At 35.4% G+C, this 72,089-nt stretch overlaps 2 protein-coding genes across 2 annotated transcripts; both read left to right on the top strand.

The window, feature by feature from the left end:
- Positions 1-23,235: 23,235 nt before the first annotated feature.
- On the top strand, positions 23,236-29,914 carry LOC123667627 (RNA exonuclease 4-like). The gene is made up of 2 exons (XM_045601490.1): positions 23,236-23,664; positions 29,723-29,914. The coding sequence occupies exons 1-2, from the start codon at positions 23,326-23,328 to the stop codon at positions 29,861-29,863; spliced, it is 480 nt and encodes a 159-aa protein (XP_045457446.1). The 5' UTR covers positions 23,236-23,325; the 3' UTR covers positions 29,864-29,914.
- Positions 29,915-42,621: 12,707 nt separating this feature from the next.
- On the top strand, positions 42,622-68,730 carry LOC123667460. The gene is made up of 4 exons (XM_045601354.1): positions 42,622-42,774; positions 64,864-65,887; positions 66,071-67,660; positions 67,985-68,730. The coding sequence occupies exons 1-4, from the start codon at positions 42,622-42,624 to the stop codon at positions 68,728-68,730; spliced, it is 3,513 nt and encodes a 1,170-aa protein (XP_045457310.1).
- The last annotated feature ends 3,359 nt before the right edge of the window (positions 68,731-72,089 follow it).

The following is a 72,089-nucleotide window of genomic DNA, read 5'->3' as shown; positions in this document are numbered from 1 at the left end:
TAGTAAAATGCAACATTCAAGGCCTGTCAATTATCATTATAATCATCATATTAAGCGTGATCGACCAATTTCAAATTCACTTATTACTACTAATCAAAACGACAATAGCACTTTGTCTAAGTGTGTTGTCTGCAATCAAAATCATAGGATTTATGATTGCCAATTATTCAAATCAAAGTCCAGAAAGGACAAACTAAACGATGTTTCGAAGTACAAATTATGTATTAATTGTTTAAGGCAGGGTCACTCTTTAGTCGAATGTCGATTAGGGCCATGCAAAATGTGTAAGAAACGACACAATACTCTATTGCATCCAGTTGACGCACCAAAGGTCAACAGTGCCTCTGGCGAGGTCTCTGAAACTGTAGTAAACTTTTCAAACAAAAATTCAAATCAAGTTTTATTGTCTACTGCCCAAGTATACATTTTGAATCCAATCACTAAAGAGCCTCTTAAAGTACGGGCCTTGTTGGATTCAGGCAGTCAGTCGTCCTTCATCACAAAATCTCTTCAACAAAAACTTTCAATCAATTCAAATCCAATTTCTATTAACGTCATTGGTATCGGTCACTCAGATAACCAAATCAAAGAAAGCTGTGTGATCCAATTAAAATCAATTTACAATAACTATAAGACTAAATTAAATTGTCTTGTGCTTAGTAGGCTGACTGGGAATCTGCCTAAGGCACCTATAAACATACAACAATTAAACATACCATCGCACTTGCATTTAGCTGACCCCGATTTCAATCAGCCAGCTCCTATTGATATTCTCATAGGAGCCGATCTCTTCTGGCGACTCATGAAAAACGACCGTATTTCTTTAGGTGCAAACAAGCCTATACTACAATATTCCAGTTTCGGTTGGTTGATTGGTGGTCCTATTTCTTATCAAGCTAAACAAGTAGTGTGCAATCATTCAGTTATCAATGACAACCTCCCAAATGAAAGCAAGGTCGACAATTTACTAACAAAATTTTGGGAGCTAGAGGAGCTTCCCCAAAAAACAATTTTAAGTGAAGCAGAATTAGCCTGTGAGAACCACTTTCGGTCTCACACTTCACGGCTTCCTTCTGGCAGGTTTAGTGTCAGGCTTCCACTACGCGATTCACCTGATTGTCTAGGTGACACATATAATTTGGCAAAAAGGCGATTGTTTAATCTAGAAAAACGTTTTAGAAAAAATATTTCATTGAAAACTCAATACATACAATTCATGAAAGAATACCAAAGTTTAGGCCATCTGTCGGAAGCTACAGTTGCTTTACCAGATCCCTCTTATTTTTTATGCCATCATGCTGTCTTTAAAACATCCAGCGAATCTACTAAACTTAGGGTCGTATTTGATGGTTCCGCTTCTTCTTCTTCTGGTTTCTCAATTAATGATTTGCTAATGATTGGACCTAACATACAGGATTCTCTTTTCTCCATACTAATTCGAGCTAGAACATACAAATACCTGTTGACCGGAGATATCGAGAAAATGTATCGCCAAATAGAGGTCAATCCAGACGACAGAAATTTACAGCTGATTTTATGGAGAGAGGATGAGTCTTTACCAATCAAAACAATGCAGCTAAATACTGTCACTTACGGTACCGCAAGTGCCAGCTATTTAAGCACGCGATGTCTATGGCAGATAGGAGATGAATGCGACGATAGTCTTATCAAAAACATTATACAAAAGGATTTTTATGTCGATGACCTCATAACTGGTTCTAATGATATCGAAGAGCTAAATTATATTCAAAATTCAATTGCACAAGAATTAAATAAGGGTTGTTTTAAATTACGCAAATACAAAAGTAATCTGTGTTCTATTTTTGAGAATTGTAATCTAAATTTGCAAGAAAATTTTATGTTAAGTGAGGCTTCAAGTACTCTAGGCTTAGGTTGGAATCCAAATAATGACATGTTAAATTTTCCAATCAATATTCCTCCTTCAAGAAATACCATTACAAAGAGAAGCATCATGTCGGATGCATTTAAAATTTTTGACCCACTTGGTTTATTAAGCCCATACATCATGCAGCCAAAACTTATGTTACAAAAATTATGGAAGCTTAAATCCGATTGGGATCAACCAGTACCAATAGACATTGAAAACGCTTGGAGAGATTTTTCTAAAGATTTGCTATCAATTTCTAATTTTCAAATTCCTAGATTCGTTCTTATTGAGTCACCACAAATTATTGATATTCATTGTTTTAGTGATGCTTCATTAGTTGGCTATGGTGCTTGTGTCTATACTAGGGTTACGTCTTCAAATAATCGCATTGAAGTGAAGCTTCTGTGTTCAAAATCAAAGGTAGCCCCCTTAAAGCCTGTTTCAATTCCTCGATTGGAACTATGCGCCGCTTTACTTTCAAGTCGTTTAGGCAAGGCTGTTCTAAATTCTGTTAGATTCACTCCTAATTCGGTCACTTATTGGTCTGATTCTAGTGTTGTTCTGGGATGGCTCAGTAGTGACTCAAATAGGCTAAAAACCTTTGTGGCTAATAGAGTAGGGGAAATTCAGGAAAATACCAAATTATCTTCATGGCGCTATGTACCAACCGATCAGAATCCTGCTGATTTAATCTCACGAGCTACTACTTTAATTCAGTTGCAGAATTCAGATTTGTGGTGGCACGGACCAGCATTCTTGACAGAAGATCAGAATGAGTGGCCCGTATTAAAATCTTGTGACAACATCAATTTACCCGATGTAAAATTCACAGCCACGGTAGTGATCTCAGAGCCTATTATTGATTTTGAGCGGTTTTCTAACTTCAACAGATTACAAAGAACAATGGCATACGTCATTCGGTTTATAAACAATTTAAAAAATCGCAAGAATAGGCTCTCTGGTATATTAACTGTCGATGAACTAAATGAAGCTTTTAAATCATTATGTTTAATAGCTCAGCAACAAAGTTTTTCTGTAGAATACAAAATCTTACGTAATAATAAACAATTAAATTCTAAATCTAAAATTTTAAATTTATCACCTTATATTGACGAGGATAAGTTATTGCGAGTTGGCGGACGTCTAGATACTTCTAACTATTCCTATGATAAAATTCATCCAATACTTTTAGATTCATCACATCATTTGTGTAAATTATTATTTAGATATGAACACATTCGTAATATGCATGCCGGTCCTCAACTGCTGCTGGCTACAATTAGGCAAACAGTTTGGCCAATTAGGGGTAGATTATTAGCACGTTCTACCGTTCGTAATTGTGTGCGTTGTCGACGAGTGCAGGGTAATACATTGTTGCCAAAAATGGGGAAATTGCCTTCACAACGCATTACTCCTGACTTCCCTTTCAAGTCCGTTGGAACTGACATGGCCGGACCATTCTATATTGTAAATCGTAAAGGCCGCGGGGCCAGGTTGATGAAATGTTATCTTTGTTTATTTATTTGCCTTCGTTTTAAATGTTTACACTTAGAGGCCGTTAGTGACCTCTCTAAAGATGCCTTCATCATGACTTTGCATAGATTTGTTTCGCGCCGCGGTAAACCAGCTGAGATCTATTCTGATAACGGACGCAATTTTGTAGGAGCGGCAAGGGAGCTCAGTAAATTCACCGATACACAAAACATCGCGTTAACTGAATTTACAGCTCAGCAAAACATCAAATTTAACTTCACTCCATCTTACTCTCCTCACTTCGGCGGCATATGGGAGGCCGGTGTGAAATCGGCAAAGTATCATATCAAACGAGTCATGGGGAATTCACATTTAACTTTTGAAGAAATTCTAACTTTGTTTGCACAAGTGGAGGCTATTTTGAATAGTCGTCCCTTGTGCCCATTATCCACTTCCCCTGACGATTTCCTTTTCCTTTCCCCAGGGCACTTCTTGATCGGAAGACCACTAAATGCTCTGCCGGCTCGCGCCTTGGAGAATGAAAAGGAACCGCAATTGAAACGCTACGCACGACTCGAGCAAATCAGGCAACATTTCTGGCTGAGGTGGCAAAAGGAGTACATCTGCGAACTACAAATACGTACAAAATGGAAAACAAACAAGGCTAAACTAAAGGTTGGAGACTTGGTGCTCATAAGTGAAGATTCCCTGCCGCCGTTATGCTGGAGTACCGGACGAGTAACCAGGCTATATCCAGGGCCAGATGGGATTCCTCGTGTTGCTGATGTTCAGACCACGGTGGGTTGTTATCGCCGTCCTCTGGTTCGCCTCTGCCCGTTACTCGACGATGAAGACACAGAGTTGAAGAATCTGGATTCTTCAACGGGGGGAGTATGTTAAGGAACGTCTCACATTTTCATTGCGGTGCAACTCTATAACGATTCACATCGTGTGATCCATGCTTAATTTATCGGTTATCGGTGTGAAGCATCTATATAAACTGTGAGTGCAATAGACAATCAGTGATGTGACAGAACGTTGGGTATATAAGACAGTGATTTGACATGTAAACTCTCTTTCCCATACTTCTTCTCGTCGTGCGAAGTGTTTGCGTAATCTTGTAATTTGCAATACAGAATTGTTTAATTTCTCATATCTTTTATTTTTCAACGAACAACGAACTAGTAAATACAAGCAGCAAGATATGCAAGAAACAGTATGTATAGCCTATGTCACTCAGTGACGATATAGGTATTATAGCAATCTCACGGTAAAGAAATTAAAATCGGTCCACTACAAACAATGAAAAAGGAATCGCTCCTTTTTGTAATATTAGTTTCCATATTTTTTAATCAAACCATTTTTTGGTACATTAGGGATAGCAATTTTGTTAATATTGAATATAATATATATATATTTTTATTTTTGTTAAAAGTAATAAACTTAATAAAATATTTATTATTTTTAAAAGTCTAACATTCCCTTGAATTTTTTATCTCCTAATCTTACGTCGTTTAGAAAGGTCGTGTGTTTTATATAAGTATCTTTAAATATTTTATACTTAACTAGCGACCCGTCTCGGCTACGCACGAGTGCAATGCTATCAACCACCAAAGTTACGTTAGAACCCTCTTAAATTATCAGTTTTTCTCTAACATATTATGCATGCATACATATAAACATTCCTCCTGAATTATTCTATCTATTAAAAAAAAAAACCGCATCAAAATCCGTTGCGTAGTTTTAAAGATCTAAGCATACATAGGGACAGACAGCGGGAAGCGACTTCGTTTTATACTATCTAGTGATTACAAGTTTAATAAATAAAAATGAATATTGTCATTAATTCTTTGTTTGTATTCTTAGCATTAGAATAATATATGTTTTTTTTTTATTTAAAATAAAGTCATTGGTAAATTCAAAAATATGATGTTTTTTTATTATTATTTTTAATATCAAATCTGCATTATATTGTGCATTATGAATGTACCTATTAGTCGGACATTACAATTTCAATTCAGAAAACTGTTTGGGCAAAGTGAAAGTAAAATTTACACATGTAGAAATAAGAATAATATTAATATTTATTCTAGAAACACAACTAGAAACAGCAAACAGTTTTTGAAATAATTAATTAAAAAAAAAAACGGTCAAAAAACAAACAAATCCTCTGCACAATATTAGTTTAGATGTAACCAAACGTTTAAAAAAACTCGTAATATTTTACTCTAGATATATTTAGTAAAAATGTAAATCCGTGGCTGGCATTGGACTGATAAAAGCTTAGCGGTTTTTTTTATTAAAAAAGTTAAATTGTTTATGTTTTAAAGCAGTTAGGTTATAAAGCATATAATAAGCTATTTTGTTGTGTCACGTGCGACGTTTTGCAGCATCAGAGGGCATCAAATGCGTTCCTGAATCAAAAGAATCTACTAAGGTAGGACAATTGTTCTGGTGGAGTGGTGCTAGTAGGCGGCGCCCATGTACCTGTAGCGGTGTTTAGGCGCCTCTGTCCGATTCCCGCTCGGGATGAATATTTGTAGATATTTGTACAAATATTTGTTTCCCGTTTTGTTGTCTATCCCTGTACGTCTCCCTACCGTGCCTCGGAGAGTAATTTAAGGTGTCGGTCCCGGTTGTTATCATAAATACCTGATCATTATCATCATCATCATCATCATCATTTCAGCCTATTGCAGTCCACTGCTGGACATAGGCCTCCACAAGTTCGCGTCAAAAATGCATGAACTCATGTGTGTTGCCCATAGTCACCACGCTGGGCAGGCGGGTTGGTGACCGCAGGGCTGGCTTTGTCGCACCTAAGACGCATACCTGATACCTGATAAATACCTGATAGTGATCGTTATCAACTCTGCTCTTTTGTGGTGTGGGAATATATCCACCAACCTACAATGGGTCAACGTGATGGACTTAGCTTCAGTCCTTCTCCTACGTGGAGAAAGAGGAACCCACAGGAGGGATGGCTAAATCGTAGTAGTGTGCTAAAATGAAATAAGCTGTGTTCGTTAGATAATGTAGTATACAATTTCTACTTCTACAACTATTACTTCTTCTTCGTTGACTAGCTAACTTAAGGATGTCGGATTTATTTGACGGTTTTTTGGACCTAATGGGCCAAAAGAAGTGTCACTTCAGCCTATCGCAGTCCACTGCTGGACAGAAGCCTCCACAAGTTCGCGTCAAAAATTGCGTGTATTTCAATGCCAACAGTTGGATGGTTGATTGATTGATTGATTGATTTTCAACGGGCTATTCTCCGCAACTCGACGACTTAGTGCGCCTATTTTGCGTGGTAGGCTGGGGGCTTCATTCATGCCAGCCTAGCTCCTTGAGGAAGCCTAGCAGACCCCTTGCGTTGCCGACGACTTCCCGGAGCGACCTCGGTGTCCCGAGGTGTATCGCCCTGTAGTTCGCCACACTACCGCATTCCAGCAGGATGTGTGTGGCCGTTTCTTCTGCCTCCATGCACGCTCTGCATAGGGGGCTGTCTGTAACACCTAAGTTGTGTAAGTGTTTGTTGAGCAAGGCATGTCCGGTAACAGCCCCGACCAGTAGTCGGAGCTGGGCTCTCCCATAGCCGCGAAGTTTGCGGGACAATCCTGGGTTGATCGTCGGAAGAGCTTCCTTGGTCTGCCTGCAAGTGGTTAGGTTTGTCCAATATTCTTGGTGCATTACCTTGGTGTTGTGTCGCAGCTGGCTGCGCAGCCATCCGAAAGGCAGAGGTAGAATGGGTTCGGGTCCGTAGACCCTCATCTCCGATCCATTCCTCGCCAGTCGGTCAGCCGCGTCGTTGCCTCGCGATCCACTGTGGCCCTTTATCCATTGGAGGATAATGGTGTTTGTTTCACTTACCCTCGTCAGAGCTCGATGGCACTCGTATATTAGCCCCGATGTCATGGTGTCGCTCTGTAGGGCTTGCAGGACCGATCTGCTATCGGAAAGAATACGGATTGGAAAACCCTGTACCTCTCTAGCCGTGATCGCTGTTGCAGCCATTATGATTCCCCCAGTTGGATGGTTATTCCGCCATCGGTTAGCTTTTTAAGTTGCAAGCTGGTAGTGGAACTGTGTTATCTATATCCCTTAGTCGCCTCTTATGACACCCACGGGAAGAGAGGGGCTGGCTATATTCCTTACTTAACAGAAGTATAACTTCAATAAAGAAATGCTATATTTAAAAAATGCTATATTAAAAAATCATAAGAAAACAAGTATTCTACCACAAAATTTCGTTGCAATGAAATAACAAAGTCTGATATCATGTTCTACAAGATGGCGGCTATCATCCGTCTTGTAAGTATCCCTGTCATTATATTATATTTCAACACATTGACACGTCATTTGTCAAAATCGATCGAGCTGTCAGCCTCCCAGTCTGTAGCTATTATTATTGTAGACGAAATCTATTATTCCTCGTGGTTGGTTAAAAATAACTCTAAAGGCCCGTTTCACCACTTGTGGATAAAGTTTATTCCGTAAATAAGTTACGGATACATTTTAATAGCTTCAAGTATTTTATTTCTCCTTAATTATTAAAATACAGCTTTTAGATTGACAGTTACGGAGTGGCGTTCGATGGTACGTAAATAATTATGATTGTTAAAAAAAAATACGATTTCAATTACATCGACGAGGACAATACATTATATGTCGACGGAAAAATAGTCAAGTAAATACATATTATTTTTCAAAAATTTTTTGTCAGATATGGATTACATTCAAAAGAGACCACGTGACAAGCGACAAGCACCACCTTTTGATTAAAAAACGAATCGTGGAACTCAAACAATAATTTTAATTCAAACAAAAAACAGTCACCCTCCTTCCTTTTGACGTTAACACAATATATTTAAAACTTTTATCTATTGGATACAGTCATCCGTCAAGTAGCGTTATCTACAATTAGTGAAACAGGCCTTACAAGGGACGACCTCATTACTCTTGTACAAACATGTAATTTGGTCGGTGCTTCTTGACCTGCGTCAGAGGACACGACGCACGAGGCGATAGCGGGGGAACAGAGTTAATTGAGAGCGTGAATTTACGGCTTTTGATGTAGTTTTTCTTTGACTGGTTAAATTAGAATGACTACGAGATGTTCATTAATAGAATTACGAAATAAATTAAATATAAGCAATATATATTTTTACTAGCTGACCCCGCAAACGTTGTTTTGCCATATATGTTATTAAGCCCGTAATCCCCCCCCCCCTATAATATGCGTGTATGATAAATAGATGTTGGCCGATTCACAGACCTACCCGATATGCACACAAAATTTCATAAAAATCGGTCCAACCGTTTCGGAGGAGTATTTTAACTATTAATACTCCTCATTTTAGCGACACGATCCCACTTATTTGCAAATAAACTCTAGTTATTGAAATTAATGTGTCACATAGCTTAATCATTCAGCTTTTTATAAGTATTTCATATTTACACATCACGTTGTATTGCATACCTACGAGTATAGTGTATATGAGATTTGTTGTATTTCCAAATAATACTGCTTTCAAATACTATTATTTTTAATTTGTTTTTGGTAACTAAAAAGTAGGTAACCGGAACCGGGTGTGCTTTGTGTAGATAGCGTGTACAAGGTTGGCAAGGCGCTTGTAATGATTCTGGAGTTGAGAGTGTCAATAGGTTACCTAGCCGCTAACCATCAACGAACTGGACGCTTATTTGCTAATCTTGTAGTATAAAAAAATAGTTGGAATGCATAACTGTTGTCAAAATAAAACTTAAGACATGTAGATGAACTATATCCTACTAATATTATAAACGCGAAAGTTTGTATGTATGGATGTATGGATGTTTGTTCCTCTTTCACGCAAAAACTACCGAATGGATTTGAATGAAAAACAATAAAACATAGGCTATTCTGGCGTACGCTGCAAAAACTGTAGAGCCTAAACATATATACAAGAGAAATGTTTATCTTAATTAGTCGTACAAACAAGTCCGCGCCAGCATATATAGTCTATTTTTTCTGAGTAAGCCATTATCGCCAAAACAGTGAGCCATAAATACAATAAAAATTGATAATATATTCCTAATGCACGTTTGGTAGTAACAAATTGATCTTTATATCGCAGAACCAATATTGATGAATTTTGGTATAAAGATAGATAATGAGAAGATAATAAGCTACTCGAAGTACTTACTAATCCTGCGCAGACGAAGTTGCGGGTATCAGCCAGCTAGTCAGATATAATTGTGTTCGCTCGTAAACGAAATAAAACGTCGGGTCTAATTTACATCGACAAGTAATATAACGTAGGTAATCGAAAAAATAGTGAAATTATTATTATTAGGAATGAAATGAAATTTAACAAGTACCTTTTGACAAGCACCAGCTTTCTATCCTCCTGCCTACTGAAGATATAATTTTTGAGCTATCGCTTTGAAATTTTCAGGGTATGTCCATTCTGTCTTAAAATGTACAGGAAAAATGTTGAAAAAAATCTTTGTTACGGAAAAGCGGCTTTTCTTTAAGTACTTTTGAAAGTACAATAGTACTCAATTAAGTAGTGCTTTAAAAAGTACATAAACACTTCTTGTACATTTTACGGGTCAATAACATAATGAAATACTTTATTATTTCAACTTTTTAATGTTTATGCTCAACTACAAAACAATTATTATACAAACAAACATAAATTCTTTATAAAAATCATATTATATCTCACTTCGGATCCATAGAAACATTTTATCTTACACATATTTTAATTGCAACTTGCCTTTTCTTATGTGTTTATATCTTTTTAACTTCAAATTATAATAAATTTGATTTATTAATTCTTGAAATAGTGACATAAGTACTAATAAACAATATTAAAAAAAAAACATAAAAAATACTTCTTTTAATTATAAACAAACTTAAACTTTTCATTTCAAAATAATTATAAATTAGAAATAAATTTTTGGTAATTACTTAGTAGAATAATCAGACTTTTTATAATGAAATCAATAGTAAAGTTATCTTCTAGGTATTGTTTTCATGGAATTTCAGAAAAGCAGTTTCTGTTCGGATTGAAACACAAAAAAACTTTGCAACTTTTACAGTAAACAGTGGTTCGTTTGTCACATCCACTCTTTCTGCTACGATGTTGTTTTGAAGTGTCATACTCAGGCAGATGTGCGGCTTTTTGCACACGATATTCAAGGGTTGGTATGGGTTTTATGAGAACCTTCCTCTTCTTGTGCTTAGGCTCCAACTCCTCGTAAACTCGGTCGATTTCTTCATCGCTTTGGTTCTCATTGTCAGTTATGAGTTTGGTGCCTATCTCTAACTTGTATTGTCGTAGCTGCATTATGTTTTTGACCAGGGTTAAATTTTGTGTCGCTTCCCTTCGATATTGCAACCAAGCATTCACAACACATAAATCAAAAATAAAATCGGTTGGGATTCATAGCCATAGCTATTGCAGGAAGTTTCCATTTAGGTGACCAATACATATCTATTTGTGGGTATTGAAGCGCAGACATAATCATGGTTATGCCCAAATAAATTTTTAACTCTTTCAGGGTCAGCCCAAGTGATTTACCTGTCTCCAAAATGTGCGTTCTATTCGTGTTCTCAACAATCGTTAAAAGAATTTCGTCGTTAATATATTGATCGTAGTATCTATGCCATTCCCAGTCGGTAGTGTCTACATGAGAATACGCAGGGACGGTAAAATTTAGGGTTTCAGGCACAAATTGGTCCGATACCCAGTTGTCTCTTTCTGCTGCTCTTGCCTGCTAATATTTCGTCGAAGCGATGGTGACGAACGAGTACTGAGACAAACTGTACGCGCTCTTGCACGCCCACGCGCATGACTAATTGTAGACCTCGTGCGTCCTCTTGATCCTATTCGTGATGTTGTTGTGGTGGGGATCACCTCTGAGTTGACAGAAAATGCTGGAGAAGCCGCTGAAATCTTCTAACCCATCATCGTTTTCATTGGAGCTGCTACTCGATTCATGGTTAGTTTGCTGTATAAAATCTGGTGGTGTGTACCCTGGATCTTCATCGGAATCATCCCCAGAGAAGTCTATTTCCGAATAATTGAGCAAATCTTCAATTTGGTCATCGGATATCCCTTAGAAAAAAAAGGAATCTTTTAAGTACTTTACAAAGTACAGATGTAGTAAAACACAACAACTATGCAGTATCTACTTTTGTGCTTTGGAAAGTACATAAAAATAAATAGGTTTGTGTCTCAATTATTATAAACCAGAACAGAAAAATACTTCTCGGGAGATGGATTTCATTACTTTAGTTACCATTTACCATAAAAAATATTATAATTACAAACAATTAATTAAGATCCAAATGGATTGACTTACCTCCACGCATGCGCTGACCCGAATGTGACTCCATCGACGCCATTTTTTTACTGAAATGACAGCTGCAACTTGTTGTTGTTTTTTTTTCTATTGTTGCATGAACCAATGTTGCCAGTAGTAAGAATATTAGATAAAATAATTTAAAAAGAAAAGAACTAGATTTTTTTATTTCTTATGTACTATACGAAGTACGAAAGTAGGCAGGAGGCTATTAAATAAGTATGAGGTAACGCACATACAAATACAGTCAAATTGAGACCTCCTCCTTTTTCTTGAAGTCGAATCACTAGTTATTTTTTGCGGTTTTATTCGTGCAATTTTTGATCCCGCGGGAATACCGGGGTCAAAAGTAGCCTACGTGTTATTTTCAATTTGCAGCTATTTACATACCAAGTTTCATTGCAATCTGTTCAGCATTCTTTACATAAAAAAAATAATAAGAAACACACATTCAAAGATAGAGTTTGATAATTTTTAATTTCACATGTATAATCTATTATTAATATAGCTTAATGTCATATTTTATATTAGTATATAATATCGTGTGTACTTTAGTTTTATTACTTTAGAAAAACAGTGCACTGTAAAACTGTTAATTGTTTTTGCTGTACTGATTATCACATTAATTGTATCAATTTTTTTTTCTGTAAAAAATAAATAAATAATATCAGTTGATTCTAGAATATTCTATCTGTGAATTACTTTTTATCAACATAGTATTAATAACAAAAGATAGGGAATTACTTATCTAGATAAGAAATAAATAATAAGAAATATATTATTTCCCATACCATAGACAATTTTATTTTTATAGCAATTTATTTTGTTATCTGTGAGCGATAACAATTTGTAGGATTTGAAACTAATACAATAAATTAAAATACGATTACTACCATTAATGTAAAATAAATACATAAGGCTGATTAAATAAAATAAGTATAAGCCTTTTAATATAACATATTATGACAACGCTCACAGCATTGGTTTGTGGCTGTTACACTAGCAGTTGCAGGTTCGATCCTCGCGCATGATAAACATTTATATATTTTTTTTTTTATAAATAAAGTTATGTCCACAGGCTTAAAGTGCCCATGCTTTTGTTATTCCGATTTCTAGTTTTATTACTGATCGTTTACTTGTTACACTACTGCAGCTTACATTAAGAGACCTAATTATTCTGTCTTAGTATCCCTAATGCAGACGTGAGTCCACCGACCAAAATTATGCTAAACTTAATTGATATCTTACATGCAAAAAGACATAGAATTATATTGCGCCTTACTTTAATTATTGTTGTCACTATTATAATAATTATTATTATCTATGTTTATATATACACTTACTTGCTATCTATAATATATGTACACTTATTGTCTAGTTAACGTATATGTACACTTATGGCCTACTTGGCCTACTTACAATATACACTTAACCTATGTTATTATTAGTATTTTTTTTTTTTTTTTTTTTAACTTAATCCTAAGTTTTTTCCTTACATTAATTTACAATTTGTTCCTACACATAAGGTGTGCTACAATTTTAACATTTCGAGCACACCCTCAATGACGGCGGCATCCCTGTGGTGAATCGCCATCCTGAGGCTGTGCTCGAGGATGTCTTTTTCAGAAGTTTCCGCTGCCTTCGCCACAAAGCGACCAATTGCGTCGTCACGGTCGTCGGTGTAATAGACACAGGTGTTGGTGTGCCTAGTCACCGCGACTACAGCGTGCGAGACGCTGTCGTGAATCTTGAGCCTCCTTGTCTTCGTCTGGAGGACAACGACGTCCTCATAGGTCTGGCCCTGCGCCTCATGGATGGTTAAGACGCGCGATCCCTCACCGGACCCGTATCCCTGGTCAGTCAGCAATCTCTTCTCCTCTTGCGTAAAGACCAGGTACAAGGTCCGGTTCCTTCCTACAGGAATGCGCGCGCCCGTAAGGCTCCTCACTTGCAAAGATCGGATCTTTGTGCTTGAGCTGTACACGGTCTTGTAAACCTCACTGATGGCAAAGGCGACGTCTTTGGGGTTACGATGCGTGCATGACAACTCACATGAGATGGTTGTTAACAGGGTTGGTCTGCGGTATCGCATTTTGAACAGGTTGTCCCTGTCGATGTACGGCAGCTGATTTATATCTCCAATGAGGACTACCTTCTCTGCTCCCGATAGTCGGGCGGCCATTACTATGGCTCCGAAATGGTTCATGAGGGCTTCGTCCACCGTTAGGCGTTTGATTTTTGAGCCCTCACGGAAACCATTTACCAGCACGGATGCCATAGTGCGCACCTTTTGCTTGGCCTTGTTGCCATAGCGGTGCGCCAGTTTTTCCTTTAGGTCTTTGGCCGCCTCGACTGTGGTCGTAATCACGACCTCCGTGTCCTCATCGAAGTCCCTGACTATGCGAGTTGTCTTACCGCATCCCGGTACACCGTTTATTCACTCCAGCGACGGTAGCCCCCAGGTCACGGACGGTAAACTGGCTTCCCGGTCGCCCGAGATGGTTTTCGCCATCCGCAGCATCCGGTCCCCCAGCATTACTTTCGTGCATCTGGCCACTACCACCACCGGGTCCCCTTCAGGTGTGTCGAAGGTTTGAGACTCCTCGTCACTCCCCTCAGACTCGACCGCGCTCACGAAACCTGCTGTGATGTTATATGCAGCCATATACCTACCCGACATCTTGCCCTTGAGTATTTGTCGGGTTTTGCTGTTGTATATGGCTGCTTCGGCTTCCTCGAGTTCCACCTCCAGTAGCCTTTGGTGATCGTACTGGTAGGCCTGCATGATCTTTTTGCAGGTGGCCAGGCTTACCTCGCGGTTTGCCTTTATTATGGCCAGGAACTCGATTAGGGCGTTCTCCGCATGTTGAAACGGTGTGGACGCAGGTCGAAGTCTTGGTGGTTCTACTTGTCCCATATCGGCCCTAGTTCGAGCGGCGAGTGACGCCTCCGGGTGCCTCGGACTGTCGTCTTTAGTGAACCCGCTCAGCGCCCCCGATAGTCGCTCTCCCTGTCCAGCCTTTTTGGGAGAGGGGTGATGCGGGAGCTTACCTTGTTTCGGGGAGATGGTTGCCTGGATAAAGGTCGCCAATGACATCGAGCTCGGCTTAGACTCAGGTGCGGCCCTTGCTTTGCGAAAACATTTATATTGACCATACAGATGATTGCCGTGGTCTGGATGTTTGTGCAGTCCTTATGTGTCTTCCCACTGTGCTTCGGAGAGCACCTTAAGCCGTTGGTCCCGGTTGTTATCATGTATGCCTGATAGCGATCGTTACTCATCATCACATCATCACAGCAGCCTTTCGCAGTCCACTACTGGGCATAGGTCTCCACAAGTTCACGCCAAAAATGGCGTAAACTTATGTGTTTTGCCCATAGTCACCATGCTGCGCAGGCGGGCTGGCTTTGTCGTACTGAAGACGCTGCTGCCCGTCTTCGGCCTGTGTATTTCAAAGCCAGCAGTTGAATGGTTATCCCGCCATCGGTCGGCTTTTTAAGTTCCAAGGTAGTAGTGGAACTGTGTTATCCCTTAGTCGCCTCTTATGACACCCACGAGAATAGAGGGGGTGGCTATATTCTTTAATGCCGTAACTACACAGCATCTTGGGATATCTCCTTTTCAACAAAAAAAGAATTTTCAAAATCGGTCCATAAACGAAGTTATCTTCGAACTTACATAAAAAAAATATATATATGTATATATATATATATATATATGTATATATATACATATATATGTATATATATATATATATATATATATATATATATATATATATATATATACTAGCTGTGCCCACGGCTTTGCTCGCGTAGAAATCAGTGTGACACAAAGTTTTCCGGCCGGCTTAGCCGTTCCGTAAGCCTTCCTCTTGAAGCCCTCTCTCCATTGGCGAAACCTCATGAAAATCCGTTCCGTAGATTTTGAGGGAATCGATCACATACACTTTTGGGGACTTTGTTTTATGATACACTAACTGTCGCCCGCGACTACGTCCGCGTGAAGCGCGCGTCGCGTTTAACAAAATGGTTCCTTGAATTCGTCAGAATTGTGGTATAAAATAATGTAGTAATAAAATAGTATTGTAGTGTAAATATTTTTAAAATATACTGCATGCAATTTAGTTATTATTATGGTTCTATGTAACGGATGTCACGGAATAGCATATCGAAGATTTCGTGATGAGTGATAACCTACCATCCCCCGTTTTAACCTAAAAAGGGTGTTGATTTCTAAATATACATTATTTGAACACCTTCTCATCATTTATAGAGCATACATTTTAAATATCAAGCATCTTACTTCAAAAACATAGAACTTTCATATAAACTTCCAACCCCCGTTTTACCCCCTTAGGGGTCGAGTTTGGTAAAATCCGTTCTTAGCGGATGTCTACGCTCTATAAGGAACCTATCTGCCAAATTTCAAGTTTCTACGTGTTATAGTTTCGGAGATTTCGTGATGAATGACCTTTCGCTTTTATATATACTAGCTGTGCCCGCGGCTTCGCCCGCGTTGAAATTAGATTGTCACAAAGTTTTCCCGGCAAACTTCCAGTGAAACTCTCATCAAAATTGGCTTAGCCGTTCCGTAAACCTTCCTCTTGCTAATGGTGGAGCCCTCTCTCCAATGGTGAAACCGCATGAAAATCCGTTCAGTAGATTTTGAGCGAATTGATCACATACACTTTTGGAGACTTTGTTTCATAATACACTAACTGTTGCCCGCGATTACATCCGCGTGGTTATGCAGATAAGCATTACTATTAAGAAGTTTAACGCAAATTATTTTTTTATTTCAGTCACTTGAAATGCTTATCAAACTGAGTAACTTTTTAAAAGGCACAATTTATTATAATTTAATAGTTATTTTTATAAAACCTCTGTATACACCACATTTTTAGTTCTATTTTCAGGCTGTTTATGTTTCATACGAACTATCAACCCCAATTAAACTCCCTTAGAGGTGGAATATCGTAAAATCCGTTCTTAGCGGACGTCTGCTAACTATAATTTACCTTCCTGCCAAATTTTATCCTTGTCCAACCTGGATAGATAGACCCATCCAGCGGTTTTTGAGTTCTCGTGATGAGTGAGTTAGTGACCTTTCTCTTTTATTTATATATAGATTACGATGCACTATTTGGACACCTCCTCACCATCTATAGAGCATACATTTTAAATTTCAAGTTTCTTACTTCAAAAACATAGGACTTTTATACAAACTTCCAACCCCTGTTTTATCCCCTTAAGGGTCGAGATTCGTAAAATCAGCTCTTAGCGGATGTTTACGCCCTATAAGAAACCTACCTGCCAAATTTCAAGTTTGTAGCTGTTATAGTTTCGCAGATTTCGTGATGAGTGAGTCAATCTACCATCCCCCGTTTTAACCCCAAAAGGGAGTTGCTTTCTAAAGAAACATTATTTGGACACCTTCTCATCATCTATAGAGATACGTTTTAAATTTCAAGTCTCTTACTTCAAAAACATGGGACTTTCACACAAACTTCCAACCCCCGTTTTACCCCCTTAAGGATCGAATTTCGTAAAATCCGTTCTTAGCGGATGTCTACGCCCTATAAGGAGCCTTTCTGCCAAATTTCAACGTTGTAACTGTTATAGTTTCCAAGATTTCATGATCAGTGATCCAACCTACTATACCCCGTTTTAACCCCAAAAAGGGGTTGATTTCTAAAGATACATTATCGGGACACCTTTTCACCATCTATAGAGCTTACATTTGAAATTTCAAGTCTCTTACTTCAAAAACATAGGACTTTCATACAAACTTCCAACCCCCGTTTTACCCCCTTAGGGGTCGTTTTTCATAAAATCCGTTCTTAGCGGATGCCTACGTCTTATAAGGAGCCTACCTGCCAAATTTCAAGTTTTTAGATGTTATAGTTTTGGAGATTTCGTGATGAGTGACCTTTCGCGTTTATATACAGGGTGTCCCAAAAAGTAGTGATAAGCGGAATTCCAGAGATAGGGCACCCCTTGGGGTATCCGAATCACCCCTATGTATGTTCAGCGATTTTGCATAGTTTTCGAGTTATGAATTTTTTTATATGTTTTTGAGAATTTTCCACCTGAACAACTTAAAAAATTTCTAAAAAAAAATACTGAAGACTTTTTAGAATTTTTGTTTTTGTATCTAAATAGTCATGAGCTGTAGCTTCCCGTTAAAAAGATTCAGCTTCTTAACTTTGATGGAAATTGTGAAAATCTAAGTGTAAAGTGAAAATTTTACGTTTTGAGAACTATGACTTCAATTTTCAACTTAGAATTAAAAATCTAAACACGCAATTTTATGGTTTCTAATTAGGCTTAAAAACTTTTCCAAAGTCTCAGCTTTTATAATCATAAATAAAAAGTTGTACTTAATGGGGCTACTTTTGCTAAAATTTGCCTTCAAAGACATCAAGGTGGAAAATTCTTAAAATTACCAATTTGAATAAAAAAAATTTTTTTTCTCAATTTATTATTCCTTTAAGGTTAAATAGTTTTGTCGGCGCTCTAGCTGGGTCATACGTATAGGATTCGTGCGGAGGAAAATGATAAATCCGTAGACTGAGTGATATGGTTCCAAAACGATGGTGCTCCATGCCACTTTGCAAGAATAGTCAGACAACATTTAACAAAAAGATTTAGAGACAGATGGATCGGCCTTGGAGGGCCCATTGCATGGTCGCCGCGGTCCCCAGACTTAAATCCAATCGATTTCTTTGTCTGGGGATATTATAAAGAAATAGTTTACGCTAAAAACATTAGCAACGCAGCGGAGTTAAGACGAAAATTGAGACAGGCAGAAGAAACAATTAAAAACAACAGAATAGCATTCGTAAGAGTTAATTAGTCTGTTAACCAACCAAAAGATTGTAAGAAAACTAAGATCAAAGATTTAATAAACATTTGGAGGTTATTTAGGTTTAATTAATAAAACGAAAAGTAATCGTCTTAAAATTAGTTATTATAAAAAGTTTTCAATATGTCGACCTTCGTGCTCGATACATGTTCTACATCGTCTTAAAAAGTTTTCTTTGAGTCTTACGAATGCTATTCTGTTGTTTTTAATTGTTTCTTCTGCCTGTCTCAATTTTCGTCTTAACTCCGCTACGTTGCTAATGTTTTTAGCGTAAACTATTTCTTTATAATATCCCCAGACAAAGAAATCGATTGGATTCAAGTCTGGGGACCGCGGCGGCCATGCAATGGGCCTTCCACGGCTGATCCATCTGTCTCTAAATCTTTCTGTTAAATGTTGTCTGACTATTCTTGCAAAGTGGCATGGAGCACCATCGTTTTGGAACCATATCACTCAGTCTACGGATTTATCATTTTTCTCCGCACGAATCCTATACGTATGACCCAGCTAGAGCGCCGACAAAACTATTTAACCTTAAAGGAATAATAAATTGAGCAAAAAAAATTTTTTATTCAAATTGGTAATTTTAAGAATTTTCCACCTTGATGTCTTTGAAGGCAAATTTTAGCAAAAGTAGCCCCATTAAGTACAACTTTTTATTTATGATTATGAAAGCTGAGACTTTGGAAAAGTTTTTAAGCCTAATTAGAAACCATAAAATTGCGTGTTTAGATTTTTAATTCTAAGTTGAAAATTGAAGTCATAGTTCTCAAAACGTAAAATTTTCACTTTACACTTAGATTTTCACAATTTTCATCAAAGTTAAGAAGCTGAATCTTTTTAACGGGAAGCTACAGCTCATGACTATTTAGATACAAAAACAAAAATTCTAAAAAGTCTTCAATATTTTTTTTTAGAATTTTTTTAAGTTGTTCAGGTGGAAAACTCTCAAAAACATATAAAAAAATTCATAACTCGAAAACTATGCAAAATCGCTGAACATACATAGGGGTGATTCGGATACCCCAAGGGGTGCCCTATCTCTGGAATTCCGCTTATCACTACTTTTTGGGACACCCTGTATATTATAGATTACTAGCTCTGCCCGCGGCTTCGCCCGCGTTGAAATCAGTGTGTCACAAAGTTTTCCCGGCAAATTTCCAGTGAGACTCTCATCAAAATCGGCTTAGCTGTTCCATAAACCTTTCTCTTGAAGCCCTCTCTCCATTGGTAAAACCACATGAAAATCCGTTCAGTAGGTTTCGAGGGAATCAATTACGTACACTTTTGGGGACTTTGTTTTATAATACACTAATTGTTGCCCGCGACTACGTCCGCGTGGTTATAAAGATATTATTGCTATTAAGATGCTTTTTTTTATTTCAGTCACTTGAAATGCTTATATCACACTGGGTAACTTTTTAAAAAGCACAATTTAGTATAATTTAACAGTTATTTTTAAAAAACCTCTCTATATACCACATTTTTCTTCGATTTATTTTCAGGATGCAGTATAAATAACCTATCAGGCGAACTTATAGCTGTTGTATATGTTTCATTAACTATCAACCCCAATTAAACCCCCTTAGCGGCGGAATATCGCAAAATCCGTCCTTAGTGGACGTCTCCTAACTATAATCTACCTCCCTGCCAAATTTCATCTTTGTCCATCCTGGATGGATGGACCATCCGCCGGTTTTTGAGTTCTCGTGATGAGTGAGTCAGTGACCTTTCTTTTATATATATATATATATATATATATATATATATATATATATATATATATATATATATATATATATATATATATATAGATTACGATGCATTACTTGGACACCTCCTCACCATCTATAGAGCATACATTTTAAATTTCAAGTCTATTACTTCAAAAACGTAGGTCTTTTATACAAACTTCCAACCCCCGTTTTACCCCCGTAGGGTCGAGTTTCGTAAAATCAGTTCTCAGCGGATGTCTTCGCATTATAAGGAACCTACCTGCCAAATTTCAAGTTTGTAGCTGTTATAGTTCTGGAGGTTTCGTGATGAGTCAACCTACCATCCCCCGTTTTAACACCAAAAGCGAGTTGATTCTTAAAGATACATTATTTGGACACCTTCTCATTATCTATAGAGCATACATTTTAAATTTCAAGTCTCTTACTTCATAAACATAAGACTTTTATTCAAACTTGCAACCCCCGTTTTACCCCTTTAGGAGTCGAGTTTCGTAAAATCCATTCTTAACAGATGTCTACGCCCTATAAGGAACCTACCTGCCAAATTTCAAGTGTGTAACTGTTATAGTTTCGGCGATTTCGTGATCAGTGAGTCAACCTACGATCCCCCGTTTTAACCCCAAAAGGGTGTTGATTTCTAAAGATACATTATTTAAACACCTTCTTACCATCTATAGAGCTTACATTTTAAATTTCAAGTCTCTTACTTCAAAATCATAGAACTTTCATACAAACTTCCAACCCCCGTTTCACCCCCTTAGGGGTCGAGTTTCGTAAAATCCGTTCTTAGCGGATGTCTACGCTCTATAAGGAACCTATCTGCCAAATTTCAAGTTTCTAGGTGTTATAGTTTCGGAGATTTCGTGATGAATGACCTTTCGCATTTATATATATTACTAGCTGTGCCCGCGGCTTCGCCCGCGTTGAAATTAGTGTGTCACAAAGTTTTCCCGGCAAAATTATTGTTAAACTCTCATCAAAATCGGCTTAGCGGTTCCGTAAACCTTCCTATTAGCCCTCTCTCCAATGGCGAAACCGCATGAAAATCCGTTCAGTAGATTTTGAGCAAATCGGTCACATACACTTTTGGGGACTTTGTTTTATAATACACTAACTGTTGCCCGCGATTACGTCCGCGTGGTTATGAAGATATGCATTACCATTAAGTTGTTTAACGCAAATTATTTTTTTATTTCAGTCACTTGAAATGCTTATCAAACTGAGTAACTTTTTAAAAGGCACAATTTAGTATAATTTTATAGTTATTTTTATAAAACCTCTCTATACACCACATTTTTAGTTTTATTTTCAGGCTGTATATGTTTCATACAAACTATCAACCCCATTAAACCCCCTTAGCGGTGGAATATCGTAAAATCTGTTCTTAACGGACGTCTGCTAACTATAATCTACCTCCGTGCCAAATTTTATCTTTGTCCAACCTGGATGGATAGACCATCCAGCGGTTTTTGAGTTCTCGTGATGAGTGAGTTAGTGACCTTTCTCTTTTATATTTATAGATTACGATGCATTATTTGGACACCTCCTCACCATCTATAGAGCATATATTTTAAATTTCAAGTCTCTTACTTCAAAAACATAAGACTTTCATACAAACTTCCGACCCCCGTTTTACCCCTTTAGATTAACGGATGTCTACGCACTATAAGGACCATACCTGCCAAATTTCAAGTTTATAGCTGTTATAGTTTTGGAGGTTTCGTGATAAGTGAGTCAACCTACCATCTCCCGTTTTAACTCAAAAAGAGAGTTGATTTCTAAGATACATTATTTGGATACCTTTTTACTATCTATACATACATTTTAAATTTCAAATCTCTTACTTCAAAAACATAGGACTTTCATACAAAGTTCCAACCCCCGTTTACCCCTTTAAGGGTCGAGTTACGTTAAATCAGTTCTTAGCATATGACTACGCTTTATATGTAACCTACCTGCCAAATGTCAAATTTGTAGCTGTTATAGTTTCGGAGATTTCGGGATGAGTGGGTCAACGTAAAATCCCCCGTTTTAACCCCAAAAGGGAGTTGATTTCTAAGAAACATTATTTGGGCACCTTGTTACCATCTATAGAGCATACATTTTAAATTTCAAGTCTCTTACTTCAAAAACATGGGACTTTCATACAAACTTCCAACCCCCGTTTTACCCCCTTAGGGGTCGAGTTTCGTCAAATCCATTCTTAGCAATAGATTACGCCCTATAAGGAGCCTACCTGCTAAATTTCAAGTTTGTAAGCGTTATAGATTTGGAGAGTTCGTGATTAGTGAGTCAACGTAACATCCCCCGTTTTAACCCCAAAAGGGAGTTAATTTCTAAAGATACGTTATTTGAACACATTGTTACCATCTATAGGGCATACATTTTAAATTTCAAGTCTCTTACGTCAAAAACATGGGACTCTCATACAAACTTCCAACCCCCATTTTACCCCCTTAGGTGTTGAGTTTCTTAAAATCCGTTTTAGCGGATGTCTACTTCCTATAAGGAGCCTACCTGCCAAATTTCAAGTTTGTAGGTGTTATAGTTTCGGAGATTTCGTGATAGATAGATATACGGTCGAATTGAGTAACCTCCTCCTCTTTGAAGTCGGTTAAAAAATAAAAAGCTTTATCACAATTTAATAAATTTTTTCAAGGTTTTACGCGGTAGGACTAGGTAAGATATTAAATACTTTTGCTGAGAATATTATAATTAATTAAAATATTTTAGTTTACATATAAATACTTTTTATTACAAATGATTTTAATATATAATTTGATGTGATTCTCGATTTAACTATGATAAATATAAGAATCATAAAATTTTCAAAATTGTCTATGGACGGGAAATTACCGATTGACTTGTATTTGCGCCTTACGAATATAGGTGAATAACCTCGATAAATTATATCTATAAAAGCGACATTGCATCAGCTACGACCACATTATAATTTTTGAACCATTCTCAAGTTGTGTTCTTGAAATATATTTTATCAAATCAAAATGTCACGTATCCTCGCTATGGACTGTGAAATGGTCGGGAGTGGAAACAGGAGTCTGCTGGCGCGTGTGACTATCGTCGATGAGTACGGGAGGGTGATTTTAGACGAATACGTGAAGCCTACAGCCGTGGTCACCGATTACAGAAGTTGCTACAGTGGAATTAAAAAGAGACATCTAGATAACGGCAGCGACTTCTCTGTAGTCAGAAACAAAGTGGCCAATCTTATAAATGGATGTATTCTTGTGGGGCACTCCTTGCATTTCGACCTCGAGGCATTAAGCCTGTCTCATCCGGAGAGCAAACGTAGAGATCTAGCCAAGTATGAATATTTCACAAGGGTGAGTTGAACTTATTTAGTCTATACAGTACCTATATAATGTTAAAATTATAGTTTAAAAAAATTAAAAAACCACGCTTTGATAGCTTTATTACTATATTTTCATAATTTATTACTACGTTTTTATAACTCTACGCACATAGATAGTTAGTTGCAAGTAGGATAATTGTTACATTTAATTTAACAAGCACACCACGCTTTTTACTCTGAATTGAATTATTCTCTTAATAATTTATATTTATTATAATTTTATTTTGAAGTAATTAATTTTGATTGATTGTTCGATCTTCTACTACTGTAATATAAAGTCTTTGTAATTAAAAAATATTTTCTACTTGTTAGTTCGATTAGTTATAAATGCGTGGTTTTTTAGTTTTTTTTTTATGATGAGTATTTCGTTAGTGGAGGTACATTTAACTATTAGCATATAATATCAAATTGTTTCAAAAACTTTCGAAATTTTTCTAATCATTTTAATTTTTTTCATGAAATTATATTAAATCTATGTTCCATTTCTACATTGATTACAGTCACAACTATTAAGTGTCCCGTATCCATAACACATTTATGAACTTAATAACAATGTTTAATTATAAAAAAGTATAATGATTTTTTTTTTTTTTTTTTTTTTTTTTTTTTCGCGGGTAGGTGCGAAAAGTGTCAACACATAAATCTATAAGTGCTCTAAATTTATTTAAAGTTTTTAAAGCTATATTCAAAAGTTTCTAAGTTTTTATTTATGTGTAGCTTTTAAGTATCTTGCATACCACCTGCCAGCTGTTGAATTCCTATTGGAACACCTATACATATATTGTAGTGTCAATTCACGTAATTGGTGCGTCAATTTCATCCAGTTTTACCCTAAAATCGACTCCGTACCAGACATGGAAACAGTGAAGGAATCAATTGCTGCTCTCTCAGATTCGGTGAATACCAAATTGAATGATTTCCAGCGAGACTTAGATAAAGTCAGTTCTAACTCCCCACTAACAACAGCGTCATTGGCTGCAGAGTTCATGTCGTTTAAGTCATTTATTTTTTCTGCCTTAAATGCATTACAACGCCAGGTCGAATTACTGGGCGGTGAGATTGACCGCCTAGAGACCAGGAAAAGGCGTAAGATGTTGCTTCTGCATGGAGTGCCTGAGGAAAAAGCTGAAAACACCTCTGCGATAGTTACAGCCCTTGCTGCGGATCATCTTAATCTCGCTAATTTTTCAAGCAGTAGTATCAAGGCTTCTTACCGCCTAGGCCGCTCTTTAGACCAAAAGCCTAGACCAATAGTGGTTAAATTCACCGATACTGCTGTCCGCGATAAGGTTTGGTTCGCAAAAACTAAACTTAAGGGTACAGGATATACGCAATCCGAGTTTTTAACAAGGACTCGCCATCAGGTATTTATGGAGGTGAGGCAACGTTTTGGCATCAGTAACTGCTGGACGCGTGAAGGCTGTATCCACATTGTGACAACGGATGGTGAACGCCATAAGGTGGAGACATTGTCAGACCTTAGGAGTATCTCAAATACTCAGAAATCCCCAATACCTGAGAAAAGTGAAGCCCCCAAGCCTGCTGAACATAAGCAACTGGCGCTTTCGCGCACAAAGAGAACCGCTAAACATAAGTAGTTTTTATATTCGTTTTTCTTTGTGTGATCTTAATTTATTATATTCATTCGTGTGTATTTACCCTGATAGTATATTCTTATGATAACCTCTATTTTTTTTTTTATTATTTTTTTTATATACATTTATATGTAAGGTAAATTCCACTATTTCATTTTGTACTTACCTGCATTTAAAATATACCTGAACTGTTTGGCATTAGAGTTTAATTTAATCAATTTATTTACAAAAATATTAAAGATATTTACGATTCCAATCAACTGATTGGCATTAGAGTTTAATTTAATCAATTTATTTACTAAAATATTAAAGATAGTAATGATTCCAGTCATTTTACATTCATTTAGATATATTCATGTAAATATTTGTGACAGATTCTGACAATATGTTATAATGTTTATTTGACATTGATGTGACAGTTCCATAGAGAAATGGTTTTTCGTTGTCATGTCACACGTTTAGAAATGTAATACTTAAATCAAAAGTAACTTGATGCAAATGTCATGTAGTTATTATTATGTATTTTTTTTTCTTAGTTGTTTTATCAATTTTCACCTAATATTTTTTAATTGTAATTTTTTTTTATCTCTATTTTTTTTTTCTCCAAGATGTAACTTTATACTCTGGTAGTGTCTCTGTCTGTTCAAGTGTAGATCATGTCATTGGTGTTTTACTTCTGTTGTTTGTTTTCCTTTTTTTTATTTATGTCATGTTAATGATTTTTGTATACTCTTTTACAGCTGGCGGGTGTATGGACGTTATTTTTTAGAGAGAATATATATATTTATATATATTTTATTGTTATTGTTTTTTACCTTCTAATTATTATTTTTATTTGTATTATTTATTTTTTAGTTATTTATTTAATTTAATTATTTCAGTTTTAATATTTTATTTTATTTATTATTATTACTATTTTTATATACATACTACAGTTTATGTCTAATAACAATGACGAAACGTTTCATTCTTTTTCCCTCTCCTCCTGCAGCGAAGACCTAAGCTTCCTTAGTATTCCTTCTTTAAGCGAAACTCTTGACTTCCAATTTCTTGATGTTCCAAAAAACTTAAATATCATCCATATTAATGCACAGAGTATTCCTGCTCATTATCCTGATATGTTATCCTCTTTCCAAAATAAAAATATTCATGCGATCTTGGTGAGTGAATCTTGGCTTAAGCCCTGCTTATCATCGGTTTCCTACTCCCTCCCAGGTTACAACCTAGTCCGTAACGACCGTGTTGGGCGACCTGGAGGTGGCGTTGCCATCTACCTCCGCTCACAAATTTCCTTCGACATCATCAGCCAATCCACTTCCCGTGATGGGCATGGCCCAGATCACCTCTTCTTGGAAATCCGTCTGTGTAACACAAAACTCCTTTTGGGTGTTTATTATAGCCCATCGCCCGCTGTTGACTATTTTGCGTCTCTTGAAAATCTCTTAGAAGTACTTACACCACAGTATGGTCACACGGTAGTGATGGGTGATTTTAACACCTGCCTCCTTAAGCAAGACTGCAGAGCCACACGCCTTCGCTCTCTTGTAAACTCTGTAAACATGCACATTCTTCCCTCGAACGCCACCCATATCCTACCTACATGTACTCCATCCCTCCTTGATTTGATACTTGTCTCCTCTCCAGACTTTGTTGTTAAGCATGGACAATGCCCAGCTGATGCATTCTCATACCACGATCTCATTTTCCTTTCATATAAAATCAGACCACCTAAAGCAAAGTCAAGAATTCTTCTGCAGCGCAGTTTTGGTAGTATGGAGTTGGACCGCCTACGTGAGGATGCTGCTAAGATTGACTGGTCTGAGCTATTCAACACTACTGTGGTGGATGAAAAAACTGATATTTTTAACACCCGTCTAACTCAATTGTACGATGTCCATGCTCCTGTTCGACCTGTGCGTGTCAGACATCTGCCTGCTCCCTGGCTTACAAATGAAATTAAGGCTTTGCAGCTTCTAAAGAGCAAAGCCAAAGCTAGATATAGGTCTGACCCGAGCCCGTCGAATAAGGAGAAGTATAGAACATCTCGGAATCGCTGCAACAAGGCGTGTAGGGATGCACAACGACGCCATATTCACAATTCCGTATTAGAGGAAGCAGACTCTGCGAAAATCTGGAAATTTCTCAAATCTCTAGGAGTTGGCAAGATCAAACAAAACATATCTTCAAATTCATTTAACCTTAACCAAATTAACAAACACTTCACATCTTCTGTCACTATAGACTCTATGACTAAATCTAACACTCTTAATCAACTTTCTGCTACTAGGACTCCTTTGCTGTCATCCACTTTTACCTTCTCTCAATTGTCTGTATGTGATGTCAAGAAGAGCATATTAGCCGTTAATTCAGATGCCGTAGGATCAGATTCCATTAGCCGTAAAATGATCATACCTATCTTAGATTCCCTTCTACCTGTTATAACTCACATCTTCAACGAATCCTTGTTTTCCAATACCTTTCCTACCTGCTGGAAAGACGCTCAAATTATTCCTTTACCCAAGAAACCTAATTCCATCACGTTTTCTGATCTTCGCCCAATATCAATCCTTCCTTTTTTGTCTAAAGTCTTAGAGCGTCTTGTCCATCAGCAGCTAACATTGTTCCTGCACTCAAATAACCTCCTTAATCCTTATCAGTCCGGTTTCCGTAAAGGTCATAGTGCGGCAACGGCTCTGGTCAAAATAACCGATGACATTAGATTAGCCATGGACAAACAAAATCTCACGGTGTTGACCCTGCTGGATTTCAGTAATGCATTTAATACTGTGGATTTTGATATACTGCTGGCTATCTTGTGTTCTCTTGGCATATCTCCATCGGCAATTGGCTGGTTTCATAGTTACTTGTGCGGACGGCGGCAGCGTTTGCGTGTCGAAGATTCATATTCAGAATGGCTAAACGTAGTTGCCGGCGTTCCACAAGGTGGCGTGTTGTCTCCACTTCTATTTTCTATCTTCATAAACTCTCTCGGTCCTCATATATCTTCTCCCTACCACCTGTATGCAGACGATCTCCAAATTTATTCCCATGGAAAATTAGTTGACTTACCGACCTCCATAAATAAGTTAAATAGCGACTTAGAAAGCATTTATAGTTGGAGTAAATCTTATGGTCTAAACGTTAATCCTTCTAAGTGTCAAGTTATTATCATCGGTAGTTCAAAACTAGTAGCTCGAATTGACTGGTCACTTATACCACCCGTCATTTTTAATAACACTGTGATTAATTACAGCGAAAAAGTAAAAAACCTTGGTGTAATATTTGACAGTCACCTCTCGTGGACACATCAACTAAGTGAGTTAAGTCGCAAGTTATTCGCAGCTATCGGATCCCTCCGCCGGCTTCAATACTTCCTTCCTTTGTCTACCAAAATTGCGTTAGCACAGTCACTCCTACTACCAATTCTTGACTATGCTGATATTTGTTACCTAGATCTTAAGGAGGAGCAGCTAAATAAGCTTGAGCGCCTCCAGAATCTCTGCATACGGTTTATATTTGGTCTTCGCAAATATGACCATGTATCCGATTTTCGTAATCAACTCAAGTGGCTGCCTATCCGCTCTCGCAGGAATACTCACATCCTCTCTTTGCTTTATTGTGTGCTTTTCCATCCAAATACTCCTCTTTACCTAAAAAATCGCTTCGAGTTTCTCTGTGACACTCATGAGCGTTCACTCAGGTCATCTTCAACCTTAATACTCAAAACTCCTTCCCATACTACTTCCTTTTATTCAAACTCTTTCTCTGTTAAAGCTGTACAGCTTTGGAACAATCTTCCTCTTTCTATTAGGCAAGCTCAATCTCTATTCTGTTTTAAAAAATATCTAAAGGCTCATTTTTTGTCCCTAAATAATTGTTAAATATCATCTTCGCAATATATTATGTAGTATTTGTGTATGTAGTATATATGGTGTATGTATGAAGTTATGTATATGTAGTGTTTATGTAAATGTATAATTATGTGTATATATATATATGTGTATATATATGTATTATATGTAATATATTTACTTATTTTTATATCATATAGCTTGTAAACTCCTTGCCAATTCTTTATCAACTATTTGTACACTTCCCTACCGCTTCTCATTTTATATGCCCTGTCCTATACCCTAAGGTTGTCTGGAAGAAATCGCTCTTAGCGATAAGACCGCCTTTGTACATCTTTCTTCGTATGTATCCCTTTTTGTAACATTTCTTTGTAGTGTACAATAAAGAGTATTTATTATTATTATTATTATTAATGATGATTTTTATTCGCAAGGATTAATTATTTCGAATCGGATTTACTAATTTACATATGAAACAAAATGGCGAATACATTTTATCAGAGTTACGCGAAGGCTTATCTCGTATTTTTGTATGTTGTCTATTAAATTGTACTCTTATTATCAAATTTTATTTCTTCCTCAGAACAATGGCGGGCAACCTGTTGCTCTGAAAACTCTTGCCAGATCCTATTTGGGAAGAATTATTCAAGATGGCGAACATGATTCTGCGGAAGACGCTAAAGTTTGCATGGACTTGTATCGCAAGTTCTCAAACAATTGGTAAAAAATAAATTATAGTAAAAAAAAAAAAAAAAAAAAAAACGCTTTTGTAGCTAATCGATCTAAAAAGTAGAAAATAATTTATAATTACAAAAAGTTTATATTACATTAGTAGAACATCGAACAATCAATCATAATTAATTATTTCGAAATAAAATTATAATAAAATTTAAGTTATTAAGAGAATAATTCAATTCAGAGTAAAAAGCGTGGGGTGCTTAATAAGTATATTAAATGTAAAAATTATTCTACTTGCAACTATCTATGTGCGGAGAGTTATAAAAACATAGTAAACATTTATGAAAATATAGTAAAATGCATTCAATTCAGAGTAAAAACCGTGGGGTACAAAAGTAAATATAGTAAAATGCATTCAATTCAGAGTAAAAACCGTGGGGTACAAAAGTAAATATAGTAAAATGCATTCAATTCAGAATAAAAACCGTAGGGTGAATTTTAATATATTTTCATAACTTTTGGAGGATGACTCATACGCTCATTGGCCCGTTACGCTCAGTGATTGTCGATATTCTTTATACTATCATTCGACCGGCCTATACGTCCGAGGAGATGTTTTGTTATGACGTTGTCACGTTAAACTGTCGTCCGTAACAACTTTACAGACGACCAAATTTTTTTTCACTTTTATGTACCTATTTTGCAAAATAATTACATGGAAGTTAAAAAATATATCTAGGTAACTTATCGTTTTCTATGGTATTACAAAAATATAATTTTCTATTGTGCTTTCTGTTTATTTTTTATTTACTCCCTTACCCACGTCCCCCCTTCAATTACATCGACAAATAATACAACGTAGGTCGATAAAAAAATATCCGAGTAAATACGCATTAGCAGATATAGCTCGAAAAAAAAAACTGTGTACTTATGTACGTACGTAAGAAGTTATACTTCATTGACTAGCTAACTTCACGTTGCTTACTTCTTCTTCGTTGAGCTAACTTCAGAATGTCAGTTTTTGTGACGGTGTGCGCGCGCATCGTAAAAATTGACAAATCATTTTTTCCTAACGCGCCAAAAGATGTATAAGTTCAAAAATAAATAAAAATAATAAATAATAATTACGTGATTAAAAATAAGTAGTGACAATCGCATAGGTAATATGGTCAAATAAATATTTACAAAGTACTTAAAAACCAATTAATGTAGAATCCATCTCAGTCGACCTTATGAAGTGATTTTTTGAGTTCTGCTAATGCTAAGTGTTGCACCAGCTGTGGTTAAAGTTTATCAGCAGCATTTAACAGCAGGAGGTAGAGTAGGCCATTAGACAAACTAATGACCCAAATGAATTCAATTGATAGTATTTTACTTAGGTTTTGTTATTGCTGATTTATCAATCAACATTTTACTATTTTACTATCGTAGAACCAGTGTTTTTCGAACAGTTTTGTTGTTCCTGCCTGCAATAATTTTAATTATATTTAAATTCTCGTGGGTGTCGTAAGAGGCGACTAAGAGATAACACAGTTCCACTACCACCTTGGAACTGTTAAAGCCGACTGATGGCGGGATAACCATCCAACTGCTGGCTTTTAAATACACAGGCCGAAGACGAGAAGACGGAAGCGGCGTCTTCGGTGCGACAAAGCCTGCCTTGCAGTCACCAACCCGCCTGCCCAGCGTGGTGACTGAAACACATGAGTTCACGCCGTTTTTTCCGCGAACTTGGGGAGGCCTATGTCCAGCAGTGGACTGCAGTAGGCTGAAGTAAAAAAAAGTATATTGAAATTATTAAAATATTAAAATATCAGTAGTTAATAAAACTATCGAATGGAATATAACACAGCGTACCCTATAAACACTTCAACCTAAATTGTAGACCATGTTTTTTCCTTTTTAGTGGTTATTTGTGGCTATATCCACTTTTTTGTTTTATTTTTGATTATTTTTTTTTATTATATACATAAGATATGTGATATAGACTTGGTAACTTCGTTAATATTTTTTTTTATACGGCGGCTTAGGTACGCAAATAAACTTTTGGCCCACCAAATTATAAACGATTACCATAGGCTATAGAAATGCCTGCAATCAGAAGCATCGCAAGACCAACCTTACGTCCAACGCTCCTCGAGAGTTCTGGCCACCGTGCTCATCACATGAAATGAGAGTAGTACTATTTAGCTGTAAACTTCTGTAAGGTTTAGGTATTTTCCCAGACAGGTAGCTAAAGTTTTTGAGCACAATATATCTTTCTGTGCCCTACCTCGATCAATTAGTTAATCGAGGTTCACATATGTACAACGCATAACATATTAATACTTAACAATAAAATATTAAATGACAATTTTATCTTTAAATTTTATGATCATTACGTTGACATAGAGCATCGAGACCATGCGTTAGTGCAACAATCACAGCATTGGCTTATGTTTGGTGAGTTGGCGGTCGCGGCATCGATCCCGCACATGGCATACATTTGTATTGGCCATAAATGTTTGGTATGGTCTGGGCGTTTGTGTTTGCATATTGCGTTTCCAGAGTAAATCCGGTACAGTAGTAAATTCTATTGGAGGCTGTTAAGTGTGAGGCGTTTATTAATTTAAATTTATATAATTACATAATAATTAACAAATAACAAGCTTTTTTTCTTGAGAACAGTTTCTCAGCGACTTTGTTACAGGTAGGTATACTTCATTATAATGAGCAATAATACATGTCTGATATTTACAACGAGTGAAACAAGGAAGAGCGTTTAGTATATAATGACACATCTGCAAACGACATGTCACGTGTATATCTCCGACGACGTGAACAATATCGTATGAATTGTTAAGATTTATGTTCCTTGTGACAAGTGTCTTCCAATGTGGTCGAAGTTCATGCATGAATTTTGTATGTCTTACATTAGTTATGTTGATTTATTGTAAATAATGTGGATGTTTCAGTTCAGTTCAGTGAGATGTCGGCTTAGGTAAGTTATGGTAAAAGAATCGTTGTGATTTGAAACTCAATGAAACGAAAATGCGTCACCATAATGAAAGAATCACACAATTGCATACGAAATGGTTACGAAACGTGATGCGTTTTGCATGGCGCTTACGACCTATTTCACGAGACCGTGATCATCATCGGTAGAACAAATCGCAACGTCCTACCTTCCTTATGACTTTTCAGAAGTTTCATTTCAGCCGTGTGTGAATTGCAGGCACTCACTTTTTTTTACTACACGTAATTGTACCAATGTACTAAAAATTAAAATCTAAAATTATATATTACAGGAGACTATAACAGTACTTTCATTATTTAACTATAGGAATAGTTCATCATAATTTCAACCAAAGACGTCTGTTGCTGGATATAGGTCTCCATCTTTCGTGATCTAGCACCATTTGCATCTAGCGGCTACCAGCGATCCGTTTCATGTCATTTACTCGTATCTACCTAGTACTACCTTGGGGATCTTCCAAAAACTAACTTTCAGTCTAAACTGATCGAAATATAGCTCACGTAATTAATGGATGTCCCCTATTGAGCTCAAGAATGATGGGATTGAATAATAATTGATGAAGCACCTTATGTATTGGTTTTCCACCTGTTCAGGAGCTTCACGAAGATTCTGTCGTCACAGATCCTGAACCGCTTGCCAGATCCAGTCATCGGGGTTGGGAGTGGAATCTCATCCGAAGACCTTAACCTCTCCTGCGTCGCCGTTACTGTAACTGCTACCAAGGGCCAGGTATAGCGGGGCCACCGGGGATTGAGGGTTTAGCTTGTTGGTGTATCCCATACAATGTTTTTGCCTAATAATAACCACGCTGGGCAAGAGGCTGTTATCACTGCTGTCCGGTACCAGCCTGTGTTTTTACTCAGCCTAGAATTAGGCGAATGGTTATGCCGCCATTCATCGGTCACCAGAACCTCATTAGTTAGAAGCAGGAAGCCCAGGCACTTCGGGCAGGTAAGTTTGACTATTGAAGCGAGAAGGCGGAGATAGGCTTCCTTACCCCCCGGGGGAAGTCGGTACACCCAGTAAAAAGTAAATAAATAGCACACATAAAAAAGTACGTGTGTCAGCTCTGACGCACGACTGGAGGTTACTCCTTCAAATCGAACGTCTAATAGGCACAAAAAAGGCTTACTAGTTTAAGAAAAAGACTATTATACTACACAGTACTAATATTAAATGGTAAATAAATGAATCAAATATGTTTCCGATAGATGGCGTTACGGGTACGTTTCATACCGGGGGCCTCATATGAAAATAGATTCTTCTCGTATAGATTCGACTCGTAAATTCGTATTTATTTTATTAAGGACCTGTTTCACCAGTTCTAGATGCTATTTGTCGGATGACGGTATCCGACAGTAAAAAGGTTTTGATTCATTATTCTTTTCTACCATCGAAGTCTACTATATTCATCTATTCGCATTTATTATAATATATTAATATCTTAAAGTTGTAGTTTATTCACTGAGAAGAAACAAATCCTAATAGCCTATTATACCCTCAATCATTCAAAGTCTATTTGTATCGTCATCCGTCAAATAGTATTATCCACAACTGGTTAAAAAGTCCTTATATATGGATACTTTCATGTTGTAGCAAATAGAATGGAACCAGTTTTGTTTCAACAACGCTAACTCCAATTTGTGTCATGTCATCTGTCAAAAATTCGATATCCATAAAACTATTCCATCGGCGTCCAATCGAATGTACTGACAAAAAATATCATTTCAAACAAAGGTATGTTACCTTTTTTATCATACAAGACATTCCTTCACATTTTACCTACGTTTTGGATCTTATTTTCCTATGATTGGACCGTTGTCGTAGTTGAAAGTAACTCTGTTTTCTGTTTGCTCCAATGGTGGAGGATTCAATTCGATTGCCCGAGTCTTGGTGTAATACATATTTATTTGTACATGTATGTGTATTTATTACAAGAATATATCTGTATCAGTGGGTTGTTCAAAAGTTGGCATAAAGTGGGCAACAACTTAGGAACAGACGACCGTGGGTCGGTGGTGGGGTCGTGGTGGGGTGGTGGTCGTGGTTCTACCGTGGGGATGGTGGTGAGAAGAAGAAGAAGAAGAAGAAGAAGAAGAAGCAGAAAGGAAAATAGAAGAAGATAGATAGATAGATAGATGAAGTAGTAGTAGTAGAAGGCTTTCCCTTAGAGTGCTTTCTTCTTCTTCAAGAACTCTAAGACTTTAAAGTTCTTCACTGTTAGGTCGCTTAGAATGAATGCTTGAAATGAATACGTAATAATATTTATTTTAACAATTATTTGTTTTCTAGACATGTAAGTAAGCTTATATCGAAAGTGTTTATTATTTTAGTTATCACAAACCCATTGTATCATTTGTAATTTACACTAACACAGCATCACTTACCAGAACATCTATAAATAATCAATTAATTTCTGAACTTCGACTATACTTTGTATGTGAGCATTCCAGGATTCGATAAAACCATATTCCAGACTTTGGAATTGTCTGGAATCCACTTTACACCTGGTTAAAACTACTTCTGGTATTGCATATAGGGTATCTTCAGTATCAATATCCATTTTTTTTCTATACTAACTGAAATGATTTAAATTTCTTTAACGTTTTTGACTTAATATAATTGTGCTTGCTCGGAAACGAAACCGACTTCACTCATATCACTACCTAACCTACATATCAGTAATACAATGTAGGTAGACGAAAAAATATTCAAGTAAATACGCATTATCAGATATAACTCAAAAAGTACACGCCTTATCATAAATAAATTTAAATGGTACCTCATGACATGCACTAACTTTCGATAGAAAAAAGAATCATCATAATCGGTACACCCAGAAAATAGTTCTGAAGACACATAAAAAGTACAGTAGAATTGAGAACCTCCTCATGTTTGAAGTCGGTTAACAAGGCTTAGCTGTGATTATGGTATTGTTTAAGAATTACATGACATAATTATCTAGATCATTATAAAGATTAATGCGTAAAAAATGCGTATAAAAAACATTTATACATTTTAAGTAAATCTCACAATCACAATTTCACAACTCCAAATTGTAAAGTTTAACAACTGGCTGTCCATTTATTTCCTATTTTTTATTCAGCATTGTTTATTAAAAAAAAATGGTTGTCTGTAAAATTGGTTTACGGACGATAGTTTAACGTCAACGACAACGTCATAACTAAACATCTCCTCGGACGCATACGCCAATCGAATGGAAGAGAGATAGATGAGAATGAGTTATCCTTTTTCGTGCATGCAGCCGCCGATCATTGATGTTGATGTCATTATCACGTCAAACACATAATAAAAAATATTCTTTACACATAAAATATATTACCCACAGATCTTCTCCCTTTAAGTTTCTTTGGCGTCTCTGTCACATTTTTCTTTGCTAAACTCAACGGCATGCTCAAATATTGGACAAAAATTTGTTTACAAGTCTCTAAAGGTGATTTTTCTGCATCAGTTTGATTTTCATTTGGAAATAAGAATATGTGTCAATGTGAGAATCTTGATTTGACATGTTTTTCTAACATTTCCGTTACGTCTATTCTGTTTTTTTGTACCTAAAAATAAATAAAATAAAAATATAAGATATTATCTATACGATCTTAGGAACTACTGGTTCTAATAGAAAAATTCGAAGGCTATAGACTATTTTTTTTCTCAAATTGACTCGTGTGAAACCGCAGGGAGCTAATAACATATAAACTTTTAAAGAAATTATAAATATCGCCTTACACAACGGCCCCCAGTACGTGTTCCCACCATTAAAAACACCCAGCCCACAATTAACATCTGTAAGGCCACAACAAACAATTACCTGTGTTGTGATCACTGCGCCAACGCGTAGTCTAATAGAACAGTGTTGTTGAGATTTGTTATTAAAAACTAAAATTTACATTATAATCTTACAAAAAATTTAAATTTAGTTTAGAACACAAATAAAAATGTGCTACACCTAATCAGAACATTGCAGTTATTTGAGGGTACTTACACAATTTTTTTCAGACCCTTAGTCACTCAAAGTTTTGCTGATATTTTGTTCACGACATAATTTGTCGTATAAAATTTTTTAAATGCTTTTATTTGCATTTCGTTTATATGTATATTTGTTAGTACAAATTTATACACGTACTAGCTGACTCGGCAAACGTTGTCTTGCCGCTAAACGCTATTTAAAAATAGGGGTTGATTGTAGAGGGTTGAAAATTTAGGGTTGTATGTATTTTTTAATGCTGTATCATAAAAAAATAAAAAATAAATAATTTATTTAAAAATTAAAAAAAATTTAGGGGTGGACAACCCTTAACATTTAGGGGTATGAAAAATAGATGTTGTTCGATTCTCAGACCTACCCGATATGCACACAAAATTTCATAAGAATCGGTCAAGCCGTTTCGGAGGAGTTTAACTAAAAACACCGCGACACGAGAATTTTATATATTAGATATATTAATGAGTACCTTTAAACTCATGTCATGTAAAGACACGCTATGTATATGTATATAAAACATTAAAAACTTTCATGGTTAGTTACATTTTAATTTATTTGTAAATGGTATATCCATTATATTAGAGAGAGTGAGAGAGAAAGAAAAAAAAGTGAAAACATAATACTTGATGAAAGAAAGAAAGAAATCATGTTCGCGTGGAATGGTGCCAAGTATGCTGGGAGCATTTCTCCGTTGAATCGTTATGCCTATTCTCTTGGCAAAAAAAATTACCAGCCCAGCTTCCCACCAGTGGAGGCAATAAGACCAGGAGTTAAATCATTAAAAAAATATTATAGAACTGCTACCAAGGTCCCCAAGAGTTTCGACTGCAAATGGCATAAAGATGTTATTTTGAATTCATCACGTCATCATCATGATCACATCGGCCTATCGCAGTCCACAGCTGGACGCCTCTCCAAGAATTAGAGAATAAATTAGTGAATTATTGACGGATATTTGTGGCGTTAATTCGTTTCAGCTTTCTCCGCAAAGGCTAAGTTTTGAGAGAGTGTAATTCTAACGTTTTTGTTTTGTTGGCTTTTTTCACTCAACTAGCCTAAGATACAAGTAAGAATGATGACGCGTAGAGTGTTATTAAATGGTTTTTTGTGACTTAACCCATAAAATGCAATGACGCAGAGGGTCAGATGATGGAATCAGTGGGCGGACAGTACGTCTTTTGGTATATGGTTCGCAGGGGAAAAGGAAAATACACCTTCACTATTCGACGATCAGATTTCAGACAACAAGTGTAAAAAAATAATAAGGAAAAGATAACAAGAAAAATGTCTTAAAGAAAAGGTAATGTTTTTTTACAATCGCTAATGCATTGTTTCAGTTTTATTTTTACTTCATTTTATTGTATGAAAAGAAAAACATTCAAGACAACAGAAAATATATTTGTGTTTGCTCACAAATGAAAACAAACAACTTCAATCATACCGAGAACTAATACGACATAGGTAGCCGGTAAAACAGTCAAGTTGCTACGCGTTAATAGGGATAACTTAAAAAGTACACGTCAGATCTCAAACAAATTTAAATATTACCACATCACAAGCACCAGCTTCCGATTGAAAAAAGAATTATCAAAATCGGTCTATCCAGTAAAAAGTTATGAGATAGCACATAAAAAAATACCGTCGAAGTGAAAACCTCCTCGTTTTTGGAAGTTGTTTAAAAAGTGACAATGACGTATTCAAAATTCAACACAAGTTGAACTACTAGCACGCCTCATATAGTTGTATTTATTGAAATGATATCGTGACTATTTCGCACGTGTACTCACTGCAGTCTGCCAGCGACGTGTGTTCACGTTTTCAGCTCACAAGACATGTGTCGGAATTTCTTAAGATTTATTTTACTTGTGCGCCTTGTTAGTGTTACTTCGTAGTTCGTTTCTTAGCAGTACATCTTCTGCTTGTATTTATTTGTTATTTATTTACAGCATCTGAGAAGTTGCGAGGTATTTTTTATTGATTATATATAGTTTTTGTAACAAATAAAATGACTGTAATACGAAAGCAAAATAAGACAGTGAAAATGTGTTTTTTCGTGTTTTACTCAGAAGATTATATAAATACTTGCTGACCCCGCAAACGTTATTTTGCCATATATAGGTATTATTAACCCCTTTGCCCTCCTTATAACTTAGGGTAATGAAAAATAGATGTTAGTCGATTTAAAGACCTACCCGATATGCACACAAAATTTCATAAAAATCGATCCAGCCGTTATGGAGGAGTATGCTAACTAACATTGTGACACGAGAATTTTATATATAAGATTAGCTGACCCCGCAAACGTTGTTTTGCCATATATATTATTAACCCGCTTATCCCCCCCCTCTTATAACTTAGGGGTATGAAAAATAGATGTTAGCCGATGTTCAGACCTACCCGATATGCACACAAAATTTCATAAAAATCGATCCAGCCGTTATGGAAGAGTATTTTAACTAACATTGTGACACGAGAATTTTATATATAAGATGATAAAGTTTTTTATTGTTAATAAAAATGACTGTAATAGGGAAAGTAGAAGACAATTATGTCTTTTCCGTGTTTTTCCTTAGAAGATTATATAAACATGTAAATAAATCCCTATCCCTACTAATATTATAAATAATGTAAGTTTGTTCGAACCCACATTCCCCGGAGCAGAAAGCCAGAGAGCCACCACAAACTGCACCAACGGGCTAGTTATTAATGAAATGTCATTAGTTTTCGACCGATGGACGTCCTCTGCTGGACATGGGTCTTTTGCAAAGAATTCCTCCTTTGGCAGTATAGTGATATTAAACGGCTCACTGACAGCAGCTCGCATCTAGCGGCTGCCAGTGAGTGTTTAATGGCATACGTCCATCTAGTAGGAAGCATTTCGATGCTGTGCTTACCAGTTTTTTATTTATTTAAGTGATATATCTACAGGCTTATAATGCCCGTGCTTTTGTTATTCCATTTTTTTTTGTTTAACATGCATCGGTACTTCACTGCAACTTTAGAATCCCAGAAACCTTAATAAGTATCCTTAAAATTTCTAAAAGTCGACGCGAGCCCACTGATCAAGACTATTCTACATATTGTTTTTTTTATATAGTTATTATTTTTATTTTTTTTATAAATATAATAAAAATGAAAAATATAATAAAAAAAATGCTTATCAGTTTGATGCCTCCACTCCAACACATTGGAAACGCGACGTCCTTCAGATGTTCGAACTACGTGTCTTGTCCGTTGCCACTTCAACTTTGCGATCCGTTGGGTTGTGTCGGTTACTTTGGTTCTTCTACGTATCACCTCATTTCTGATTTGATCGCGTAGAGAGGCTCCAAAAATAGCTCTCCATCGCTCGTTAAGTGATCCTGAGCCTTCTTACGAGGCTCATAAGTTTTACACTCAAGTCAATTATTTATTGCTAATTTTTCCAAGTCTTCTCAATATTTTTACTTGTATATTGTTGTGTATTCTCTCTACTATATATTCAAAATTATTAATCTACGGAATCCATATGAAAGATCTTTTGAACAAACTCTTCCAGATCAAACGTCGAGGATTTTATAACCTGATATTGTACCAAGTTTTAAGGCTTCATTATTTCGGTAATTGTTTAAGAATAAAGTATTCATCAGTCCGTAACAACAATTAGCAAGAATTGTTAATCAATATCAAGAGCATTTCCAATCTTGACAATAAGCTTAATAATTAATTATATTTGTTTAATTATATATTTAAGACCACTCTGTAAGCTCTTATTTTATTGAAGACGGAGGGCACAAGAGACGTCTAAGTAATTTCGTAAGTAATTTACTGTTTAAATTGTTAATTACTTTAAATTTAATTGATAATAATTAGACATGCACCGTTTCTTACTTTAAATGTTTTAAATAAAACTGATATAATTTAATTATTTATTTTTAAAGTGAATACATAACCAAATATTCTGTGAATATTTCAAGTGTCTACCTGTTGCCGTTATCAATATCGAGCAAAAACATCAGATTCGTTGTAAAGGAGCACCCTTAAATATTTATTTTATTCTGTTTTTTAGTATATATTGTTATACGGCAGCAGAAATACATCATCTGTGAAAATTTCAACTGTCTAACTATCATGGTTCATGACATACAGCCTGGTGATAGACGGAAGGACTAACGGACGGACAGCGGAGTCATAAATAAATAATTTAAGCCAGGCAGCCTAGACCATCAGGCAGTCTAGACCATCAGGCAGCCTAGACTATCAGGCAGTCTTACCTGTGGTATTATGAAGAAAATGTCAAAAAGAAGTTTCTAGAATAACGAGTTAAAAAGAACAAACTTCACAACATATGTACAAATGCGTCTCGTTAGCTCCCCGAAGGGAAAAGTTTCTTACGATACTCAAGAAAGTTAGCAGATTTGGGAAAAGACCAATTTAACTTGAGATTATTGTTAAACAAACAAGGCACGCACTAGCAATGCACGTTAAAAGGTGAAATATTCATCTATAAGAAATATTGCCCTTCCTCAAATGTCAAATGAGTGAAAATACCTATTTTAGTGCAGTAGTTTTGCAAACGTGCGTCTTTGTACTTTTAACACGGTTGTTTAAACGATTTAAACAAAAGGAGTTACCCGATTCGAGTGTATTTTTCAGACGTGTGCTATCTCATAACTATTTACTAGACGTAAAACTCGATCGATTTTATATATTTTTTTATTAATTTTTTCGTCGAACTTGTCGTGTTCGAGACCTTGCGGTTCGTATGCAAACCGAACAGAACAGTAACAAAAATAACTTATTTTACATGTATTTTATTCTAATAGTTATAACTGGTAACAGTTGTCTACGGAGCTCTCAATCTGACATACGCTTGAATGTAACCTCTACATGTATACATACTAGTTTTAATTTACTGAGCTAACTGCAACTTGCGGATTTACCCGCGCAATTTACGATCCTGTAGGAATGTTTGGATAAAAGTATCCTTAGCGTTCCTTCCCCACATGGAGAAAAAGACCTATGCCCCGCAGTGGGATGTTATAATCAATCACGCGTTCTTTCTAGATCTCCAGCTATTTTCGTACCATGCTTTATTAAAATCAGTTCAGTATTATTTTCTAATGTTAACGCGAATTTCACTCATTATAATGAAATTTTTCGGATTTTGTCGCGTTGTTTTGAAAGTTGTTTCATTATAATCAGTTCAGTAGTTTTTTGTGAAGAAATCGTTCATAGTCATTTATAGAATTTAGTGAAGATGAAAGCTCAAGTAATGTGTATGAGTCTTTTTTAAATAAAGTTTCATTTCAGCAATAAAGCAAGCTCAGGTAGTCTAACTTTGCTCATTACTGCGTTTGTTTTCTGCATATCACCTCTCTCGACGTTAGATTCGCTAAAACTCGCGCTATTTTATATGTATTTACTTTTGTAAACTTTTATTAGGGCTTACTTTGTCTATATTCAAATATTTTATTTACTCATTTAACTTTACTTATGGTCGCCTCTCGTGGTCGAATTTCGACCATAATTAATTCCATCTTTATACCTCGAATAGAACTTGAAATTAATATTTTATAATAAGGAAATTATGCATAAAAAATACATTATATCCACCACCAGACACCAGATAAGAACGAAGTTAATGGTAAATATTAATTTCAAATTCTATTCGAGGTATAAAGAAAATAATTAGCCTCAAATACTATGTGGCTCTGAGCAGTTCCAATTGGAACTCCAAAACCGATTCGATTCGCTGGAAACTACTGGCGACGTGGACGAGATAGCCGACAACGTGGTGAAGACGATGTGTACTCTTGGTCGCAGGCACTTTCCACCAACAAAGTCAACGAAGCAGACCAAACTTTCTCCCGAAGCCTTGGATCTGATGCGGCAGAGGCACGAGTCGCCGACTGCTTCGCTAGAACAGAGGGCTCTGTCCAAGAGTATACAGAAACTTGTACACCGAGACCTCCGCTGCTCAAATACGAGAGAGATTGCTACTCTGATTGAGCAGAATAGGGGTCCAAAGTTTTCCAAAGACCACTGAGGAGAAGCCTTCTTGCGAAGCTCAAAACAGCGGATGGCAGAACCGTCTACTCTCGCTCTCAGATCCGGGAAGAGGTTGAGTACAGCTACTAGCGAGTACAGCAGCTATTGTACATACATTCTGACATGTGTACTTAGTACGCACGCACTTTTTTTTAACTTTTTAGGGGGACTTTTTGACTTTCACCCTGTTATCAATGTATTTGCCTATTCATAAAGATTTGTATAAATTGAAGTTTGATTGTCTATGATTTTGCAGCGGGGTCTTAGGCTATAACAATTTTGCAGCGAAAACTTTCTTGATCAATTCATTTGCGAATAAATGAGGCACTTTTATATCTCCCATAGGTCTAAAACATATTATATTCTAACGGGAATGAATTTAAATAGTTATTGAAGTGGAAACCGAATGTTGTTAACGTGTCGAGTTTAATATTGATGTAATTTGCGCGATATTGCGCATCCATCGGCTCGGACAAAAGATACCATTATCTACTCCTAGTTCGGTGCAGGCACGGCTTTGTGTGTGGGTCAGTATATAAGCTTACGTACGAAATAATAATAAATAAATATGTATGAAAGTTTGATGGTCAATATTCTTCCGAATATTAGAAGTTTTGTCATGTTTTTGTTACAATTCCTGACATATTCGTTTTTGTTACAATTCCTGATTTATAAGTTATAAAATAATATAAGTTTCATATTGTAGCCATTTCGTTGAGACATTAGTCGCCTTCTAATTGTGGAAAGTTGAAGGCTTTTTAGCCTATAAACTAAATATCTGTATAGCAAAGACTAAAAGGTTTTATGAATTTCTTGCATAATTCATACCATTAAACTTTTTCAATTTCTGTAAAAAAATACATAATATGTTAAGGTTAGACCAAAATTGAAAGACTGAAATATTTCTACAATAATTACAGAAAAGGATTATCCAAACTATAATTTTACTTTGTACCACATCCTCTATATTGTAAACAGATTCCTCTGCCTTGGAGGATTAACAGAACCCCGATAACAGCAAGACTGTGAAGGATTACTGTTGATAAAACTTACCAATATCCTGTTTATATTGTAGGTAAGTAGGTCCCTTTGTATCTTACTTGACTTGTAACAAAGATTGAATGAGCGTTCTTTGTACAAGCTGGTTGTACATTAATAGGTGATTATGTTTTGTTTCTTTTTTTAAATATAGAACGTGTTTTTTATGATATTTTACATTGGCGATAGATGGCGCTAATAGTATTTTTAATACGTAAAAAATCTAAATAAAAATTTTATTTTATTGTGTATTGTATAATATGTATGTATTTTATATAAATATATCTTGTATATTTATGTGTATATTTTTATATAAGTACTCGTGTGTATCATAGTATGTGTGTAGTATGCATTTGTATATTGTATTTTGTTATGAATATTATGTAATTAGGTTTTTATTTTCAAGAATCTGTTTGTTGTCTACATTACTGCACTCTCTTAGCCTGTTATGTAACGTTAGTTTTCACTATCACAGGTTGGCTAGAAGAGATCTCTTCTAGAGATAAGTCTACCGTTGCTAACTTTTGTATACAAGTAACTGTAAAAAAAGTTAAGTGCAATAAAGAATATATATAATAACGGACATGCTTTTTTGTTTCTTCAAGAAGTTTTTGCGTAAATATGTTGAAGATAATAAAAAATACGTTTTAAGTTTTTTAATTTTTTTAGCGTAACACCGTTTTAATCACACGTTTCCTCAATTCTCGTGTAAACGAAGAATAATGAGGTATGATTGTTAATAAATAAATATCTATACATTTGAACTAAGTAAATATGAAACACTATACCTTAATACCAAGACTTACATGCTTTATACCGAGTAATACGTGACAAATTGCGGGAGAAAAATTACCCGAAAGCTCGTACGAGCTTTACGAGAGATTTGAGTTCATTTTATGGGTGTTTAATTGCATTCGTTATTTTGGCTTGATGCGTACCCAAGATACAGATAGATACAGATTAGACAGGAATGGAAAAAAAGAAAAAAGTAATTTCGCTAAAAAAACAAAACATTTTCAATGTACAGAACAGGTTACATTTATTATTAATTTGAATATTATCTCAATATCTTTAAGCTCGTTTTTGCGTCAGTTCCCAAGTCTTACCTTCATCGAAATCCACCGTTTGTTTTGCCTCTAGAACCACAAAGTTTTCAGCTACAAAAAAACCGTTTATTGTATTTCTGTCTGACCTTTAACTTTAGTAAACTAACATTATAATTTTCTATTGTGTTTTGGAGAAGTACGGTCGGCCAAGAAAGTGGTGTACCAGTTTTGATTTAGTTTCCTGGTTATCGAAAATTACAACAAGGTTCGTTATAATAAGGTATTGTCTGTCTCTTTCAGTAAGAGACATAATATAATAATGACGTAAACCTAATTCATAATATTCATACGTCATTATTATACATGACATTTTAAACTCTATTAGGTATAAGTAATATCGTTATCGATGATCAGATAAAGACGGCAATAGAAGTTGTCAGATCGATCTGCAAGCGAAACTAATCTTTATCACCTATGAATTTGCAAGCGGCATTCAACCTTAGGGTGGTACACCACTTTCCTGGCCTACGGTAGATAATTTATTTATTTAAATGTTTGTATTTCTACATCTAAAGATGTGAAATAGAGGATATTTGTTTCTTTTAAATTAAAAAATAGTTGAAATAAAGTAAAAAAAGTTTATGTGGGTGCAATTCACAAACGATAGAAGTCTTTAGGAAAGTCGTAGGAAGATAAGCCGTTGCGAATTGTTCTATCGACGATGATCACGCTCTCCAGAAAAAGGTCGTAAGCGCCATGCCAAAAGCGTCGTGTAGGCGTTTTGACCCGTACTTTATAATTCTCTCATATATTTTGTATCGTGACGCATTTTAGTTTCATCGAGTTTAAATTCACACCGATTCTAAAGAGATTTCACTTAAAAAAATTATTCCTTTAAACATATTTTGCGACTACATACCCAATGACTTAAAAAAAAAAAAAAAAAAACATCAAGCCATAATTTATTAAGTATTTATTTTTTAATTCGTTTTGTGGCTCAGCTTGTTGTATATTTAATATAAATATTTCCAACATTATCGTTTTTTTTTTTTAATACGGTTTCAATTTTGTAAAATAAAACCGAATTTAAAAAAAAAAAACGTTAAATTAAAAACGAAGGTGCTTTTAAAGCTTATTTGAATCAAGTTTTATTTTTTATTTGATTTGATTTCGTTTTAACTACATGTCCGTTTTTAACGGACTTCGAAAAAGGAGAAGGTTACTCAATTCGACCGTATGTATTTATATATCGAAAAACAAGTGTACGACTCACCTGATGACGGGCGGCCGCTTTCTCCAAGTAGGAGAAAGAAGTTGACAAATTATATATATATATATATATATATATATATATATATATATATATATATATTATATACATATATACATTTTTTTTTATATAAACATTTATTATTTATTATTCTTTATGTTCGGGGATAACTTCGTCGTTTATGAATCGATTTTGATAAAGTTTTTTTGTCTGAAAGAAGATATCTTAATTTCAAGTTTAATTTCAAATCAACTCACGTATAAATACTTTATTATAATTTCGTAAAGTTATAATTATTATACTTGTTTAGTGCGCATTATTTGCACGGTTATAGCTAGTGTTCATATTATATAGCTTAATTTACACAAAAGTTAGACCGAACTTATAACGTATAGAGCAAGTGCCGCCCCCGCTCAAGTTAAACTATAAATTGAACGTATTGCAAATAAGATTACGATGTAACTTCTGGCTCTAGTTTTGAACTCAAATAGTGTCTTAGAGTGAAAATGATGTATTAGATGATGCACGTGGATTTTAGGCAAAAGGTCAGGGGTTTATTTGAGGGTTCGGAGTAAATATAATTTAATACAGTGAGGGAAAATTTGGGAGAACTTATCTTGGGAGATTCGTGAATGTATCTACCTAACAGCAGTGGAGTCACAGGATGTAGGGGAAGTGGCACTAATGCTTTTTTATTGAAAAAGAAAATCTAATTGTTGAAGTGCTATAAAGTAATAATATTTGGTACTAATTCAATTTATTATTATTATTTTTTTTTATTTTTTTATACAAAATATTGTACATATTTACAATTCACAACTTAAGAACTAAATATTTACAGATAGTTTTGGTATAATTAATCGCTATTTATTATTGTATCCAATAATTCGAAGCAAGGCGATTTTGGAAAATAGCATCTCTTAGACTTTATTCTTCAGACAAATTCATTTACTTTTTTAATTTATTTATATCATGTGGGCTTCAAACAAGGGTACGGTCCGCCTGTAACTGTTGCATCCGCATACCTGCAACACCAGGAGAAAGCACTGTGCTCAATTGCTCATCCTACCTCCAATCATTTCTAGCTCTAACCAAAGTACTCACCACAGGAACACAACACTACTTGTAATTTGTCTGGCTGTTTGAAATTTTCAGCAAGATTTGCTGTATTAAAATACAAAAAAAAAGTTGAAATAAAGGAGTTCAGTTGGATCTAATGCTTTTCCTTACTGACTGCATCTGATTGTTACAGTACTATAAAATAGTAATTTACATTTGACGACGCGTTAAGCGCAGAGGTCACAGCAGTGGTTGTTCCGCTGGCGGTCGCGGAATCGATCACCAGCTCACGACAAACATTTGTATTGGCCATATAGATGTTTATCGTGTTCTGGGCCTTTGTGCTTGTGTATTGCGTATGTTTCCGGACCCCCGACACTGGAAACAATCCTATTGGGGGTCGTTTAGTTTGATGCTTTTATTTATTTATTTATTTACATTTGAACTGTTATTGTTATTGTATTCTATCATTATAAGGCTCAAAAATTGCTTTTTCTAAATTTTTTTTAAGACATAAAAAGTGACACTATGAATAAGCAAAGACTTTAGCTCAAAATTACTTACACCATATCATAAATACATAACAATTGAATTCAGTTCAATGTTTAGTTTCCATTTATTATGCAACATTCCAAGCCTTCACACACTAATTATGTAATGTTAATTGAACATACAAACTCAATTTAGTGTAGTTTGTCACTACGAAGTTAGTCGCAGTTGGTTGACGTAAACTTCAACTACTGTCTATGGTCTATGACAGAACTATATGGAGCAGTGCCTATTAATTGATAATACGTTGAATATGAGCTGGAATTGTATACTAAACTCCTTGGGAGGCTTGGGGATAGGATCGGCAACACACTTGCGATGCTTCTGGTATTGCAGGCGTCTATAAGCTACGGTAATCGCTTACCATCAGGTGAGTCGTACGCTTGTTTGCCGATCTAGTTACATAAAAAAAAAATACTTACCGTTATACTCAAGCACGGGTTGTTGTTCAACAATGTCATCGCTGGATGACCGCTGTGCTATTGTGAGGTCCAGGCGACTTTTCAAGTTTAGCAGTTGGAATAGATGTGATCGTCTAAAACAACAAAAAGAATGTAAATATGTATATATATATATTATTTGTCAAGCCGCATTGGAGCAACGTGATGGATTGAGCTCTGATCTTTCTCCTACTTGGAGAAAGCGGCCGCTCTTCATCAGGTAAGTCGTTCACTTGTTTTTCGATCTAGTTGTATAAAAAAATTAAGAACCGATCGAAATTTGAGGTCCAAATTTAATCTTGATTTTGTCTTGTTTTATAATTGGTAATATAGATTCAAGTATGTTCCTATGATTATCTTGATTTGTAAGATGCTGTTTAGGATGTAGTTAAACTTGATGGTTGTAATAGAAGAGTGAGATAGTACTGAAAACCATGATCACAATCAAATCGTGGACACATAGGCTACAAAACACAAGCAAATATATTAAATAAAACTGATTATTGTTAGCCTATAGCTGTCACTAATTTGGATTAAGAATAATCAGAAAGAAAGTTAACAAATAAGTACTCTTTTGATAAATATTCTAAGCTAATTGTTACACTACTGTTATTCTCATAGAATTCTGTAGATATATGTTTAAAAAACTAATAGATTAGAAATAAAGCACTATGTATCTCAGACACGAATTCGCAATAAACGAATTCCGATGTTAAACAATACTGTATCTTTGTTTAAGTATATATAGGTATGTCTGCCAATATGATATGGATACGGTTGTGATAAGTCAACTTTTCACATTAAGTTGAAAATCGATGCGGCCCTTGATATCGACATCTTTGACGTTGAATCTACAAACAAAATGAAAAAAAAAATGCAAAAAAAAAAACAAAAATCTAAAGTTATTTTTCGGGTTAACAAAAAAATTATAAAAAAAATTAATCGCTTAATGTGTTGCTAAGCTCAAAAATGGCGATACAGATTCAATTTTTTTTAATACTTCGTGGAAAATTCTTACGGAATGAAAATTAAAGAAAATTTCGTAAAACATTGGAAAATATCAGAAAAATTTACAACAATTTAAATTTTGCGTGTCTGACAGTTCGCATGACAGGACAAAGACTGTCTTTACAAATCTTATATATAAAATTCTCGTGTCACAATGTTAGTTAAAATACTCATCCGATACGGCTGGAGTGATTTTTATGAAATTTTGTGTGCATATCGGGTAGATCTGACAATCGACAACATCTATTTTTCATACCCCAAGTTATAAGGGGGGGGATTAAGGGGGGTTAATAACAAATATGTACTGTGTGGCTACGGCACTAAAGAATTTAGCCACCCCCTCTCTTCCCGTGGGTGTCGTAAGAGGCGACTAAGGGATAACAAGGTTCCACAACCACTTTGGAACTTAAGAAGCCGACCGATGGCGGGATAACCATACAACTGCTGGCTTTGAAATACACAGGCCGAAGACGAGCAGCAGCGTCTTCGGTGCGACAAAGCCAGTACTGCGGTCACAACCCGCCTGCCCAGCGTGGTGACTATGGGCAAAACACATGAGTTCGCGTTGTTTTTGGCGTGAGCTTGTGGAGGCCTGTGTCCAGCAGTGGACTGTATAGGCTGTAATAATGAATAACAAATATGGCAAAACAACGTTCGCGGGATCAGCTAGTCTTATATATAATTCTCGTGACACAATGTTAGTGAAAATAGTCCTTCGAAACGGTTGGATCGAGTTTTATAAAAATTTTGTGAGCATATCGGGTAAGCCTCGCTAGTCTAGTCGCTAAGCTAATCGGCCAACATCGATTTTTCATACCCCTAAGTTTTAAATGGGAGGGGGGGGGGGGAGGGAGATTAAGCAACATAGCAAAACAACGTTTGCGGGGTCAGCTAGTATATTATATGAAAATGCTTGATACAATCAAAAGCAACGATTAAAAAACGCAGCTTACTTTGCACAACATCGCGCATATTTAGCACCAGTGTGATCACAGTTGTATGAGCTGAACAAATATGTGTTCGCCATAAATTCACGTAAAGTTATGAGGAATAGCTATGGGGAGTTCGTGTACTTTAGAGGGCGCTGCTAACTTGAACAAATAAGTACTATTTTATTTAGGCTGCTTTGGTGTTTGTTTGTTTGTATAACATGTGTAGTTAACGCACAGTCCTTGAGACTGAAATAATGAAGAACTGGAACCTTAGTTTACTATTTATGATGGTGTTTTAACTCGGTTCCATAGTATTGGTAATCTACAAAATGAATGACGTCATAACGGCACCAAGCAAACATATAATGTCATGGATAACCGTTTTGAGCAAATGTTATGATATCATCGAGACACAACTAATTTACAATTGTGAGTGGCCCTGTTTATAAAGTTTGCAGTGATCCCGATTTCTACTTCAAGAAAAGTTGGTTTGGTCTCCATCCCAGTAGTGGGATGTTTTTTCAAATCAATAAATCAAGATGTATGTTATTTCTTCAAAAGATAGACATTAATTTAACGTTATCCCAGGTTTCAAGCATAATTTCATATATTCTTTCCTTCATGTGTGACTAGCCCTCATGGACGCTGTTTGCATTAACCATAGATCAAGTAAAAAAAGGTAGATAACGCACCTAGAACAGAAAACTGAAGCCACTTTTTTAAAGATGTGTGAGTGAGTGAAGTGTTCACACCTTTTTAAAAAAGTCCCTAAAATTTTTATTAAACAATTAATTTAATATAGGTAAAATGGGTATGTGAAAATAAAAACCTGTTTATAGTTTTAAATAAATTTACTAAAAATAAAACAAAAAATCGGTAGAATAATAAAAAAATATATTCGTAAGATAATCGTATAAATGGACACTTCCTATCCCCTCTGTTTATCTGTTTTCAGTTTGCAGTCGGTTTTTTTTAACTATTTTTTTTAAGAGCCATTTCACAAAAATCGGTAACAATCCGCGAAATTGTAATATTTTGACGTCGTTAATCTCAGTGTTGGATGCAATAATGTAATTTATATTCTTGAAATATAATAGAGCAAACCTTTGTTGTAGTCCATAGTCAGATCAGAATTTTGATTTATATTATGTGTATAAAATTATTAACCTTTTCATCAGCCTCCTCCCTGGGTAAACGGTCGCAATGTATACTTTGAAGTCCTACTTTTCAATAACCTCTACGTTGAAACCATTTTAAAAAAATATCATAATATGTGGAATATAATTTTGTTGTCCACTATCATAGATTTTTATTCCATTTGTATCTCTATTAAACGATAAAAAAAATTTAAAGTTACGAATATTTTCCAAATAAGTACAATTTTAAAAGCGATATTTCTCTTAGAAAACTAAGAAATTTTAAAGAACTATCTTCATCAAAGTAAACTTACATCATTAAGGAATACAAAAAAAAATAATTAAAAGATGTAATTAGTTTTAATACATTTTATATTAAATAATAAAAAGATAGTATATATTGCCACGCATCAAGCCCGGTAAATCAGTCGAGCGCTAGCGCTCTTAGAGGTAAGGTCCACGCCAAATTCTGCGCAGCCGTCTCTTTCGCTCACACGCGCCAAGCGCCTGTTGTTATAGCGGATAAAACGCATTTGATACTTTCATAATAAAATATAAATAAAATAAACATATTACGAAAATGACTGTAAAATAATATAATGATAATTTCTGTAAACAAATGGATAATTTAATTTTCTTTTCTCACACTATCAATACAAATAGGCATTTCAATCTGTTTGTCTTGTTATTTGTTAATTAATATGTTTGTCGGTGTCGATGTCATTAAATGCTTTTTTATTCATATCGTAAATATTAGATTCATTCGTAAACTGAAAAAACTATATCAATTTAAAAAAATTGTTTCATAAAATTGATTTTTTTAATTTTATTTTAAATTTATTGACTGTTGTTATATAACATACTTGAAATTTTTAACAAATTAATTATGTAAAAAACATTTTATACCATAGTTATAATTTTTATTATACATCAGAAAATGATCACGATGTTCTTTTGGTTGTCACACTATACGTACTAGCACAAAGATCGCGCGGCTCGTACGACTCGCGCGATGCGACCAAATTTACATAAACTTGCAGAGCGTAAAATTGTGAAATGGCTCTTAAACCTAGAATCCTTTATGTTGTATAAGTTTTTAAATTTTTGTCGCTTAGAACTCAGAGTCATCGTCATTGTTTGCATTTTACTAATATGATGTAGTCTTATGTTCAAATATTTTTCAATCACTAATCGTATTAAATTGACTTTATGCGCATGGCCAGCATAATCGTTGTCATTTTCTCAGTCTTACAGCCGCTACCCATTCACCTCTTATTAAAATATTCGTTGGAAACCTAAAACCATGAAATTTGATAGTAAAATATGGGTACCCAGTTTACTCAAAAATTGTAAAAAGTTAAAACATAAAACAAACGAGTTAATAATTCATAAATATATTTTGATTTTTTTTATTTTCAATTTATGTAACATAAAATAACACGAGAAAAAAAAAACAATAACTATGTCTACTTTTTACTTAATTATTTTTCTGATTGCGTACAATTTACTTACCCACATTTTGGGGTATTGAAAAAAAGAACTACTGGCAACACTCCCATGGTACGTCATTTCGTGACATTGAAATTATAAGTTCCGAATAACCTCAATATTATTTTGGAATAACAATAAATTTAAAGTTTTATATGTACTTACGTGTGAAACGATATTCCTTCAGATTTTTTGTTTACTTTGGTATTGTTTTTGCACCATTTAATAACACAAGACGGCATTTTATAAGCAAAGTTACTGTATGAAGCCTCGTGACATACTAACGAAAATGAGCGTAGTTTGATGCATATGTGTGCGTGAGCGCGTGTATTTACTTGAAGGAGCCGAGTTTTGTGGCTTCACTAACAACAAAGGCCGTGCATTATCTACTTTTTTTACTATATCTATGGCATTAACATCATTTTTGCTCCAGCGATTGTGGATTCGATTCCTAACCTAGACTGGGTTCAAAATATATTTATAGTTATAAGTATTACTTATATGTACATTTATTTAAAAAATATAATAAAATGGTAGGAAAATCAAAACTGTACATTGAATATTTTTTTTTAAAGAATACTTGGGGTGTGATCTGCAATCGATACCGAAGCTTAAAATATAGTTTTTAGATTTTTTGTCTGTTTGTCTGTTTGTCTGTATGTATGTCCGGGACAAACTCAAAAAGTACTGCATGGATTTACTTCAAATTTGGCACGAATATTATTAAGAAGTCGAGTCAACATATAGGCTACATATTATCACGCTATTACCTACGGGGAATGAGCAGTGAACCTTTATTTCTTCAACGCATTCTGTAACAACGTGTAATCTAACGACGCATATTTGAATGTTGTTGTTATTATGTTAATAACCATGCTATAAGCTAGCTTCATACTATAAACAAAGACATTCTGTAGTATATTTAGTACATTACACCCGTGCGAAGCCGGGGCGGGTCGCTAGTTTCAAAATAAATATGTAGTAATAACAGCTGGCTGTGACCCAAAACATGAGGATTAAGTTGCTTACCTTTGGAACAGACTACCGTATGTAAAAGATAAATATGTACCGTGACAAGACTCGACCTTTCAGAAACTTTTAGCACTGACTTTATAATACAACCTAAAGAAGACCCCAGGGAAGAAAGCTTTGTACGGGTTATAATGTAAAAGTTGAACGTAGAAGTTGATGACTTGTGAGGCTCATACGTTTTCTTGGGTACTGTTTGAAAGCTTTTGTTTATAGGAATGGAATCAGAGAGTTGATAAAAACACTCTTTTTAATGTGAACGTTTTTGTAATATTCTATGTTTTTCCGAAACCCTAGCATAATATTTAACGCAATTGAGGAATTGGTGTGTGACTGTTGTTTATTTTTATAGTAATTTTATTCGGTGCACAATAAAACAACAATAAGTTAAGTTTAAAGAATATTTATTTCTCATTAAAAGAATACCGTCACTTACATGGGAAATTTTCAACAATAATGTGCATAAAATACAAAATGGCAATTTATTTCTAATAACACAAGCGACAACAGTTACGCAACAAGCTTTTCTATCATATAAATATGTAATGGCTTTATAAGTAGATAGTAAAAGTTTTAAAGTAAAAATTTATTTTTTTCGTTTTAGCGCAATCAAATAAAAGGTTGTTTTTTAAAAATGTTTTTTTACCTTTAATTAATTTATTAATTATCATCATAAGGATTACATAAAGTAAAATATTAATAATTATAATATATTATAGACTAGTTGCGCCCGCGGCTTCGCCCGCGTTGAAATCAGTGTATTACAAAGTTTTCCCGGCAAACTTCCAGTGAAAATCTCACCAAAATCGGCTTAGCCGTTCCGTAAACCTTCCTCTTGAACCGCATGAAAATCCGTTTAGTAGATTTTGAGGGAATCGATCACATACACTTTTGGGGACTTTGTTTGATAATACACTAACTGTTGTCCGCGACTACATCCGCGTGGCTAAGAAGATATGCATTACTATTAAGATGTTTAACGCAAATTATTTTTTTATTTCAGTCACTTGAAATGCTTATCACACTGAGTAACTTTTTAAAAGGCACAATTTAGTATAATTTAATAGTTGTTTTTATAAAACCTCTCTATACACCACATTCTTAGCTTTATTTTCAGGCTGCAGTATGAATAACGTATCAGGCGAACTTATAGCTGCTGTATATGTTTCATACAAATATGTTAACCCCAATTAAAACTAACTTAGCGGTGGAATATCGCAAAATCCGTTCTTAGCGGACGTCTACTAACTATAATGGCTGGAGGGTCCATCCTGGATGGATGGACCCTCCAGCGTTTTTTAAGTTCTCATGATGAGTTAGTCAGTGACCTTTTTTTTTAATATATATAGATTACGATGCATTATTTGGATAACTTCTCACCATCTATATATACGTATATACATTTTATATTTCAAGTCATTTACTTCAAAAACATAGGACTTTCATACAAACTTCCAACCCCCGTTTAATCCCCTTAGGGATCGAGTATCGTAAAATCCGTTCTTAGCGGATGTTTACACTTTATAAGAAACCTATCTGCCAAATTTCAAGTTTATTGCTGTTATAGTTTCAGAGATTTCGTGATGAATGAGTCAACCTACCATCCCCCGTTTTAACCCCAAAAGGGAGTTGGTTTGTAAAGATACATTATTTGGACACCCTCTCACCATCTATAGAGCATACATTTTAAATTTCAAGTCTCTTACTTCAAAAACACAGGACTTTTATATAAACTTCAAAGCCCCGTTTTACCCCTTTAAGGGTCGAGTTTCGTAAAATTAGTTCTTAGCAGATGTCTACGCCCTATAAGAAACCTACCTAAAATAATACTGTTTTCAAGCAGTATTGTGTTCCTGTTGGTGAGTAAGGTGACCAGAGCTCCTGGGGGGATTGGGGATTGGGTCGGCAACGCGCTTGTGATGCTTCTGGTGTTGCAGGTGTCTATAAGCTACGGTAATCACTTACCATCAGGTGAGCCGAACGCTTGTTTGGCTTGTAGTGACATAAAAAAAACCTGCTAAATTTTAAGTTTATAGCTGTTATAGTTTCGGAGGTTTTCATACAAACTTCCAACCCCCGTTTTACCCCCTTAGGGGTCGAGTTTCGTAAAATTCCTTCTTAGCGGATGTCTATGTCCTATAAGAAACCTACCTGCCAATCATTACAGCCTATACAGTCCACTTCTGGACACAGGCCTGCACAAGTTCTGTTCTTATTCTATTCTATTCTGTTCTATTCTGTTCTGTTCTTATTTTATTCAATTCTGTTCTATTCTATTATATTCTGTTCTATTCTTTTCTGTTCTATTCTGTTATTATTCTATTCTATTCTGTTCTGTTCTAATCTGTTCTGTTCTTATTCTGTTCTATTTTATTCTATTCTGTTCTGTTCTTATTCTGTTCTATTTTATTCTATTCTGTTCTGTTCTTATTCTGTTCTTATTAAATTCTATTCTGTTCTGTTATGTTCTTATTCTGTTCTATTCTATTCTGTTCTGTTCTTATTCTATTCTGTTCTATTCTATTCTGTTCTGTTCTTATTCTGTTCTATTCTATTCTATTCTATTCTATTCTGTTCTTATTCTGTTCTGTTCTAATCTGTTCTTTTCTATTCTATTCTGTTCTTATTATATCTATTCTGTTCTATTCTGTTCTATTCTATTCTATTCTATTCTATTCTATTCTGTTCTTATTCTATTCTATTCTGTTCTATTCTATTCTGTTCTGTTTTTATTCTGTTCTATTCTATTCTGTTCTATTCTGTTTTATTCTATTCTGTTCTTATTATATTCTATTCTGTTCTGTTCTATTCTGTTCTTATTCTGTTCTATTCTATTCTATTCTGTTCTATTCTATTCTATTCTGTTCTTATTCTATTCTATTCTGTTCTATTCTATTCTGTTCTGTTCTTATTCTGTTCTATTCTATTCTGTTCTGTTCTATTCTATTCTGTTCTTATTCTGTTCTATTCTATTCTGTTTTATTCTATTCTATTCTAATCTATTCTATTCTTATTCTATTCTATTCTGTTCTATTCTATTCTATTCTGTTCTATTCTGTTCTTATTCTGTTCTATTCTATTCTGTTCTGTTCTTATTCTGTTCTATTCTATTCTGTTCTTATTCTGTTCTATTCTATTCAGTTCTGTTTTTATTCTGTTCTATTCTATTCTGTTCTATTCTGTTCTTATTCTGTTCTATTCTATTCTGTTCTATTCTATTCTATTCTATTCTATTCTATTCTATTCTATTCTATTCTTATTCTATTCTATTCTGTTCTATTCTATTTTGTTCTCTATTCTGTTTAGTTTTGTTCTATTCTGTTCTATGCTGTTCTATTCTGTTCTGTTCTATTCTATTTAGTTTAGTAGACCCCTAAGGGGGTAACCCTTAGGGGTCGAGTTTCGTAAAATTCTTACTTTGCGGATGTCTACATCCTATAAGGAGCCTACCTGCCAAATTTCAAGTTTGTAGGTATTATAGTTTCGGAGATTTCGTGATGAGTGACCTTTCGCTTTTATATACATATGTATAGATTATTATATAACATCAAAAATGAAAGTACTGTAATTTCAACCGACTTTACCAATCAACCAACCAACCAACTTTACCAGCCAACTAATCAACTTTAACAACAAACGATCACAAATAATCTTAACCTACATTACGTTTATAAGTATCTTCTAACTATACTAATATTATAAAGCTGAAGAGTTTGTTTTTGTGTTTGAACGCGCTAATCTTAGGAGCTACTGGTCCAATTTGAAAAATTCTTTCAGTGTTAGATAGCCCATTTATCGAAGAAGGCTATAGGCTATATATAATCACGCTAAGACTAATAGAAGCGGACCACCAATGAGGAATGTTTCAAAATTTGGGTGTTTTTCCTATTGAGAGCTTCCGCAGTGTGCGCTGCAGTTTTGCAAAAATCATGTATACAGACAGAACGACGCGGACGAAGTCGTGGACAGAAGCTAGTATTATTATATTAAGTATCTTTATTTTATTAATTTCAATAAGAAAACAGGAAGATTACTCTGCTTTCAATAATGTGTTTTCCATATAAATACAACAATAAAATATCGAATTTAGATAAGGTAAATATTTTTAAACGACGTTTCCTTATTGCATTGTTATATTCCCAAGTTATATTGTTTTGGGTCGGTTTGTGTTTATTGTTAGTTCACTATTGGTAATGGTGGGGGAGGAAGGAGGCTATTATGGTATTTCAAGTTGTAACAGTAACGTTTATTACATTATATTATGTATTAGGCTTATGATTTTTTTTCATTGGGTTCTAATGCTATAATAACAGATTTATTTATTGGAATGGCAAAACTGCCAACCACAAAGTATGAATTTATTGTTTTCAGAGTAACCAACATACTTTTGTAATTATTTTAGTAGCATACAGTAAATTAAAATTTCATGAGTAAACATGGTATCAATATTTGTTACGTTAAAAAATCAAAAAAATTGTAGTAATTGTATATTGTAACTACTTTTTTAACTTTGAAAGCCACGTCTTATAAAATAATAGATAAATTAAAAAGTGTTACAAGAAGTGAATTCAATAGGAGATCTCGATGTGATAATGGACAGTAAACGAAAATTTAGGGCACACGTTGATACTTTAGTAAACCAAGCATCCAGAATGCTAGGCTTCCTCAAAAGGAATACTAAAGGAATTGTACACAAAGAAACAAAAATAATATTCTGTAACAATTCTGTGAAGCAGGCTTAAATATGCGTATGTGGTCTGAAACCCACGATATTCAACTTCCTCACAGCGCATTGAAAACATTCAAAGATCTTTTTTATATCCCTAGTAGGTACCGACCCCTGCCGTGGCCCTTTTGGTCCTAGGCTTGAAGTTGTAATAATTGTTACAATTTCTAAAGTTTTGCAATATCCTAAAAACCTTTTACTTACATTAGAAAGCTTAAAAAAAACTCTAAACCTCTATTAGCAGACATTCTTGAGTTTAGCGCTTAGCGATTTTTACTCGTATCAATTTTTATAGATCAAATATAACTAGTGTATAGTACCTACAATTCTATTTATCAAACATCCCGTTATTACCTAGGATATTACTATGCATATTACATTCATGATCCAGTACTTAATTCTAATGAATATCCAAAACAAATAATGTAAATATACTAAATTTATCAGAATGAATTAACTTTTATTTAAATAAATAAAATATTAATGATGTAAATAAATAAATATCTTATATAACATATACACATTTATCTGTTCCTAAGGTAAGCAACTTAATGCTTGTGTAAAGGTAACAGCCGGCTGATATGGCTAAATAGTTTTTTTTGATAAATATACATTGAACTATAATACGATTATTATACCCAGACTCAGGCGGGAATAGAACTCGCAACGCAAATATGAAAGCATGTAAAGCGGTAAGTCTTTATTGTTATTATAGATGCTTAAGACCGATTAGTTTTTTCAACGTTACTCTTTTATGTGACTTATCAAACGCGTGAAGTCTATCTTTAAATTTTCAGTAATTTGTAAGTTTTTCTTTTCAAAGAAATACAAAACTTAAAAAAATTATAAAAACGATTTATTTTACGCAGTTCTTGAAACTAGATTGCAAAATAAACCTAATCGTACAAACTCGTCTATTTCATGTTATAATCATAATCCAAAAGAATATTATAAAATATTAAAGATAAAAATTCAACGTCGCGGAAAACAACCACAAAAATAACCAGTTATGAGGCACGTAAGGAAATTGGAATGTTAATATAGAGCCGAAAGCGCGAAGACGACGGTGATTACAAATTTTAAGGGGAATCTTTTGCTGAAAATGACTTTTTTATGTTTAAGGAATTTTGGTATGCACGGTAAGGTATAGGGGAGGCTTGATTGACTAAATATTGTAATGGTACAAAAATCAAATTCTGTTTTGAGCGTTAAAATTCACAAATTATTTATTAAAAACTAAAACCCTAAATTATGTGAAACGATACTTTTTGTATAAAAATTAGTAATTCGATACATTTTCGTTCATTATTTTTGATAATTAAATAAAAAACGAGTAAGATACAATTACAAATAATTATTTTCTATTGCTAGTTAACAATACTAAGCTGTGGCATTCTCACAAATACTTTAATACTGTCCATACATCTAACTTCATAAACATTATAATGTTATCATAATGATCCATGTAAAAAAAAATGACGTTATTTTGAATATTTTTCTCCATATTTGTTACATTTTTTATTAAACTCTATGAATAACAAGTATAGATAGTAAGAAAGTATTAATTAATTTTTATTGTACCAAATAAAAACATGAGCATTGATTACATGTCTACTAGATCTACTATTCTCTACAGACCTTGTATATTGGTATGAGAAAGGAGTTCTAGAGCAGGGGTCTCCAAATTACGGCCCGCGGGCCAAATTCGGCTCACTAGTGCCGTCAATCCGGCCCGCGACAGTCAAAACTTAACGATAGCAGTGACGCAGAAATCTTAAATATTTAAGCTTTAATATTAATAATTAATAAATAATTGAAATAAAATAGCTAGACTGTAGCTAGAAATATAATTAAGGGCAGAAAAATTAAAACTGTTTTGGGCCCTTGAAACATAGAGAAAAAAAATGGCCGTAAGGTATCAAAGTTTGAAGACCCCTGCTCTAACGGAATGGGTATGTAATTTGGCACAGAACTTCCTAATGTAGGTGAATGATCCCGACATGTGAGGTTATAAGGAAATTCATCAATTTATTTCTTCTTTTTTACTTTATTGGTAAGCTCGACATGATATATGGCCAATAGTAGCTTTTCTTATACGTATAAAAACTTAAACGTTATCTATACATAAATTCCATAAATTACTCCACAGAAACGCTATTATTATGGTAATATCTTTGTAACAAAAACAGAGTCCAATGTAATAACACGATTGATATATTGACGGTTTTGAAAATAAACTTAAGCTCGGTTTCTATATTAAAGAACAAATTGTTTTCCAATATATGTACCTTGTGTTATAGAAAAAACTGGTATTTTTTATACGACTCGGTCGGCAAACAAGCGTACGGCCCATGATAAGCGGTTACAGTAGGGTATAGATGCCTGCAACAGCAAAAACATCGCTAACGCATTGCCGACCCCACTCCCAACACTTTACTCACCATTGAAATACAATAGGGATGAAACGGATATCCGGTAACTATCCGGTATCTGGCCTATCCGGCCTTGTTTCTCACTATCCGGCCGGATACCGGATAGAAATTCAGTATCATCATCATTGGCTTAGTTCGTCTATTGCAGACGATTTAGACAGTGTCAGACAGACACTGTGTCGCCTGGGACACTCTTCAGGAAAACGCAGAGTTTTCTAAGCTCTGCGCCACCGTCTCGACCTCACTGGCTAGGACCACATGAACGACGAGTCGATACGTGTGGAGCCAGTTCGGCTGCAGGAGTCTTTCGCATTTTAGAGCTATGTCACGAATGCTTGACGGAGACCCCATTCCGGGTTTCAAATGAAGTTTTCATTCTCTAGGACCCTGATGATTTTGAGCCTGGTTTATCCCTCGGTCGCCTTTTACGACCCCCATGGGGAGAAAGGCAAGTGTGTGTGTGTGCGCGATACATCAAACAGCTAAGTTCCACCAGTTATCCAGCGGCCAGATATTCGGCTATTCGGCCACATGGTTGGCAGAATATCCGGTATCCGGTATCCGGCCAAACTGCTATCCGTTTCATCACTGGAATACAAAACTACTTGAGAACACTGTTATGCGTTTGTGCTTAGTATTATGCGTGTTTACGGACCCCCAAAATAGGAGAAAATCCTACTGGGGGCCCGTTGAGTGTTAAGCGTTTATTTATTTATTTGATAAACTAATGTTTTGGAAGTTCGAGTCATCTATTGATGCGTAAGAATGAGACTACGATATGGATGAAATATGTTCATAGTTGGTAGCATAAATAATTGGGTTCATTTATGCGTATGTACAAAAAATGAAAGTAGTGTGAAAGCGGAGGACATAATTCAAGTAATTCTTCCGGTGTGCTGTCAGCTCCAAACATAAATATTGCTCGTATTTTTTTTTTGCGAGCAGTCTGTGGCAACTGTCAATAATGTATCGCCGTAAATCAAAGTAATGTCTTAATGGCTATACCCATGCGAATAATTCTCACTAAATAAGTATATTAATTATCTTTTTACAAAATTACGAAAAGTATTTATACGTGAGTTGATTTTAAATTGAACAAAAATTTACCGACCGTCAATCATGTTGACGTTTCAAAATTAAAGCCACATAATTTTAATAATTAATTAATTTACAAAACAAAGCGATAACAAATTTTTTAATTGTTGTAGCTGGTAAAGCAAGCATGATTATCTATAAAATGATATATAATTTACGTGGAATAATCGTGAGGCTTTTTCTAAAAAGGGAGGCAAACATTTTAAACCTTGGCGTATATTAATATATATTAATCTATACTTATTATAAAAATAAGTCCCCCGGCCGCGTCTTTCTGTCCTCCTGTCTGTCCTCCTGTCTGTCTTCCTGTCTGTCTGAACGCGATAAACTCGAAAACTACTGAACGGATTTTTATACGGTTTTCAACAATAGAAAGAGTAATTCTTGAGGAAGGTTTAGGTATATAATTTATTATGCTTTTATGTAAATTAGCTGAAATACGGCGACAAATGTTGAAGAGGTCGCAAAAAATCTCGCCAAATGGGAACTTTCCACGCGAACGCCGCGTAAACTAGCAAAGATACAGTTAAGTAATGTACTAGAGAATTCAAAATCTATAAAAATGCTACAAAAAAGTCCGCGATAGCATATCTCTATCTCTTACGGTTGACTTACAATAACCACTTTTATGTTAACATTTTTAATTAAAAACATTACGTTATTTTCAAAGCTATTTTCTTTCGTTCGGTATTAATCCTTATCCAAATGAATATGTTAGTTAGCTTAGTCATTTAATGCAGATTAAAATTGCTCTTTACACTAAATCAATCAGATGAATAGTTTTTGAGATATCGTTGTTAGAAGTAATTAGTAGCGAAACATTTTTAATGCTTGGCGAGCATTGAGATGCCTACGGCGAGTCCATCCCCTCTGCCCCGCATCGCTCGACCGCCTGCTCAAGCTATATAAACCGGGCGATGTAGCGCGCGATCCGCCATAGTAAACAGACTTTGGTAGCAACTGAACGCATTGCGTATATCGACTGTCATCGGCTTACTACGGGTATTGCTGTTCGGCATTAAATCTTGCTATTGGTTCCTATTATTATGCTATTGTTAGTTTTAATTAATTATTTTCATACTTAGTAGGTGGTGTAAGAAACCTTTCAGTTTACTTTCTTCTTTTCGTTTGGTTATTTCGTTACTTTTTAAATAACCAAGTACCTTACTTTTCCGTACTTGGTTGCTATAAATAGATTTTTGTAAATAATTTTCGTGAGTCTATTTAAGTTCATGTATATTCCTTAATTAATTATTTTCATACTTAGTAGGTGGTGTAAGAAACCTTTCAGTTTACTTTCTTCTTTTCGTTTGGTTCTTTCGTTACTTTTTAAATAACCAAGTACTTTACTTTTCCGTACTTAGTTGTTATAAATAGATTTTTGTAAATAATTTTCGTGAGTCTATTTAAGTTCATGTATATTACTTTTTTGTTACTTGGGTGTTGTAGGGAAGTTGTTGTAAATAAATATTATTTAGATTCATTAAACTGTTTCTATTAAATACCTCTTTATTCAATTTCTTATTAAACTTAGGTAGATAATCATGCCGAGAGGCCAAATATAGGACGCAGTACGTCTGCTGCTAAAAGACTTCGTTTGAATCGGAATAGTGAAAATAATGAAGAGAGAGAACTGCGTTTATCATTGGACCGTGAAAGACATATTTCGCAAAGACTGCGAGAGTCTTCTGCGGAACGTAACGCACGTTTGTCGTTGGATCGTGAAAGACATGTTTCACAAAGACTGCGCGAATCCTCTGCTGAACGTAACGTACGTTTGTCGTTGGACCGTGAAAGGTATGTTTCGCAAAGACTGCGTGAATCCTCGGCAGAACGTGATTTACGTTTGTCGTTGGATCGTGAAAGACATGTTTCACAAAAACTGCGTGAATCCTCTGCTGAACGTAACGTACGTTTGTCGTTGGACCGTGAAAGACATGTTTTACAAAGACTGCGCGAATCCTCTGCTGAACGTAACGTACGTTTGTCGTTGGATCGTGAAAGGTATGTTTCGCAAAGACTGCGCGAATCCTCGGCGGAACGTGATGTACGTTTGTCGTTAGATCGTGAAAGACATGTTTCACAAAGACTGCGTGAATCCTCTGCTGAACGTAACGTACGTTTGTCGTTGGACCGTGAAAGACATGTTTCACAAAGACTGCGCGAATCCTCTGCTGAACGTAACGTACGTTTGTCGTTGGACCGTGAAAGGTATGTTTCGCAAAGACTGCGCGAATCCTCGGCGGAACGTGATTTACGTTTGTCGTTGGATCGCGAAAGACATGTTTCTCAGAGGCTACGCGAATCCTCTGCTGAACGTAACCTACGTTTATCTTTAGATCGTGATAGACACAATGCTTTAATGGAAACTGAAACATCTGAGAGAAGACAACTCTGACTACAAAACGATCGTATTCGGCACATAAATTTTAGGAATAATATGCCAACTAATGGAACACAAAATAATAATAGATGGTCCAATAAAGAGTACTCGGCAATGAATTACAGTACAACAATTGATTATCAAAATTATCGTATCGTTTGTATAGGTTCTCCTTCCATTGTTTGTCAATACTGTTCGGCACTGAGATGGAAAGATGAGTCAAAAGGTTTATGTTGTTCAAATGGTAAGGTAAAATTAGATGAAATAGGTGCTCCACCTGAACCTTTAAATTCTCTACTTGATGAAAGTCATCCAAAGCATACAGAATTTATGCGTCATATTCGGCGGTATAATAATGCGTTCCAGATGACTTCATTCAAAAGTCAACGAGTAGTTGAAAACGGCTTCATGCCAACATTTAAAGTCCAGGGCCAGGTTTACCACCTTGCAGGTAGTCTTCTTCCACAAGTTCCTGACGACCATAAGTTTTTGCAGATATATTTTATTTCCGATCCTGAAGTTCAAGCAACGACTCGATGTAATATTAGTAATAGTAATTCAAGAACACCACTTGATAACTCTATAGTCAGGTCATTGCAAAACATGTTGCATTTGCATAATAGATACGTACAATCTTTTAAAACTGCAATGGAAAGTATCTCTCTCGATGTCCCAGATTACAATGTAGTAATTCATGCCAGCAGGGTACCTGACGGTGAACACCGTGGACGGTATAATGCTCCTTCTACCAGTGAAGTAGCAGTTGTCATTGCTGGACAACAATTTGACAAAAGGGATATCGTTCTTCGAAGCCGCGACGAAAATCTCCACAAAATTTCCGAACTACATCGTTCATATGACAGTCTTCAATATCCACTGATGTTTTGTCGAGGTGAAGACGGATACACAATTGATATTCCCCAAGTTAATCCTTCTACAGGAGACAGAGTACAGAAGAAAGTTTCATGTATGAATTATTATTGCTATCGTTTAATGGAACGCCATAATCATTATAATGTTTTACTAAGGTACGGAATGTTACTGAATCAATATGTTGTAGATCAGTATGCTAAACTAGAATCAGAACGTTTAGCTTTTATACGAAATAACCAAACACAATTACGCGCAGAAAATTATATACACTTACAGGATGCTTTACATTCTAATGAACACACGACAAACAATATTGGGCAGCTGGTAATATTACCGTCATCTTTTACTGGCGGACCAAGATACTTACACGAAAAAACTCAAGATGCCATGACCTATGTCAGGAATTACGGGAAACCTGACCTCTTCATTACTATGACCTGTAATCCTAATTGGAAAGAAATAAAAGATAATCTGCATTCCACCGCAACACCTCAAGACCGATATGACATTTTAAATCGTGTGTTTCATTTAAAAGTACAAAAACTATTACACTTAATAAATAAGGTAAACGTATTTGGTCCGACACGCTGTGACATGTATACGGTGGAGTGGCAAAAACGTGGGCTGCCACATATACATTTGCTTTTGTGGCTGACAAATAAAATCAGGCCCGACCAAATTGACACAGTTATAACGGCAGAATTACCAGACCAAGACGAAGACCCAACATTGTATGACATCGTGGTAAGGAACATGATTCACGGACCCTGTGGAGCTTTAAACCCTAACTCGCCATGCATGCATGAGGGAAAATGTTCAAAAAAATTCCCAAAACCATATCAGAGTCAAACTTCAACTGGTGATGATGGCTATCCAAAGTATAGAAGATTATCACCAGAGGAAGGAGGACGCAAGGCTGCTATTCGTAATTACGAAATTGATAACAGATGGGTAGTGCCTTACAATAAACTATTATTAAAAATTTTCGAGGCGCATGTTAATGTAGAACTTTGCAGTTCCGTGAAATCAATAAAATATGTCACTAAATACATCAATAAAGGAAGTGACCAGGCTACGTTTAGTTTACATTCTACAAATGAAGTAGAACAATTTCAATCTGGCCGCTACATTTGTAGTTCTGAAGCACTATGGCGGATTATGTCCTTCAATATTCATGAAAGAGCACCAACTGTCACACACCTCGCTGTTCATTTAGAAAACGGACAGCGGGTGTATTTCACTGAAAATAATGTAAATGACATTGTGAATAATCCAAGAGATACTACTTTAACAGCGTTTTTCAAACTATGTGCAGAGGACGACTTCGCAAAAACTCTGACCTACGACAAGGTGCCTGCCTATTATACCTGGAATCAAAATACGAAAAAATTCCAACGACGAAAGCAGGGGGCGGTAGTTCTCGGGTACCCTGGCGTGAGAAAAACAGATGCTCTTGGAAGGGTGTACGTGGTACACCCTAATAATGCAGAATGTTTTCATTTGCGGTTGTTACTCCACGTTATAAAAGGCCCTACTTCGTTTAGAAGTCTCCGCACTTTTGAAGGTGTAACTTACGACACATTCCAAGGGGCTTGCAAAGCTATGGGCCTCCTCGAAGATGACAGTCACTGGGAGAGTACGCTCTCTGAAGCAGCCATATGCTGTTCACCAAAATCACTTAGGTGCCTTTTTACCATTATGATATCGTTCTGCCAAATCACGGACCCGCATCTTCTTTGGCAAAACTATCAGGAAAGTATGTCCGAAGATATACTGCAACGCAGACGACAAGAACTGTCATCAGATGATTTAGAGTACGACCAAAATATTTTTGATGAAGCTTTAAATGAATTAAATAAAGAGGTCGAATCTCTATCAGGTAAAAGTATAAAAGATTTTGGTTTTAACTTGCCGTTAAATTCAAATCTTTATGCAATGAACAACATCGAGGATTTACGAGAGACTGACTATGATTACACCCAACTCTTACAGACAATTCAAGATGAACATCGCTTAAATCCAGAACAAAAAATTGTTTACGACCAAATATTGTCATCAGTTAATAGTAATGAAGGGAAAATGTTCTTTCTAGATGCACCCGGGGGCACGGGTAAAACATTTATAATTAATTTATTATTAGCAAAAGTAAGGTCTGACAGAAAAATTGCTCTTGCCGTGGCGTCGTCCGGTATTGCAGCCACACTTTTGAAAGGCGGGCGAACTGCACGACGTGTGACGAACTGTGACGACGTCTCTAGCGTTTGTAACATCTCAAAACAGAGTAAAACAGGTAAATTAATGCAGGATTGTAGCTTGATTATTTGGGACGAAGCTTCCATGTCCCATAAAGCATCAGTTGAGGCATTAGACAGGACAATGCGCGATTTACGCAACAGAAATTGCCCAATGGGTGGCTGCACTGTTTTGTTTTCTGGAGACTTTCGTCAAATTTTGCCAGTCATAGCAAGGGGGACTAGAGCTGACGAAGTCAATGCATCACTCAAAAGATCTTATCTTTGGCCACATATTACAAAATGTGAACTTAATACAAATATGAGAATTTTGTCCTCCAGTGAAGACAATAAACAATTTTCAAATAACTTACTTCAAATAGGTAATGGTGCATTTCAATCCGGAAATGTTAAAATCAATCTTAGTAACCTATGTGCTTTGGTTCAAAATGTGGAAGAATTGGTTGAGACCGTATATCCCGATATTACTAATATAATTACAAAGACTTTATGTTGGTTTAAGGAAAGGGCTATATTGGCACCTACTAATGAACAGGTTGATAAAATTAATCATTTAATTATTTCCAAGTTTGAAGCACCATCACAGATATACTATTCAGTTGATACAGTTTTGGATACCGCAGAGGCAGTACATTATCCAACTGAATTTTTGAATTCTTTAGTTCCTCCCGGAATTCCTCCACACAAGTTAATATTAAAAGTGGGTTCACCAGTGATATTACTTAGAAATTTAAATCCCCCAAAATTGTGTAATGGCACGAGACTCAAAATAGTTAAATTAAAAAACTTTCTAATCGAATGCACTATTTTAACTGGCTGTGGTACTGGTGATACTGTTTTAATTCCCAGAATACCGATGATTCCCTCCGAATTACCCTTCCAATTCAAAAGACTGCAATTTCCAATCAAATTAGCCTTTGGTATTACTATTAATAAGGCACAAGGCCAAACTTTAAAAGTTGCAGGAATAGATTTAACTGATCAATGTTTTTCTCACGGCCAGTTATATGTTGCCCTTTCAAGGGTGACATGTAAAAATAATCTGTTTGTGTTTACTAACAATCCGTCAGAAGTAATGAACGTTGTGTATAAGGAAATATTTCAATAGAAATATTCCTTATACACAACGTTTCAAGTAAAAAGTATTCACTTTTAAATATCCGGTGCCTACCTTACAGCTTCATCATCAACAATGTGTAGATATCTTTGTCATCACATATACTTCTTTATCTATACCTAAAACACTGGATGTGTCTATAATATGCGAGGAGTTATTTCAATTACTCTAGGCTCCCATCACCACATCCTGACCTGGTTACTATAGGACCAGCTGCAATGTTTACTCTTTCAAACATAATAAGAATTATCCAAGTCGATACACTGGCCTCGAAGTAATAGGGAAACATAGTCATTATTGGGGAGTTTCGACGATGATATGATATACCTAATCATCGTATTTTTAAAAACAGACAAACAAGTTACACATAAAAATACCAAAATCGTCATAGGTTTGCCTATAATATTTAAGAAGTTCCTGCGATTTCACCAGGATCCCATCATCAGATCCTAACTGGACAATGGGACCACCTGCATACGCACCATATATTAAAAAACATCCCTACGAATTGAGAACCTCCTCCATTTTTGAAGTCCGAAATCCACACGGGCGAAGCTGCGGGCGGAAGCTATCTATATAAATAAAAATGAATGTTGTTAAGCGCATAACTCGAGAATGGCTCGGCTAATTTATTTTTTTGTATGTTCCTTAAGGCCCACGGAAGGTGTTAATACAAAAAAAAATTTACTATTGACAGAACGAAGTCTGTCCGGGCAGCTAGTATATGATAAATATGTAGTCTCGTATAAAGCAATAGGTTTTGGATTACACTTTTCTTACACGGAGCAGTTTTTGCCCAGTTGTGGAACGTTTATGGGTTAGCCCAGGATTTACATTTACTGTTAAAATAATTGTAACTAAACAACGGAAGGCTTATATTTTTTAAATTCTCTACTTTATGAACATGAATTGTACCAAGAGACATCAGTAATTAAATTATTAATTTGTATACAAATATACGACATGAAATGAGATTACTTTATCATACGGCTTAAAAAATAATATTTCGAAGAAAATTGCTTCTTGAACTTCGATTGAATCTTGTTTAAGATTAGTGAACGGAATCTTGGAACAAGGAATAATATTACGTTCATAATATCAATTGCAGACTATTTTAACAAACTGCCTCTAATTTGTACTGGCAAAGAAAAGAGTTAACTGTACTGTAACAACCATGTTTTACAATGCATTCATAAAACTTTATCATTTTACATAATATTTATAAAAACAGTCGTAATATTATTTTACATTATATTTGTCGGAAATAATAATGTAGCGAATTCGGAACGCCAGTGCCATCTGTTGGCGCTTGATGGAATTAGTGTTGAGATGCACCGTTATAAAATAGCCGACCTAGGGAACATCAACTCACTTTTCGGTCGGCGGTTGGTTAGTGCGGACGACACTGAAACTATCCAGCGTTCCGTGTTGCGTACCTTTCTACTAAAATAACTACCTTTCTGCTAAGTGATTTCTGTGTTATATTGGTGATATCATAAATTGTGTTTACTTGTGCCAAAATTGACCACTGAAGCCCAGAGTAGCTTCTTTCGCTTGTATCCGCGTATAGCATCGATAACTGTATGTAAGCTTTGCAAATCCGACCTTGAAGAACCTTTTTATCTCTTACCATCGATCACGAAACATCCCTAGGTAAAAGTTACCTCGCAGAGTTTATACGAGACTTACTACCGCAAGCACAACGTGATATGAATATATTACACAACATTCTATACAAGATTCTACTAATAGAACTAAATATAGCAAATTTCGTTCGAGCAAATTTCGCATTTGAACATTTTCAATCACGAGATATCATTTATTTTTTTGATTTTTTTTATTTATTTCATTTTATACAACTAGGTCGGCAAACAAGCTTACGGCTCACATGATGGTAAGCGATTTCCGTAGCTTATAGATGTCTGCAACACCAGTGGCATTGCAAGCGCGTTGTCGACCTTACCCCCAATTCCCCACAGGAGCTTCTGTCACCTTACTCATCGACAGGAACACAACACTGCTTGAAAACAGTATTATTTAGCCGTGATCTTCTGTAAGGTCGAGTTACTACCCCAGTCGGGCTGCTCCATATTTTGAGCAGGAAATTTCCTGCTGTACCTTAACTCAGTTTATCATTTATGGTTGTTAAGATAATTCAATAGAATTTACATTCCAGTCAATTACACTGACTAGACTTTGACTAGCCCGTTGGCGCAGTTTGTAGTGGCCCTGCTTTCTGTGCCGCGGGTGCGTGTTCGATTCCCGCCTGAGTCTGGGTATATATATATATATATATATATATATATATATATATATATATATATATATATATATATATATATATATATATATATATATATATATATATATATATATAGTTATAACAGTCGGCTGTTACCTGTAACACAAGCATTAAGTTGCTTACCATAGAACTGAAGACCGTGTGTGTATGTTATATGATATTTATTCAATATAAAAAAAACTACATAGAGAAGTGTTGTATAGCAGTTAATTCAATGTATATAGAACTCCCTTATTATATAGTTATTTACAGATAACTATCGAACTTAGTAATATTATGCAGATGTTTAAATTAACGCACGGGTTACAGGAAGAACTGTTCACACGAGCGTATACAGCTATATTTGTGTGATTTAATATTCATATGTCACATTCCATGTTTACATTAACCTCTGATCCTCCTCCTACATGGGGAAAGAGGCCTATGTCCAGCATTGGGATATTAGAGGCTGAAGCATATAATAATAATAATAATAATAATACACTTTATTGTACACCAAAAACAGAAATGATACATATCAAATAAAGAAAAAATATTGACAATATATTCATTAGGTACAAAGGGCGGCCTTATCTCTAAAAAGCGATCTCTTCCAGGCAACCTTAAGGCAAAGGAAATGGTCTAGCGTCAGCATAGGTGTACAATATATATATTCAAAATACATATATTTCAAAGTAGAGTATGTAGCCTTATGTCTAATTAGCCACCCCTTCATACTTTATTCATTTAAAGTTTAAAACTTACACAATACTTTATGTGTAATAAGATGATACGATTCACGATACAGCCTCTTAAAAGCCACTGCTGGCCTCAATCTCTTCATTTAGGAGACGGGTCGGGACTTAATCCACCACGTTGTTCCACTGCGGATTGGAAGATATATTCCCTATATGAGTAAGGATCGGTATCAAGTATCTGTGATAACAACCGGGACCGACTACTCAACGTACTCTCTATATCTATCTAGATAGCACACATAAAAAGTACAGTCAAATTGAGAATCTCCTCGGTCGGAACTTAATCCACCACGTTGTTCCACTGCGGATTG

Source organism: Melitaea cinxia, chromosome 28, assembly GCF_905220565.1.
Source record: "Melitaea cinxia chromosome 28, ilMelCinx1.1, whole genome shotgun sequence".
Classification (NCBI taxonomy): Eukaryota; Metazoa; Arthropoda; class Insecta; order Lepidoptera; family Nymphalidae; genus Melitaea; species Melitaea cinxia.
This window is presented reverse-complemented; position numbering and strand designations above follow the sequence as displayed.

Coding starts and splice junctions, on each gene's coding strand:
- LOC123667460 (XM_045601354.1), top strand. CDS start 42,622: ATGTGTACTCTTGGTCGCAGGCACTTTCCACCAACAAAGTCAACGAAG. Junction 42,775..64,863: donor CCAAGAGTATACAGAAACTT/GTACACCGAGAC, acceptor AATGCGTTCCAG/ATGACTTCATTCAAAAGTCA. Junction 67,661..67,984: donor CTCAAAACAGAGTAAAACAG/GTAAATTAATGC, acceptor TACTTCAAATAG/GTAATGGTGCATTTCAATCC.
- LOC123667627 (XM_045601490.1), top strand. CDS start 23,326: ATGTCACGTATCCTCGCTATGGACTGTGAAATGGTCGGGAGTGGAAAC. Junction 23,665..29,722: donor AGTATGAATATTTCACAAGG/GTGAGTTGAACT, acceptor TTTCTTCCTCAG/AACAATGGCGGGCAACCTGT.